Below are 60,032 nucleotides of genomic sequence, written 5' to 3' on the forward strand. Positions count from 1 at the left end.
AAAAAGCAACCCCCTAATCCTAATATGCAAGAGAAGACTTGCTCTATAAAGTGCTTTAAATGTCTTGGAAGAGGACACATTGTTTCTCAATGTCCCACCAAGAAAACCATGATTATGAGAGGCCAAGACATTTATAATAGCCAAGATGAGGTTACTACTTCACCTTCCTCTAGTGAAAGTGAAGAAGCAAAAGGGGAAGAATCTAGTAAAGAAATCTACCCCCAAGAAGAAGGGGACCTTTTAATGGTCAGAAGGCTTCTAAGAGGCCAATCTCGTGACTTGAACTAATCTCAAAGAAAGAATATTTTTCACACAAGGTGTAAAATTTTTTATAACACATACTCTCTCATTGTAGATAGTGGTTCATGTTGCAATTATTGCAGCACAAGATTAGTCTCTAAGTTGAGCCTTGCTATCACTCCCCATCCAAAGCCTTACAAACTTCAGTGGCTCAATAAGCAAGGGGAGATGATAGTCAATCAACAAGTGAAAGTGTCATTCTCCATTGGAACATATAAGGATGAAGTGATTTGTGATGTAGTTCCTATGGAGGCAAGACACCTTCTCTTAGGTAGGCCATGGCAATATGATAGGAAAATCATCTATAATGGCCTAACTAATGAGATAACCCTCACCCACCTTGGAACAAAGTTTGTGTTGCATCCTCAAACACCTTCACAAGTGACCAAAGATCAACTATCTATGAAAGATAAGAGGGACGAGGAAGAAAAACTAGAAAAAGAAAAGAAAAAAAGGATAGTAAAGCCTTGTCTTCAAAGGACAAGGGGAAAGAAAAAGAGGAAAAGGATTCCTCCAAGAATATTGTTAAGAAGGAAAACCATTTTGCAACAAAAGGTGATATCAAAAGAACACTCCTTCTTAAACAATCCTTCTACCTTCTCCTATCAAGGGAAACATCCATTAGCACTGCCATACCTCTTGAGTTTGAGGTTATTCCTTAAGTAAAGCAGTTGTTAGATGAGGGTTTGGTTCGTAAGAGCTTAAATCCTTGTGTTTTGTTGGTGCCCAAAATAGGTATTATGAGGCACCAAATCCCTATGATAGGTGGTATGATGAATGTGTTGAGTGGTGCAATCCTCTTTTGTAAAATCATCCATGCATTCAACATCTTCAGGATTCACATACATAGGGACTCATTAGGTAGGTTTATTCTTATTTTTAGTTTCAATACGAACTTAGGTGCTCATATGGGACACCTTAGGTTTATTGTACTTGTTGGTAGGAATAATCAACATGTAAATACAGAAAAATGTATTTTTTATTGCATTACTTTCCTTAATTTTTTAAATAAAGATCAAAGGGTTCTCACAAAACTCTAAGAGAATAAAGGTCATTCCAGAGTGGCCCACTATACCAAGTATAAGGAAAATTTGGGGCTTCCATGACTTAACAAACTTTTACAAAAGGTTTGTCCCATATTTTTCTATACTTGTAGCACCACTCATTGAGTTGGTGAGGAACCATGTTCCCTCATGGGAAGATGCCTAGGAAAGGGGTTTTCAGACCTTACCCTACTCCAACATACCAAACACCATTAATATATATGTTTTTATTCTTTTTACAGGTGTTGAGGGAAGAAGCCCAGAGCTTTAAGAACCTCTGGATTTGAGGTCAAATCCTTATCAAGGAGGAGGGAAAGATGCAATCCTACCCCTCAAGGGCTTTGGATAGAAGACTCCAAGAAGATTGGGCCAGAATTCGTTTCTACGCGTTTACCACCCAACTTGTTGTTCCTGAATGATAAAGGGCACAGAATTCGTCTATGCGCGTTTATCCACTCAGCTTGCTGCTCTTGAATGATAAAGGGCGCAGAACCTGTCTCTGCGCATTTATCACCCAATTTGCAAAATCTGAATGGCAAAGGGTGCAGAATTCATCTATGCGTGTTTACCACTCGACTCGCTGCTCCTGAATGATAAAGGGCGCAGAATTTGTCCCTATGCGTTTATCACTCATCGAGCGTATGGATAACCGCATGTCATCGGGCCCGCCGCCTCTGGATGACAAAAGGTGCAGAAGACGACGTTAGTCTCTGCGTGCTATCATGCTTTGAGTCTTAGAGATAGCAAAAAAGGTTTAAACGGATAACCACTCGGGTATCTCCACATGTCACGTGACTCCAGTGTCAGTATGACAAAAATTGTCTGCACGGAAGATGACGTAAATCTCCGCATGTCAACGGGCTTGTTGGCCGCGATTGACAAAGGGTGTAGAAGACGATGTTAGTCTTTGCGTGCTATCATGCTTTGAGTCTTAGAGATAGCAAAAGAAAGTTTAAACGGATAACCACTCAGGTATCTCCGCATGTCACGTGACTCCAAGGTCAGTATGACAGAAATTGTCTGCGCGGAAGATGACATAAATCTCCGCCTGTCAACGGGCTTGTTTGCCGCGATTGACAAAGGGTGCAGAAGACGACGTTAGTCTCTGCATGCTATCATGCTTTGAGTCTTAGAGATAGCAAAAGAATGTTTAAACGGATAACCACTCGAGTACCTCCACATGTCACGTGACTCCAGTGTCAGTATGACAGAAATTGTCTGTGCGGAAGATGACGTAAATCTCCGCGTATCAACGGGCTTGTTGGCCGTGATTGACAAAGGGTGCAAAAGACAACGTTAGTCTCTGGGTGCTATCATGCTTTGAGGCTTAGAGATAGCAAAAAAAAGTTTAAACGGATAACCACTCGGGTATCTCCGCATGTCACGTGACTCTAGTGTCAGTATGACAGAAATTGTGGGGCGGCCGACAAAAGCGAGGCTCTTGCTCCTACGTATCCTCAATGAGGAACTCAAGCCTACTTAGTTCTGGATAACTTGTGAGACTAAAAATAGTCTCGGTGTTTTCTTCACTAAAATGCGAACATGCTTTAGTAAAGAGACAAAACTTCCAACTGATCAGAGCAACATATTTTTTGGATGAAAAACAATGTGTCTACCGGGGAAGGAGAGTATACTGACGAAATCTTCTCATAACCATAAATGAGATTTTGGATGTTAGCATTTCGCTTCTAAATGAGCATTTAGAGGAAACACTCGGTTCAACAAAAATAGAAGAAAATCACTCAAAGTGTATCAATCTCACACAGGTAAGTGTTTCATCTTAATTCCGAACCATAGATATGCCATGACTTGATTTTGCAAATTATTTCCTATCAAATCAAAGATTACATGCGTGATCATGGATCAATAGGACTTTTTCTTGGGAATGGTGTTTTTTGGTGGGAAATTTGGCTTTGAGTGTTTTTGGCCTTTTCCTTTTCTGTTTTTGTTTAGCGCGAGACGAATAAGTCATCGACGCACAGGATTTTCCTTTCTTTTTGTGCTTACTTGGTGATAACTCTGTATTTGTCCAGATGTTGTCTATTCCAAAGACCTTTCTGTATTATTTCTTATGTTTTCTTCCGATCTTTGATCGGGAATTTTTTCTTTTTTGCTTTCTCCCACTCTTTGATTGGGAATTTCCTTTCTTTTTTTCCTTTCTCCCACTCTTCGTTTGGGAATTTTCTCTTTTTGTTTTCTTCTAAGGGCATGGATTGATATTCTCACCCTGGGTCAAGGTTTATGGTAAATTGGGATTTTGACTCAAGGCTTGTAGCACGGCTGGACATGATATATGTTAGGGTTTGGTTTGGTTCAGGGATAAAAGGGGATGTCTCACATTATTTCCATGACACAAATGCAACAATGATGATTTGGAAATTTTATGCAAAACTAGTCTTGCATGCACCTATGTGGACACTCAAGTGTCGAAAATTTTTTGGTCATGTGATGCTAGGGCTCATAATTCATTTTCTCTATTTTAGTCAACCCAATGTTTCCAAAATAGGTTCTTTTATCTATTTGTGCATTCATCCGAGTCTATCTTGGGTGTTCAGAAAAACTTTCACAGCATTTACCCTTCAACTGTGTACACACATTTTTCAAAAACTGGTTATGATCAATGAATTCTTTCAATGAAAAGTTGGAAATTATCTCTTTTCATGAGCATGTTGATTTTTCAACTAGACAACTTTTTTTTCTTTTTTTTCCTTTTTATCATTTGTTTATTTCTTTTTCTTGTTTGTTTTTTTTCTTTTTTTTTCCTTTTTTTCTTTTTTTTTTCATGAGGTATTTTTCTACCTAACCATGTGTATATTTTTGTGAGGTATTTTTGCTATATACATGCATATCCAAGGTATCTTGCTACCTAAACATACATATATATTTTGTGAGGTATTTTTGCTACATACATGCATATCTAAAGTATCTTGCTACCTAAACATACATATATATATTTTGTGAGATATTTTTGCTATATACATGCATATCCAAGGTATCTTGCTACCTAAACATACATATATATGTTTTGTGAGATATTTTTGCTATATACATGCATATCCAAGGTATCTTGCTACCTAAACATACATATATATATTTTGTGAGGTATGACTACCTTCTGAGCTTGTGCTTGTTTTATTTAAATTCATAGGATCATGAGCAACTAGGTGCGTCCTACTATAAAAAGTGATCAAATAACAAGCATAGATTCAAAAGGTACTAGGTTGCCTCCTAGTACCGCTTCTTTAACGTCTTGAGCTGGACGCATGATGACTTGTCAGTCACGGACCTAGTACTTTGCTTACCTTTGGCTTTGGACTTGGTCGCCTATTGGTCGGCCATGTGTCGTAGGCAATACTCTAACCCTTTTGTGGATGAGCTGAGGGGCTCTGGAGGTGGTGGCGGCGCGCTTATTGCCTGCTACCGGCCATCCCAATGCTGCTGTGGTGTCTCGCCTTGCGCATGCCTGGGGGCACAGTACTTCTTGATGAAAGCCCGGTTAATAGGGGGCCTGATGAACTTGCTGGGGGCGACGGGCACTCCGTAGAACTGACAGAGGCCCATAATCAGAGCTGGAAACCCTAGGACCTTGTTGAACTTCTTCGGGTCCACTGGGTGTCTTGCGGGCATGATCCCTGCAAACAATAGATGACATCAGAAATCAGTTGAGCGATGTGCATACTTACCTATGTCATGATGGCATGACCTTGCTGGGGGCGACGGGCACTCCGTAGCATTGATAGAGGCCCGTAATCAGAGCTGGAAACCCTAGGACCCTGTTGGAATTCTTCGGGTCCACTGGGTGTCTTGCGGGCGTGATCCCTGCAAACAATAGATGACATCAGAAATCAGTTGAGCGATGTGCATATTTACCTATGTCGGAACGACACAAACCAACTGATATTTCTGCAGGGGGAGATCGGTATTGCGGTCGTCGGGTGGAATGTTGCTAAGCAGCAACGTCATCCATATCTGTGCATGAGTGGTCATGTTGGTGCGCATGACCCGCACTCGTCTCTTTGCAGCGGCATGGGTGAAATCTTGCCCCGGTATGCATAGTAGCTGCGTGATAGCCTCCCTCTCTGGATGTGTTCGCACAATTGGTCACCCTCCGATATCAGGGGGTGGACCAGAAACTGATAAAAGGAAACTATTGGCCCCTTAACTGGGAGCGCGAGTCTCGGTTAAGCATTTAAGGGCAGAGGACCTTAAATTCTCTTAAGATGTGGATATGGAGCCCACTGAAAGTGAGGACGCGTATCCCTCTAAAGTTTAGGACGTGTCGCCTTTTGAAGGCGAGGGAGTGTAGTCCTATGATGGCGAGGATGTGTAGTCCTCTAAAGGTGAGGGTGTGTCGCCCTCTAAGGGCGAGGGCGTGTAGCCCTTTGAAAAGGGGGACATGTAATCCTCTGAAGGCGAAGGCGTGTAGCCCTCTGAAGGTGGGGACATGTAGTCCTCTAAAGGTGAGGGCGTGTCGCCCTCTAAGGGCGAGGGCGTGTAGCCCTTTGAAAAGGGGGACATGTAATCCTCTGAAGGCGAAGGCGTGTAGCCCTCTGAAGGTGGGGACGTGTAGTCCTCTGACGGCGAGAATGTGTAGTCCTCTAAAGGCGAGGACGTGTAGTCCTCTGAAGGTGAGGGCGTGTAGCCCTACAAAGGCGAAGGTACATGACCCTATGAAGGCGAGGACGTGTAGTCCTTTGAAGGTGAGGACATGTAGTCCTCTGAAGGCGAGAGCGTGTGGCCCTCTAAAGGCGAGGACGTATAGTCCTCTGACGGCGAGGATGTGTAGTCCTCTGAAGGCGAGGGCGTGAAGCCCTCTGAAGGTGAGGACGTATAGTCCTCTGAAATGGAGGATGTGTAGTCCTCTAAAGTGGAGGACGTATAGTCCTCTGAAGGTGAGGATGTGTAGTACTCTAAAGGTGAGGGCGTGTAGCCCTATGAAGGTGAGGGCTTGCAGCCCTCTGATGGCGAGGGCGTGTAGTCCTCTGAAGGTGAGGACATGTAGTCCTTTGAAGATGAGGGTGTGTAGCCCTTTGAAGGTGAGGACGTGTATCCCTTTGAAGGTGAAGGTACATGACCCTCTAAAGGTGAAGACATGTAGTCCTCTGAAGGTGAGGGCGTGCAGCCCTACGAAGGTGAGGACGTGTAGTCTTCTGATGGTGAGGTCATGTAGCCCTCTGAAGGCGAGGACGTGTAGTCCTCTAAAGGTGAGGACGTGTAGCCCTCTGAAGGTGAGGGCATGCAACCTTCTGATGGCGAGGACGTGTAGTCCTCTGAAGGTGATAGGTACAAATACCCGAGGGTCCATCCTTATGAGAAAGCAAGAGATTGACTCATCGAGAGGGCCGGTCATCCCAAATTCAAAAGATTTGGACATTAGATGTAGGAAATCTATGTAGTTAACATGATGTTTAGGGATGTAGATGCATGCAACCTTTGTTGTGAAATTTGGTAAATGCGGACTTCATATGAAACAATGCAATGTAATGGAAAGTTGTACAATCTTTCCCTATTTTGTGATTTTTGATTTTGATTTAATTTTTTGAAAAACACAGATTGACTGTCCTTTTGAAAGAGGTGATAATTCATGCAACCTTATCCTATCTTTTGCGAATCTCTCCGGGAACTCCCTCTGAGTGTATGTTCTGTTTGATTTAGTCACTTGACCATTTTGGAGTGACGGTCATGGAGTCGTTTGATGTTTAATCAATGCATTGAAATTCCAGGGTTTGTCCCCCTTTTTTTCGTTTAAAAACATCGACGGGTGAGAACTTTTGATCTGCCCCTATGTTCACTTGAGGCTCATGCACGATGCCCCTCATTGCCCCAGTGTAAGGCTTTGAGGTACCAATTTTTATCTTTCGTCATGACCTTGTAGCTGGGAACCTATTGGGTGAGAACTTCTAATCTGCCCCTAGGTTCGCTTGAGGTTTTTGCATGGTGCCTTTCATTGCCCCAGTGTAAGGCCTTGAGGTACCAATCGTTGTCTTTCGTCATGACCTTGTAGCAAGGAACCTATTGGGTGAGAACTTCTAATCTGCCCCTAGGTTCGTTTGAGGTTTATGCATAGTGCCTTTCATTGCCCCAGTGTAGGGCTTTGAGGTATCCATCGTTGTTTTGTTTTCACAACCTTGTAGCAAGGGAGAATGAAAGAAGCAGTTGATTTTTGCAAAAAGAATTTTCCAAGAACGAGAAATAGTTGAAGGATTTTTTCAGTTGATGGATTAAGTCAAATGACTCATATGTAGAAGCAATATGTTTTGATGTTTTGATGATGCCAAAGGATCAAGTGCTTCTAAGTTTTATTCAAGACAAGAATCCAAGAATCCAAGAAAATCAAGATATATGATCAAGTTGATCTCTAGAATCTTAGGAAGAAGTTTCCAAATTGAAAAAGCAAAAGGTTTGGCCAAAGAATTCTATCTAAATCATTTTAAATTGAGATTTACTCTCTAATAATCGATTACCAGCAGCTGAAAATGTTTGTCACAGTCACTAGAAATTTGAATTCAAAATTTATAATGTGTAATTGATTACACATGGATGGTAATTGATTACCAGCAGTTCATTAAGCATTTTAATTCAAATTTGGAAAATAATTTCAGCTGTAATCGATTGCGCAAGTCTTGTAATCGATTGCCAGAGGGGATTTTCAGAAAATAATTTCCAAGAGTCACATCTATTCAAATGTTTTATGAATGGCCATCAAAGGTGACTTGGAAACACAAATTTAAAGAGAGTTTTCATTGCCCAAAAAGTTTTATCCTTTCAAAAGATTAAGAGTTTTTTTGAACTGAAAATGTCCTTATCCTTTCAAAAAGATTCCTTGGTCAACCACTTGTATATTCAATAAGGAATTTTGATTGATCTTCATTGTACAATCTATCTCTTTCAAGAGACATTTCTTCTTCTCTTCTTCTTATTTCCGAAAAGGGATTAAGAGACCGTGGGTCTCTTGTTGTAGAGGATTCTTGAACACAAGGGAAGGGTTGTCCCTGTGTGGTTCAGACTTTGTAAAAGGAATTTTACAAAGAGAGTGGAAAATCTCAAGTGGGTTGCTTGAGGACTGGACATAGGCACGGGAAGTGGCCGAACCAGTATAAATCAAGTTTGCATTCCTCTCTTCCCTTAAACTTCTTTTATTTATTGCTATTTATCTTTTGCTTTAAAGAAGATTATTTTGAATTGTCTTTTGAGTAATTCATGTTAAGGGTGCATCGTTAATCCAAAAAGAAAGAGTGAAAGTTTAATTGAGAATAGTCTTTGTATCTTAATTCAACCCCCCCCCCTTCTGAGGCCATTTGTCCAACCCTATTCTTGATAACTCACTTCACTCTAAAAAAACAAACTTTCCGGAATGATAAAATGAGGTCACATGAACGTCTTGAAAACACGGTCAATCAAATGTTTTTTTTATTTTTATTTTGAAACTTATTTTTGCTTTACTTGTCGTTTTACGACACCCTTACCAAATGTGTAGCACGAGTAATTTTTGATTGAACGGTCTTGGAAGTCCAAACTCAGGAGCGCAGGTCGCTTGAGCAAACAGACCAATGGCTTGCACCCACATTCCGGTGAAAGTTGAATAAGCAAAGATGTGTTTGTGAGAGGATGAGGGACAAAGATATCAAATTTATCCATTTTATTTAGCATTATAACTATGGTTTGCAATAATGTTATAAACTTGAAAATCCTGATGAGTCATTAGAGACATCTAATAACGGCTTTCAAAATTGCCCCATGTGTGGTGTCGTTTGTCAATGTTAGGATTCACAAGCAATTCTCCTCAAATTTCAGCCAGCCCGCATCAATTAGACTTTGCACCTTACGCTTCAGGGTCATACAATGCTCAATGGAATGCCCCAGGGCTCCTCCATGATAAGCACACATTGCGTTTGAGTCGTATCCTCGGAGAAATGGAGGTTGAGGAACCTTGGTTGGGGTGATGGCTACCATTGAATTATTGAGTAGATATGGGAGCAAGTTAGCATAGGACACCGAAATTGGGGTGAATTCTACAGGTCTTTTCGCTGCAAAATTCATTTCTTGGTTGGTGCTTTGGGTTTGTGCTAGAGGTGGTGTTTAGCATTGGTTGTGTGGAAGGTGGGTTTTGTGGTTGATTTAGGGATGGCCTTTGTGGATAACTGGGTGGTGGGTAAGGAGAAAGGTTGTTATTGGCTGAGTCATGACATTTTTTGGCTGGTGGGAAGTTTTCATGTAGGAACGGCAATCGCAGCATGGGTTTCTCCTTCATTCCCACCCTCTTCATTTGCCCCAGTTTTCTCATTCGTCCAAGTAGGATGATTAAATTTGCCTCTTTTCTGACTCGCTTCGATCCTTTCATCGGCGAAAACTAAATCAGCAAAGCTTGAAGGTGTGTAGCCCACCATCTTTTCACGGTAGAACACTGGTAATGTGTCTACTATCACGGTTATCATCTCTCTTTCCATTATTGGGGGTGCCACTTGGGCTGCCAGGTCTCTCCACCTTTGGGCGTATTCTTTGAAAGATTTGTTCCCCCTTTTTGCACATGTTCTGTAGTTGCATCCCATCTGAAGCCATTATACTGACATTGCCTAACGAAGGCAACCATTAGGTCCTTCCAAGAATGGACTCGAGAAGGTTCCTAGTTAGTGTACCAGGTAACAGCTACCCCAATAAGACTTTCTTGGAAGGAATGTATCAGCAATTCCTCATCTTTTGCGTATGCCCCCATCTTCCGACAATACATCTTTAGATGGTTCTTGGGGCAAGTAATCCCCTTGTACTTGTCAAAGTCTAGCACATTGAACTTGGGAGGGGTGATGATATTGGGTACTAGGAACAACTCTTCTAGTTTAGCAAAGGCATAATCTTCACCTCCTTCAATGGCCCTGAGCCTTTCCTCTAGATGATCCAACTTTCCCATTTCTGCCATAGAATGAGGGTTTTTACCCGTTGTTGGAATGCAAGGGGTGTGGTTGTGGGTGATACTGAGGGCCCTCCAAAGTGTTTTGCAGGGGTATATCACCAACTGCTTGCCTTTCAGTGGCATATCCGAGGCAAGACTCGAAGTCAGCTAGATTGTGGTGGGAAATTTCATGTATCTCCCCCATGAGTTGAGAGACATGTACATGATGAGGTTGTCGGCTCTCAATGAGTATGGGAGCGGAGTTATCGACATCCTCTTTAGGAGTGTACGCCACATTGGGTGGTGTATAGTTGGGAGGCAAGCCATATGGCGGGAAGACGTGCCTGTTTTGAATTTGCACATCACGGGGCCATCCGTGCTTCCCAAATTTTTGCCTACCATATCTGAGGTTGGATGATTCATTTGGTTGAGATCAGATGGGGGCATCGGGTTCACCTTAGCAATAGCGCTGGTAGCGGAAACTGCAACCGCATTGGCTTCCATTATCTTTTTCATGCTCATCATGGCCTCCATCATTGTGGCCATTTGCTCTTTCATGGCCTCCATGTCGGCCTTCATCTGCTCTTGCACCTCCTCTACTTCACCCATTTACTCTAGCTCTAGTACGGGTTCGGTAAGGGCACCCTAAAGCGTGTTCTTTTCTTTTTGATAACAATGATTAAGTTCATTTTTATTTTACTTTATTTTATTTTTTTATTTTTTTCAAGGAAAGAATGCAATGAGCAATGCAACCAATGAAAAGCATGGATGTATGTGAATGATGCATAGTTGAAGTATTGCGAATTTTTATGCAGGACATGGGGTTGAATCAATTTAGATTTTCAACATGGTCCATGACATCTTTGTCAAGGTGAAACAGGAAGTAATAAGGACATCAACAGTCCTAAATGTGTTTGGCAGTAAACGAAGCAGCGATGTAACTCGATTCATCTTTTGCCCCAATTTTTGCAAGATGGTTACTTCCATACTTCAACTTGACTTGATGAACTTTTTTTGAAAAAGCATGAGCTTAATTCAACCCTATAATCCAAGGAATGGAAATTCTGATCGCCAATATTTCAACAACCTTTCATAGGGATGAATGACTCGGGCATACTTTAAGCTATGCATGGAAAATGTAATTATGAAATTGAGATGCCCGAAGAAACATCATTTCCTAGTTAACCATGCATTAGGTACCATGTTCACTCATTTTGTTTTTTAAGTGAAACGGGTTTATGATCCCAACATGGTTGGCTCATGGTACCGAATATATGCAACCAAGAACGTATCATGAATTTTCATGCCTTCCTTTTTGTTTTTGTTTTGTGGAGGAAAATGAAAGGATCACGCATGAGCGAACATGAAAACAAAAGGTATGCAGTTTGTAGAACAAAAAGTATGTTGAACGCATATGCATGATTATGCAATGCAAAATGTGATGCTGGAATATGATAACGGACAAATGCAGGAACGATATGTTCATTATGATGCCATGAAGAGGTGCTTATGTGATGCATAATATGAATGCATGCTAGAGATAAAATGCGGGAGTGATTTGATTTGCACTGATCTTTGAAGTAAAAACGCAGGATAAACTCATTTTATTCAGAAAATTTATAACTAGTCAAGATCTGAGTGACAATACAAACTTCCTAGCGGTTTCTAATTATATGGGCCATTAAGTCTATCATATGCTGACAATAGTCAAGAAGTCCGTGGATCTCCTCGGGGGCGGAGTAGGCGTCCGCCATTGCCTTGGCCTTGGCTAGCAATCGGGGAAGTTCTTGACTCCCGTTCAAGGTAAGAGAAAATTGGTTCATCCATATTGTTGCCTCTTGATGTAACGAGTCGATCACCCTTCCTCTAGCCTCCTTTTCCACGTACACTCGGGCATACTCGTCCGCCACTTTATGCTCGTGGGCCGTGGCTAGATTTAGCTCTTCTTGGTATTTGCTGACGATAGCTAACATGTTGGTCTCTATCTCGCATAGCTGCTGAGACAAGTTTCTTTTGGACCTCGAGCAAGCCTTCAATTCATCTTTCAAGATCAACCTGTCTACTCGTCATTGGTCCCTTTCCTCTCTTTGGAGTTTAAGCTCGTTGTTGCTACCCCACAGAGCCCCTCGGAATTTGTTTCGGCCGTGTTCTTCTCTACAAGCCCTATTGGTTTCTCGTTCCAAGGCTTTGGTGGTAGCCACATTTACATCTCTCAGTTCGGTATTCTCCTTTCGGATTTTCAGAGCTGTTGATTTGAACCTTTCTTTAACGTTTTAGCCTTGCTTGAGTTCCACCCTAAGGGCCTGCACTTCTTTGTCTTCCTCCGGTGCCTCAACTTCCTCTCTTTTAGCGGTTCTCAAGCTTGGGAGCCAATCCAAACCTTGCATGTGGGCTTTCAACCACTTACGATAGTCGCCGATGGGCCCGTTGTTACTGCCTCTGAGTTCTTTGTCCTTCTTTTGCACCATCTCCCACGCCTTGCGGACCTTCTGAAGTGCCTCCATGTTGGTCTTATTGAAGCCTCGTGTAATAATAGGCGCGAGCTCTTCCTCTAGTGGTGCTCTTCTCATAGGGTAGCCAAGTGGTCTTATAACAAGAACGGGATTGTAGCTGATGCAACCCCTCGTCCCCATCAAGGGAACATTTGGAAATCCTCCGCATGAAATAAGAACTCCGACTCTTCCTTCTTTCCATCGAGGGAACCAGTTGATAGACGCTCCTTCTTTGTTTGCTAAGGGTTGATCCCAATTTGCCCCTTTTTTCTCTGTGCATGAACGGTGGCTTTCTAGCAGGCAAGCATGCCTCACCTCTTGGCGAAAAAGGTGCGAAACCAACCATACATAAAGAGCTAGAGTACAACAAACAATCTTCGTATTGCTCTTTTCACATCTTCGGTTGAAGGTGTCATAAAGGTCGGCTAGCATAGCGACAACCGGGCTTTCCTTGTGGTTATGATAGGCGAGAAAAGCGTCGATCGCTGCTAAGTCCCAGATTTTACCGTAAGTTTTGTGAAAAGCTTGCCGCTGGAGCTGACCCATCAACTACCCTAACTCTTTTAGACTGGTGGTCCCTAGGCTCTTGACCTTGACTTGATAGAACCTCCTTTTAAGCGAAGGCATTTGACTTGATCCCATGTTTTACTAAAGTGAAACAAAATCTAGTGCGAATCAAAACTCTGACATCTATCATGGGTGGAATGGATGAATGTATGAAGAAATGCATATGACACAGATGCAATTTATGAATACGGGAGCCCGGGAAATTGTCTCCTTCTTAGATACAACATCTTGGGGTAGCACAGTGCCCGACGTTTGTATTTAAGAAGGTGACACGAACCCTCTGTTGGTTTGCCAAAGAGAGGGGATCAAGGCGGAACCCACGCATGATGCATATGTGAAAGGCACAACACGGGGATGTACATAGTACAACAATATTCACAAACAAATATAAGCAAAAGGGTACATGACACTTATGCATGGCAGTGTGAAAAATGGCACGCAATGTGTTTGCTCCGTGCCCCTATTTAAGGGACCTATATGGGAGGGAGCTAAAAGGGCTTTTAGTGATAATTCCCAAGGTGGTCATATCTCTCTTTATGGTCTCTAGAGGTATCATTCCCTTCGAAGAACATATTGCAGTAGTAGGGACTACTAGCAACAATATATTATCAAAGAGAAAAACTCTAGATGAGGGTTCACTGTAATCAAGCAAGTCGAAGACCTAGCATGATCACAAATTCACCTCCACTCCTTATGTTCCCACGAGCCCGGGTATAGGGCCCTTTTTCAACTCACCGTGTGTGCAAATAGTGTTGGTGTTTGTGTGCATCAAATGAAAATATTTACCTCATGCATACATTTTAAAACAACTAAAAGCATAAAAGAGTTATATACACAAGTACATAAGGAAAATAAAGGGAAACCAACAAATGAGGATGTCATGATAAAACTTTGCACAAGATTAAATGGCCTAACTCTAAAAAAAATAGTCCCCAGTGGAGTCGCCAACTGTCGCAACCTACCCTTCGGCGAGAGGGCGACGCGTGGCTCGCGGGTGCGTGTTCCATGAAAGGAATACGCGCGGAGTCGCCACCAACGTTTATTTGAGGAAAACGTCGGAAAAATCGGAAAAGACGTGATCTACGAACTTTAAGTGAAAGGTTCGGGAGTTGTATTTACGCAAGGGGAAGGTATTAGCACCCCACACGTCCGTCACAAGAGACAGCAGCCTTTAATCAAATGTGCAAATATGACTTCAATTTATGTTATCTTCCCTTTTTACGTTCTTATGTCTTTTTATGCCTTTTTATATTTTTATCTTTTTGTGGTCGACAAAGGCATTTCCCTTTGCTCCTACGTATTCCTCAATTGCGATGAGAAAATCAGACCTACGTAGTTCTTTTGTGAACAAAGCGTTTTGGTTATTTTTTATCCTTTTTTGCAAGATATGTTTTTTTGAATGAAAGGTCATTTAAGGCGCTGGACCATTAGACAATCTTTCGATTCTTTTGAAAAGTGAGAAAACATTAAGGCATTGGACCATTAATGATTTCTTTATTTTTGAAAGAGGTAACAAAGTTACATATTGGTTTCAGGCCTTTTAGAAATCCATATTTAACCAATAAAAGCGGAAAAGACTATTTCAAGGCGTTGGACCTTTGAAAATGGCTTTTTTAGGCAATGACAAAAGTTTGGTTTATGAATTGATTTTAGCCTTAGTTTCACTTTGGTTATTAGTCGATTCGATTTAAGAAAGAGAAATCCCAAAGAAAAACGTCTGATTGTTTTTTTGATTTATTTTACTAAAAGATATTTTTTATTATTATATTATTATTTTACCTCTTTTTGGTTTCCAACGTGGTTACGGCATGACCGAACGGTCGGATTTCATTTTAACAGAAATTAACGGATATTACAATTCAAATGATTGGTGGAAATTTATTTTATTTTTTTTATTAGGGGAGAAAATGACTTAAGTAAATGACTAAAGCACGTCAAAATGGGGTACGGAAAGCAAATGAAATGAAAATAAAAGCACGTGAAAACAAATGAGGACCACTAAGGGTACATAGAATGAATTGAAAAGTTCGATTTCGGGAACTTACCGGTTGAAGACCGAAGAACGACGAAGAATGAATGAAGAACGTCGAAGAACGGTTGAAAATCTTCGCGAAATCACCCATGGAAACGTTATTGAAGCGCCTCGGCTTGAATTTTCTTCATGGAAACAATTTTTTTCACTAATTTCAAGTGATCTCGAAATACCAGGAGGGCTGAACATTTTTCTCCTTCACTCCTCCCCCTATTTATAGGAAAATAGGGGAGGAGCTTGCCGCCCAGCTCGCCCAGGCGAGCTAGGTTGCTTCCTCTAGAAGCAGCCGCCTTCTGGAGGAACATCCTGGAAGGCCCAAGTGGGCCTGATTGCTATTTGCACCCCCCATTTTTACTAAATACACCCCTTGCTCTTTTTTGGTGATTCTTTTTCCGTAACATTACGAAACTTTACGAATTTTGTAACGATACTTGTTTTCTTTCTGTAATGTTGCGGAACCTTATGGATTACCTAATCATCCCTTTTTTACATTGATTCGACTAATTTGGGTAGTTGAATTCGGTAAGAAACAATTGATTTCGACTCACTAATTCTGAGGCAACAATTAAAATCTAGGCACGTTCTCCTCTTCCCATAAGCCAACTAATTAATTATTTCAACCGTTGGAGAAGATGACAATCGCTTCGTATTTTTTAGGGAGCACAATCATTGATTATTTTTAACCGCTATAAGCCATTTGAATATCATAAAATCATGGAAAATACCATGTTATCTTTATTAAATTAAATTTGACTTAATTTAGTTAATTTTCTTATGCTTAAAGTTAGTCGAAATCTTTCATATGACTAACATTTCAGTTAACATTCTAAGTAGTTGAAATGACCTTATCCATGTTCAACGAATATTAAAGTTATTTGAATCTCCCACCAAGCTAATATTGAATGTAGCCGAATTAATCTTCTACTCATTCAGCTAACCTTATAATTAGCCAAATTCTGCCAATATGGTTAGCATTGTAGGTAGTTGTGTTGACCTTATCCATGTTTAGCTAACCTTCATGTCTAACAAATATTAAAGATTAGTCAGCTACACATTCAACTAAATTAGTCTATTTCTCATTTAGCTAACATTAATATTAGTTGAATTCTGTCATTCAGCTAACATTATAGATTGACACCCTCTATCCCACACATATATGTACTAATAATAAAAGAAATAAAAATGTAGAATTAATTAATAGTTTTAAAAAACATTTAAATAAAAATATTTCAAAAGGATAAAAGGCTCACATTCACTTTAATATTTCCAAATAAAACTTATAAAAATACATATTCGGCTCGGAGCAAGGCCGTCAAAGTTTACAAAATCAATTTTGTTAAATGAGTGAAGCAAAATAAAATAAAATAACATCATGCAATTAAAATAAAAACTCATCCACATTGTCACATCCTATCAGAGCATTGTGTCTCAACATCCTCTAGCACGAAGTTCTTTAAAGTCATTCATCTAGTCATCTGCTCCCACGAACACAAGGTTCAAGATCATCACATGATCCAAACACAAATAGCACACAGGGAGTGAGTTATCATTTAAAAAAAATACAAATAAACAAAGACGTAATCCAAATAAATTATAAAAGTATTTATAACATAGCTCGACTTAATACAACTCACGTCACTTCACCACTTTATCATATAAAATTCATTTTTCAATCACCAATCACATTACACATGAATCACACACTCGGGTCAAGACATAATAACACTCATCAATTTCATAATAAAAAATTAGCAAGCGTTATGCAATAATTATACTAAGACTCAAGCCTATATACAATGTGATACCATGTTAGTAAAAAACTACTCTAGGGCGCTTAGGAGTACATAACAAGACACACCACACAATATGTATGTTAGGTTACTCTCTCTAAGTAAAATCATAAGGTGATCAGTCAGAGTCATTTTGTTTTGCGAGAATGCTCCAATAATATGGGATCAATATAGGCTTAAAGGAGTATTCAAACTGAGTGTCTTTACCCACAAAGCCTAGACTCCGAAGAATCTGTTGGGGCCTCACCTTCCTGATTCAAGTCCAACCCCTAAAACAATTTTTTTTTTTTTTTTGCATGCAGACACTTCTCATGAATTATACAATACCCATGACCTCACACTCGTGTTTCAAATATGTTTAACATATTGCGCTACAATTTCACACTGGTTCCTAACTAGGAATCCTACATCTTTCCCGCATAAACACTTTTCTCAAGATAAACACCAGCCAGGTTATTGTATAATTCACAGCTCACAACACAAGTATTGTCACATCAAGTGTTAACCACTCAGTTATTCACAATCAAATTTCATATCCACAATTTTAACATCTCACAATGTCACAATCCACCATCACATGTTTACGTGTATCTTGCAAATTAACACATGTTCAACTTTTCACTTATATTCAATCTCAATAACAATGTTATAATCTCAAAGTAACATGTTATTTCACAATTTATCACGTATTCAATTTATCACTTATACACAATTTCAATCACAATTTCATGATCACAATAAACATCCCAAAATAAACCCCAATTTGATCCCCTAAGGATTCCTACACATGTTCACTCTAACCCCAATTGCAATAAACTCATCCCTTACCTCTAAGCGGGCTCATGTGTGTAGTCTGACAATCATAGCAGCGTCTCTAGCAGTTCCTTAAGATTCCTCAAGCTTTTTCTTTGTTTGCTCTGTTAGGGTTTCCAAGCGTTAGAGAAAAGGAGAAGAGATTGTAGCCTCAATTTTACTGTCAAAATGCGAGGGACGTTTCTCTTTGTGGACATTATTTCATAAATCCCAATGGTGAAGATATGAGAAAATGGATTCCTAAGGTGGTGTCTAAATTTCACAATGATCCAACGGTTAACAAGTTCGGGATCATAGTCTTACTGGGACAAGTTTTGGGTCTTTGTGGGAAAAGAGAAAGCTACAATGCAAAGGGCATTTCTCTCACCTCCGACATTTTTCCGCTAATTCCAACGGTGAGAATGTTTTAAAATGAGTTACAAACCTGGTACTCAAATTTCACGATGATCCAACGATTAAAAAATCTGAGATCTTTGCTTTATTAAAATAGATTTGAGTGTATGCGAGCAAAAGAGAGGATTTTGGGAGGACAAGAAGGGAAAATGAAATTGAGAGATAGAGGAAGCGTAAAGACTATCGTCAAAACTGTCATGTCTCTATTTATAGGTAGAGTACCCACAACCTATTATTTACTCTATTTTTCTTTATTTATTATTTTATAAACAAATACTCTATTTTATTTCCTATCAAATGAATAAATCAAATATTTTTTTTATTTTCCTTCAAACCATTATTTTAATAAAGTTATTTCTCTTTATTTATTTATTTATAAAAATCTCACCATTTTTCTAAAATTATATTTATTTTTTAACTAAAAAAACCTTTTTAATTTATTTTACAAAAAATGAAATATTACATAAATGACTTTATTGACCTTGTCCATGCTCTATTAACCTTCTTATTTGGTTAATATTGATAAGTTATCAATTCTATATGCAACTAGACTAACCTTCACCTTATTTAGCTAACATAAAAGTTAGCCGAATTCCACCTTAACCAATAATCATTCTATTGAATGTTCAACAGTTATAGCCCATGCTGGTAGACTTGAGCTACATTGATTCCAAAATCATTAATTTGACATAAATCATTTACTTGGGGCTACATTGATTGCAAAATCAACTCCATTAATAATCCCCACTAATATATTATTTTTGTTTTCCTAAAATGCCTTCCATAGTTACTAATTAAACCTGCAGCTTAAATATATAGCCCATGCTGGTAGACTTGGGGCAAAGTAACACATTTAGATGCATAATACTCACTATTGGTACTAAAGAAACCCGAATACTGGATCCAAGCACAACCACTCCAATAAGAAAAGGTTCATGTTTTTAATATTAATTAAACTAAATCAAACTACAAAAAGAACACGGTATATAAAAATAACAGACATACATTTTATTTAATTATTACATTATATAGTAATTATTTGTAGGTCTATTACATGGGGTGATTGTAACATGCATCAAAGTCATCCATGATCCAGTAACTGGTATGAAAAGATCATCCATGTTCTTAAACTAGTTCGTGTCATACCATGATTTCTTCTGAAGATCATCAATTAATTTCTGATCCACTTGGAAGGCTTTGGTGAGAACCTCAGGAGAAATAGGTGGATTGGCTTTAAACAAAGCATTTGCAATAGTGATAGTTCCTGCATTTTGACTGCCAAGAGCAGCAATGGCAACTGCATTGCCATAGCCCACATTGAGTTGAAAATGAATGAGACCAATTGGGAACACAAACACATCACCCTTGTTCAACACTTTGGTAAAGAGACGATTTCCGTCTTGATTGGAAGTGACAAATCCAACATAGAGAGTACCCTCAAGGACTATAAGGATTTCCGAGGCTCGAGGGTGAGTGTGGGGAGGGTTTATACCCTTTGGTGCAAAATCTATGCGAGCCAAAGATATGCCAAGCGTGTTAAGCCCTGGAAGTTGATCAACAGACACAGACACAGGAGTAACTTGTGCATTATTTGGGTTGTCAGTGTTCCCGGGTTCCACATGTAGGAAGAAATCTTCAGGTTTGACAAGCTTAGGGTCTTTGCAAAATTATCCGTTCACAAATACTACAAATTACAAGGCAAAGATTTTGATTAATAAAACCAATCACAAGATATATATATATATATATATATATATATATATATATATATATATATACACATATTATTCAACATGCTTAAATATTGTTTTGAGGAATGTTTTGACATACCACCATCTTTTTCTTTGGCTGCCACACAAAAATCTTGAAGAGGACTAGGGTCATAGGCAGAGACAACAGAGGATGTCAGAGCCAAGATGGCAACAAGCAAGCACACAACCATCGTATTTTTTTTCTTCTTAGAGCTATTCTTAAATGATTCTGCTATGTAATCACTTGTGAGAATTGCATTTTGATTCATGTGAAGTTTGGTATTTATAAGGATGAAGCATTGAATTGGTTTGCATTTTATCTCTACCGTAATTAATTCTTTATTTGATGAGGAACCATTCCTTAACAACTACACGAATGAGTGCGTGATAAAAGAGTAGACCAAGGAGAAGGTCCATAAGAAAAAGCAAGTCATGTTTCGGTATTACCTTGTCACTTGGCTTTGCTTGTACTCTTTCCAGTAATCTTATTTATGATAGTAGTTTAAAGATTTTAAATTGGCTTCAAGTTTAAACATAATAATCAAAAGTAGCAGGTGGAATATGGAAATTTTGTGAGGGATTGGGTCACAATCGAACAGTAACTAAAATATATACCACGGCTTAATCAAAATATAGACCATTTCTTATTGCCCTTGTAAACAATTAATCAAAGACTACCGTAGCAACCCGAAATTTTATCATCATTATGTCTGTGATTTGTTTTCACCCATTACCAAAGCATTTCAATAGCAGAACAGTGTTCGAAGATGTGAACATCGGATTAATATATAAACGTTAGATGTAAACTTTGACTTTTCACGGCTTGCTGCAACTGCTTCAGGTCTTAATTTAAATAATTTGCCATGGAAGGAGATATATAAAGGTCTTCTTCGAAAATAAATATAATAGTGAGAATTGTACTTAAACGGAATATATATATATATATATATATACTGTAAACGGAAATAATTGTAGTACCTAGGAAGTTATGACGTCTCATTTTATGAATTAGTTCAAGATATATTTAGAATCTTCTAGGGATATACGATAATATCCCAAAGGAGGGATTTTTTTTTTCTCGATCCCTTTACTCTTCTTGGCATTGTTCAACACTTGTTTCATTTCATTTTATAGAAATAAGTTATATGCCTTATTACACAACTCTAATTTTTCTATAAGGATTTTTTAACTACTTTTTTATTTTCTAAATAAGTTTTTTGAAAATTTAATTTGTTTTTGAATTAGTCTCTCATATATGTTTTTTGTTATTAGTTTAGTCTTCCTTTTCAAATTATTATTTTTAGGTCTAAACTACATGCATCGTTAAGGAGAAATAATTTTTGTTAACAATTTGAGAAAGGTATGATCATTATAAGTGACAATTTCTTTTTAAATTATTGAGTGACTACTTTAGTGACCAATTAAATCTGAGTGACTAATATGTGGAGAAGAAAAAATTAGAGGAACAACTAAATACATGTTTAACAAATTATGAAGATTTTTATATCCTAACAATATACTTTTTTAATTAATAACATTTTCGTTAAAGTAAATCCCTCATGAACCAAATCCAAATTGTTTTAGTGGTGGGAAATCTATTTGTTAAATTAAATATCTGTTAAGACTTGATCTCAGTTCTTGAGACAATAGTCATAGGTTTTCAATTCAAACTTATCTTTCTCTAGATGAACTTTAGGTTTAAAGTGTAAACAGTAGTTGGTGGAATAAAGAAACTTTCGTGAGGTATTGGGTCAAAATTAATTGAATTATAATTAAAGTATATTCACAAGGAAACAAATAGAGACAATTTCTGATTTATGCTCTCAATAATCAGTTGAAGGCTTTGCGATCCAAAATGGTGTCGTTGTTGACTTGAGCTTGTTTCCTTACAATGCTGATATATCCTTTGAGTTTGCAATCTTCCGTTGTAATTGCTTCCGCCTTGAGGACATGTATGGTAAACTAGGCTAATTAAGTTTGTTCCTTGCTAAATTTTCATTTTACTCTTTTGAGATAAACCTTGACTTTCCTCATAAAGTCGACATTGTTTCTACAAAGTAATAATGACTCAATGACAACTGTTCTAAAGATATTATCTCTGACTAGATATGAAAAAACCAATTCATGACAACTATTATAAATAAGGAGACACTAATCGAATGCATGCAATTAATTAATTATGCTCGTTTTAGCATATATATATATATATATATATATATATATATAAATAACACATTAATACAAAAGATAGTTTTATCCATCTTCTCTCTATTTTATCTATAATAGTCTTGACTCAAATATAACTTCGTAGAAAATACTTTTAGTGTTTAAAAAAAATAAAAAGAAGACTAAACTAATATGAGAGACTAATTTACTAATAAATTATTTTTCTTTTGAAAAACTTCTTTAGGGATAAAATAGTTTAAAAACTCCTAGTAGAAATAATTATGGACCATAATTTATCAAAGTCTTGTGTAATAAGCATATAACTCAAGTTTACTAGAAAATAATAAAACAGCAAAACGTATGGAACAATGCCAAGTGGATGAAGTGTAAAGGGTTTGAGAAAAATTCCTCCTTCGGATATCATCGTATATCCCTAATAAAATTACATGTCATAACCTTCTAGGTACTACAACTGTTTCCTTTTACTGTTTACCCATCCAAAATAAAAAATAAAAAAAATATTCCGTTTATTATATACATTTTAAAAGAATAAATATATATAGACATCCTTGTGATATGTGATATCTTGAGAGAGAAGTTAGAGAGAAAAATATAAATATAATAGGTGATATGATGTATTAAGAAAAAAAAAAACAAAGATGTGAGAATTAGGTTTTGAAATTTATGGTATCTAAATTTAAACACTCCTTTAAAATTAGGTCCCGGCCCGCAGGCCGTGCAAAGTCAAATTAAGGTTATATCTAATTAATAACGTTTAATAAAAGTAGTGTATGAAAACAAATCACACGGACACAGATAAAATTTCGGGTTGCAACCGGAGTCTTCGATTGATTGTTGACGAGAGCAAAAGAGATGGTCTCGATTTTTAGCCGTGGTAAATATATACTAGTTATGGTTCGATTCAAAATTTCCATATTCGACCAACTACTCTTGATGACCATGCTTAAAATTGGAACAGTAACAGGAAGCCAATTTGAACTTTTTCATCAAATCTGTAATATCAAGACAAAGTCTAAACTAAACTTTTTTTGTTTATTTAGTTGACGATCCTCCCATTATAAAATAATAATGGTGGAAAGAGTACAAGCAAAGTCAAGTGGACGAGGTAATACGAAACACTTGTTTTTTCTTTTTCATATGGAGCATCTCCTTAGTCTATACTATTCGATCAAGCAAGCACGCATGAAGTTGTTAAGGAATGGTTCATCACCAAATAAATAATTAATTACGTTAAAAATAAACGGCAAACCAATTCAATGCTTCACCCATATAAATAGCAAGCTTCACATGAATCAAAATCCAATTCTCACAAGCGATTAAATATAGAAGAATCATTTAAGATAAGAGTGTATTACTAAGAGGAGAAAAAATGAAAGTTGTGTACTTCCTTGTTGTCATCTTGGCTTTAACATCCTCTGTGGTCTCTGCCTATGACCCTAGTCCTCTGCAAGACTTTTGTGTGGCCGCCAAAGAAAAAGATGGTGGTATGTAAAATCAAACATTCCTCAACACAATTTAAGATTGTTGCATAATATATATATATAAAGAGAGAGAGAGAGAGATGTTGTCTAGAATTATTGTGATTGATGATTTTTATTAATTAAAACCTTTGCCTTTTATCTTGTAGTATTTGTGAATGGAAAGTTCTGCAAAGATCCCAAACTTGTGAAAGCTGAAGACTTCTTCAGACATGTAGAACCGGGGAAGACTGACAACCCAGTAGGTTCAAACGTGACTCAGGTGTTTGTTGATCAACTACCGGGACTAAACACGCTGGGCATAGCTTTGGCTCGCATAGATTTCGCACCAAAGGGTTTGAACGCTCCCCACACTCACCCTCGGGGCACTGAGATCCTTATAGTCCTTGAGGGTACTCTCTATGTTGGATTTGTGACTTCCAATCAAGATGGAAATCGCCTCTTCACCAAAGTGCTGAACAAGGGTGATGTGTTTGTGTTCCCAATTGGTCTCATTCATTTCCAACTCAATGTGGGATATGGCAATGCTGCTGCCATTGCTGCTCTTAGCAGTCAAAATCCTGGAGCCATCACCATTGCAAATGCTTTGTTTAAAGCTAATCCACCTATTTCTTCTGAGGTTCTCACCAAAGCTTTCCAGGTGGACAAGAGCATAATTGATTATCTTCAAAAGCAATCTTGGTACGACAACAATAACTAATTTGGGAGTATGGACGAGCATTTCACACTAGCTAGTTACTGTATAATTGATCACTTTATTGTTTCAATCACCCCATACAACAGACCTAATAAATAAAATTTAATGTATGGGGGTTATTAATTTTTATACATAATATTTGTTCTGTTTGGAGTTTGATTTGATTTAATACATATTGCTTGAGTTTAATTAATAAAAGAACCTATTCTTGCTGGAGTTTCTGTTTGCGAGTTTAATAGACTGTTTGTGTGTCAACAGTGAGTGCTATGCATCTTAATATGTTAATTACTTTCCCTAAGTCTACCACCACGGGCCTATTTAGGTCGCCCCCTATTTTGTGCCCATAAATAAGACTTGTTTCTTTGTGTGCTAACAATCTAATTAATTCTAAGGTTCATCATACCAACGAGTAACGACACCCAATGACTACATACATTTGTCAACCTCACGAGTGTCATTGCCCGTCAAGGACTTGATGCATGGCTTCATGGCTCACTATTTAGGCAAAGTTCATGTCTCCTGCTGAAGACACCACTCATGGAATAAGAAAGATAATATATGATACTGTAGAAAAATATAAAGACCTACAAAATATTCTTAAAGAAAATTTAATGGATTGAAATATAGATGTAGGCACCAGCCCATGAAATAATGAAGATGATATGATACTGTAGAAAAATATTAACAACTATAAAATATTATATTAAGAATTTAATGGATCTCTGCTGTGTAAAGACATCAAAGGAGTCATACCAATAAGCTTTTTATGGGCAAAAAAATAAGTAAAATGGAAGTCTCCCATAAACACTCCTTTTCTTATATTTCATAATTCCCCTGTATAACTCCCCTGTTAGGAGGCATCATGTCCTCTAATTTCCTATACTTCTTTTCTCTTTGTTATTTGTCAATCAAACTTTGGATTGTTATTTCTCTAATTTCCTATACTTTTTTATTCTACATTGGTCCCTAAAAGAGCATACACACTGGTAGGTAGGAAGAAAGAAAGGAAGAATCATTTTGTAGAGGTAATAAAATATGATTATGAAGTAAAAGATAAAATAGTGAAGGACATATCACGATCGTTGGTTGTTGGTGCTTATATATATGGAACATAAGACGCATGGTAGAGAAATGAACCATCTTCACACTCACAACACAGGAATCTTTTTTGTCACCTATTTTAACCACGAAATTCCAACAATGCACTTATGCCAAGAAAGGAAAGACATTTTTCTTTGGTCAAAAGGAAAGACCTTAAATATTGAAACTTCAAGTTTCATTTATAATTTGTTAATTTCGGGTCTATAGAGTTGCTGCTGAATTTCGATTTGGGTTCTCTATCTTGAAACTATCGATTCTATCCGAAGTGTTTCTCAATTCGCAATTCGGATAGATTTGCCTTTGTAAGATGGGTAAATTAAACATGCAAATGCTTAATTTAAACTGACCCGGATTTATATGCTTTCCTATTCTTGAATAATAGGATACGATTCTTTTGTTTTGCTGAGAAAAAAAAAAGGATATGATTTTTTTAATCAAGGAAAACACACTCCAATTAATATCTTATTGATCTTATGAATAGGCAATCAAGACTAATCGTTGCGTGGCAAATATTGTCTCTGCTATTCATCCAACAAAGAGTTAGTAGAGAGATCTTTCCAAGAATCATGCAAGCAAAAAATGCAAAGGAGGCGTGGAAGACTCTGAAAAATGAATTTAAAGGCACAGACAAGGTAATTTCTATTAAACTTCAATCTTTGTGAAAGGATTTTGATACATTAATAATGCGGGAAGATGAATCTATACAATCTTTCTTCTCTCGTGTCTCTAATATCTTCAATCAAATTAGAAGTTACGGGGACACGATTGAAGACAAGAAAATAATACTAAAAATATTAAGAAGTCTTCCCGTAAAATATGATCATATTGTGACTGCCATAGAAGAATCAAAAGATTTATCTAAACTCACTCTAGTAGAATTAATGGGCTCTTTAGAAGCTCATGAAACTAGAATGAAAAGATTTGAGCAGCCACTAGAACAAGCATTCCAATCTAAAATTAATATCTCTAAAAATGATGGAGATAAGAAAAATAACCACGGTAAATTTCCTCAAAAAAGAGGAGGAACATTTACTAATCATGGTAAAAGGAGCAGAAAGCAATGGAGTAATAATGCTTCAAGCTCCTATTGCAAATTATGCAAGAAAAATAATCATGATACAAATGATTGTCGGTACAAATGCAAAAAGTGCAAAAGGCACCTACACTACAAAAAAGATTGTTTTTATTGACAAAAAGAAGCAAATTTTCTAGAAAATAAAAATCCCTTGATCATACTTTGTACTCCGCTTTATCTTCTCAAGAATCAAGGAATGTATGGTATGTTGATAGTGGTTTTTTAAACCACATGACAAAAAACAAAAGTTGCTTTGTGCGACTAGATGAGACAATAAAATCCAAAGTTACACTTGATGATGGAAATGTTCAAACAGTTGAAGGAAAAGGCACCATTGCTGCTAAAACTCAAAATGGTAGCCAAAAATATATCATGATGTTTATTATGTGCCAGGTCTTACTCAAAATCTTCTAAGTGTTGGTCAAATTATTCATAAAAATTATAAAGTCGTCTTTGATGATGATAAATGTAATATCATTGATAAAAGAAAGGGCCAAATTATTTCTATCAAAATGGCTCCTAATAAAGTATTTCCTCTATTTATGCCATTTGGGCAAAACAATGCATTGAAATATGAGAATATGGATGAGTCCATACTGTGGCACTTGAGGTATGGTCATCTAAACTTTAATGGCCTCAAATTATTAAAACAAAAAAATATAGTGCTTGGGCTTCCTTTTATTTCATCTAACCTTAAAGTTTGTGAAGGTTGCATTTATGGCAAGATGCACAGGTTACCATTTCCAAAAACATCTTAGAGAGCTAAAGCTCCACTTCAATTGGTGCATGCTGATATCTGGGGACCATCAAGTACCCCCAGCTTTGGTGGAAGAAGATATTTTTCTCCTCTTCGTTGATGACTACACTCGAATGATGTGGGTGTACTTCATCCAACAAAAATCCGATGCATTCTCTTACTTCAAGGAGTTCAAGGCCCAAATGGAAAAGCAAAGTCGGCATTCCCTCAAAATCTTGAGAACAGATCGCGGGGGAGAATTCAATGGGCACATATTCATCAATTTTTGCAATGATCATGCATCAAGAAGGAGCTGACTGTTTGTCACACTCCACAACAGAATAGGGTCGCTGAAAGGAAAAACAGAATCATTATGGAAATGGCTCAATCGATGCTATAGCACAAGAACCTGCCAAAGAATCTATGGGCAGAAGCTGTTAGCACAACAATATACATCCTCAACCGTTCTCCAACTAAAGCAGTCTTAAATATGACACCATATGAAGCATGGGTCAACAGAAAACCAATAGTTTATCATTTTAATGTTTTTGGATGTGTTGCTTATTCACACATTCCAAAGGAGAACCAAGAAAAGCTTGATGAAAAAGGAGAAAAGTGCATCTTTGTCGGCTATAGTGACCAATCTAAAGGTTACCGATTATTCAAACCAGATTCAAAGCAGCTGATCATTTCAAGAGATGTCATCTTTGACGAAGGAGCAAGCTGGCAATGGAGTACTGAAGTCAATGAGACGCAAGAAGTAACCAATCCAAGCCCGTGCACACTGCCACCATCACCAACACAGCATGACCAACATCACCAGCAAGAAGAAGTAGAAGAAGTCCCACAACAACAACTTCGAAAATCAGGAAGGCCACACAAACCGAATCCAAAGTACGCGAATGTTTGATTTTTTGCATGTGAACCTCAAAAGTTTGAGGAAGCATCGAAAAAAGAAGTTTGGAGAAAATCCATGGACGAGGAAATCAAAATGATAGAGAAAAATCATACATGGGAGCTCATGCAAAAACCAGAAGACAAGGAGATCATTGGCCTGAAATGGGTTTACAAAATTAAATATAATGAGGATGGAACAATCCAGAAACACAAAGCACGACTTGTCGCTAAAGGCTATTCACAACTGCCAGGAGTTGATTTCAATAAGACATTTGCTCCCGTTGTGCGCATGGAAACAATCAGAACTGTACTAGCCTTAGCTGCACGGTTAAAGCTACAAGTCTACCAGCTAGATGTAAAATCAGCTTTCTTGAATGGAGAGATTGAAGAAGAAGTCTACGTAGAGCAACCACAAGGGTACAAAGTTCAAGGAGAAGAAGACAAAGTATATCGCTTGAAAAAGGCGCTTTATGGTCTCAAACAAGCTCCTCGAGCATGGAACAACAAAATAGACAAATACCTCGTCGAGCATAGATTCCTCAAAAGTCCAAGTGAGCCGTCACTATATGTGAAGATGCAAGGTAATCATTTCTTGATTTTGTGCCTATGTGTAGATGATTTAATCTACACCAGCAACAACTCACAGATGATGGAAGAATTCAAAAAGGCTATGATGCAAGAGTATGAAATGATCGATCTTGGACTCATGAGATATTTTCTCGGCATGCAAGTCAAGCAAAGACCTGGAAAAATATTTATCTTGCAAGAAAAATATGCGGATGACTTACTGAAGAAGTTCAACAAGCAAGATTGTAAACCACTTGCCACACCTATGGCAATGAACAAGAAGCTTTCAAAAGATGATGGGCAAGACACAGTTGATGCAACAGTTTATAGAAGCCTAGTCGGTTTACTAATCTACTTAACTAACTCAAGGCCAGACATTGTACATGCAGTTAGCATCGTGTCTAGATTCATGAGTAACCCAAGCAAAGCACACTTTGCAGCAGCCAAGAGAATCCTAAGATATGTCAAAGGCATAAAGGATTTTGGCATTTTGTATGAGGCAGATAGAGACTTTAACTTGACAGGTTATACAGATAGCGACTGGGCAGGAATCACAGATGATAGAAAAAGCACAAGTGGATATGTGTTTCTTCTAGGCAAAAAAGCAATATCATGGGCGTCAAAGAAGCAAACGGCAGTTATCATCAGCAGAAGCAGAATACATGGCTGCAATAAGCGCTGCGTGTGAAGCGGCATGGCTCAGAAAAATTCTGCAAGACATACAACAAGACTCCAAGACTCCAACAGTTATTCATTGTGATAATATGTCAGCTATTGCAATGACTAAGAATCCAGTATTCCACAGTCGTACAAAGCACATTGAGATTAGATACTACTTCATCAGAGAGCTCGTGGAACGTGGAGAAATCAAAATGGGGTTCTGCAAGACTGAAGAACAATTAGCAGACATCTTCACCAAGCCAATTGCAACAGAAAAGTTCATCAAATTCAGAGACATGCTTGCAGTTCAAGACTTTTCTAGATTAAGGGGAAGTGTTGAAGATTAATCTAGAAAAGTGTAGATGTATAATTAGTGGTCCATTATCTAGAGAGTTCTACACCTATGGAGATGTTGTAGTGTGTAAAAACTTCTTGATGGATGTAGAAAAATATCTTATTGTCTAAAGTCATAGAAGCACCTAGAACATCATAGAGATGAATGATAGATGATAGATGAGTCTAGAAGACTCTAGGACTAAGTAGTATAGAAGTGTGTAGAAATCACCTATGTAACCTATATAAAGGCATAAGTTGTAGCAAGCCATGTAATGTAAGTAAAGAAGCTAATAAGCACAATTCAAGTTAAGGTGTCAATTTTCTGAAAACTCATCCTCTTCCTACTCAACATCATTGCTATCATACATTTCTACCATATCCTTCCATAGAAAAAAGGCATAACCACGTCCCATATCCTAACACTAACCAACAGTCAATAATCAAACCATCGGATTGCATATAAAGAAAGTTTCAATCTTATAAGAACACAAAAGAACCTCATTGTAACAATCTAATTCTATACCATCAACCAATAAAGATTTACAGAATCAACCAACTAGTATTCACCTCATATATGGTTTTTAAAGTATAATACTTACTAGCCTAGAAACATGAGTATCCCAGAGCTGGACATGCGTGTTGTTCAAAGCAATGGCTAAATGACATCCATCGGGAGCCCAAGCAATGCTTGTAACAATACCTTCTTCCTCATCAATATTGACAAATTCAGTCGTGGAGCTATAAGATTGTTAGCAATAGCAATCATAATTCTAAAGAGATGAGAGATATCAAACTCAAGCACACATAGACAAGAGATTTAACGAGGTTCGGTAAGTGTGCCTACATCCTCGGGAACATAGCGACTGTTTCTTATTCTTATTCATGAACGATGGGTTACATCAAAATATAATATATGTGTAAAATATCTTAAACAATGTACAATATCATAATCATGCACAATATCACGTGTTCTGTAGGGCTTTACCTCGCACCCCAACCCTACGTTGTAACCTAATAACAGGTATCCCTTACACTTCGCTCCAACATTTCTCCTATCCATAAAATGAGTCACGCACAACAAAGATGCATCTCATGCATACACAGTGTTTCCAAGGGCGATGCTAAGAACAATGTTGTTCTAGAACAATGTTAGGAGCATCCGGTATCTTTTCAGAACTTTGGAATCTTTTCAGAACTTTGGTAACGTTTTCACAAATAATTATATCACAATTATTCAAGTTTTTGATTAGCGAACTACAAAAATTTTCAAATTAACATGCATACCTGAGGAATATGGCGTCTGGGCTTAGAGAAATTGGGTTTCAGAGAAGGAGGACGAGGACAAGGAGGAAAAAGGATGGAATTGGTAATGAGTTAAACCCACATAAGGGGGTTTGTTCTTATAGGCAAAATTTTGGGTCCGGTTTGTAACATCCCATTTTTCGTAAGCTAATTTAAAAAAAATAATTTTTATTTATAAATAAATAGAGTTTTAGAAAAATGATGAGATTCTATAAATAAATAAATAAATAAGGAGATATAATTATTAATTGAAATAATGATTTGAGATAAAATAAAAAGGGTATTTTATTTATTTGTTTGATAGAGAATAAAATAGAGTTTGTTTTTTTATAAAATAATAAATAAAAAAATAAATATAGTAAACCTAGCTATAAATAGTGTTAAGTCAGTTTTCACAATTACGCTGTCTCTTCTTTCCCTCATTTTCGTTTTCCCTCTTCTCCTCTCCAAAACCCTTTCTTTTTCCCGCAGCCCACAAAACCTGTCTCAGAAAAACGATGATCTCGGACTCATTCACTGTTGGATCGTCGTGAAATTTGAGTACCATGTTCGCAACCCAATTTTGGGCATTCTCACTGTTGGGAATTGCAAAAACATGACAGAGCTAAGAGAAATACCCTTCGCACCGTAACTTTCTCTTTTCCCACAGAAACCCAAAATGGTCTCAGTAAAACTACTATCTCGGTTTCTTTAACCGTTGGATTTTCATGACATTTGGATATGTTGTTCGAAATTCAATTGTGCACACTTTCACCGTTGAGATTTACGGGATAATATTTGTGGAGGAAGAAAAAGAAATCACAAGAAGACATTACAAGTGGAGGCTTCAATCTCTTCTCCGTCTCTCTGATGTTTGGGAATTCTATCAGAGCAGTCGGAGGAATAACTAGAGGAATCTCAGGGAACCGTTAGAGATGCCGCTATCGCTGTCGGAAGACACGTGAGTCCGCTCAGAGGTAAGGGATGAGTTTATCGCAATTGGGGGTTAGAATGAACATGTGTAGGGATCCTTAGAGAACTAAATTTGGGTTTATTTTGGGATGTTTATTGAATTATAATTTTCTCTTTATGATTATAAATACAATATTATTGTGTTCTATGTACCAATTGATGTCCTGGTGAGAATTGATTGATAAACTTGAGTGCTCTTGATGTCTTTGAGTTTAACTGATGAATTTGATTAATTGATTTTGATATAATTGTGAGAAACTATTTCAGGGGTTTTACACCCCATGTTGTGATAAAATCTTTTGTATAAATTATTATGTTGAGGTTATGAAATGATGATTCAAACTGTGATTATGTGATAAATTGAACATGTGACGGATAATAAAATACATGTGTATTGAGATGAGATGTGTGTATTGAGTTATGAACTATGAACTGTGCAATCACACAATTGTAAGACCCTTTAAGGGCGACGAGTATTGTGATGGGATCCATTGTGGGAACCCAACGAGTTAAAATGATTTTGAAAACAATTGAGTAGTTGTGTATATTGCATAGTTCATAGGTAAAGTGAATATGATTCATGAGGTGTGATAACATGCTATTTTGAGATTATACCATTGTGATTGAGATCGAGTGTATGTGATAAATTGTGTATGTATGTGATTGAAATGTTGTGTGCATTGAGTATGAACTATGAATTGTACAATCATATGACTATAAGTCCCTTTAAGGGCGACGAGTTAATGCTAAGTCCCTTTAAGGGCGACGAGTTAATGTTAAGTCCCTTTAAGGGTGACGAGTTAATGTTAAGTCTCTTTAAGGGTGACGAGTTCATGTCAAGTCCCTTTAAGGGCGACGAGTTAATGCTAAGTCCCTTTAAGGGCGACGAGTTAATGTTAAGTCCCTTTAAGGGTGACGAGTTAATGTTAAGTCCCTTTAAGGGCGACGAGTTAATGTCAAGTCCCTTTTAGGGCGATGAGTTAAAAACTATTTTGAGAACAATTGAGGAGTCGTGTGTTTTGTACAGTTAATAGATAGAGTCTGTGTGCTAAAATATTTTCTGGGTTGGACCTGAATCAGGAGGAAGAGGCCCTAACGGACTCTTCGGAGTGTAGGCCTTGGGGGTCACACGGTTTGAGTGCTCCTTTAAGCCTATGTTGATCCCATATAGTTGAAGCATTCTCGCAAAACACTGTGACCCTGACTGGTCTCCCTATGATATTACCTAGTGAGAGTGACTTGACTTGCTAGTGTGTGTGACTTGACTTGCTAGTGTGTGGTTTGTCTTGTCATGTACTCCTAGGCGCCTGACGAGGTTTTTCACTGACATGGTACCACATTGCATATAGGCTTGAGTCTTAGCATAACTGTTGCATACGCTTGCTAATTGTTTATTATGAAATTGATGTGTTATTATGTCTTGATCGAAGTGTGTGATTCTTGTGTATTGTGATTGATGATTAAAAAGTAAATTTTGAATGACAAAGTGATGAAATAATGTGAGATATGCTAAGTAAATTGTATTTGGCTATTATATGTTGTCTTGTTTCTCTCTAGTAGTTAGGAATGTGATAACTCACTCCCTGTTTGCTGTTTGTGTTTGGATCCTGTGATGATCTTGAACTTTGTGTTCGGGGGAGCAGATGAATAGGTGGATGACTATGAAGAAACTCATGCTAGAGGACACGTGAACACAACACTCTGATAGGATGTGGCATTAGGATATAGGTTCTATATTAATTGTATGAAGCTTTGACGACCTTGTTTGAGCTGAGATGACTTTATTATTTATTTGGACAAGTTTGAATATGACTTTATTATCAAATGACATGGCATCTTTTAGGAGGCACGTCCACGTGTCATGCCACGTCATCCTTTAGTGCCACGTTGAATAGTCCACGTGATATTAAAGTTGACCTCACTAACGACGTTACTTTAAAATTTAACAGAAGGATTATTTTGCAACACTTATACAAAGATAGGGACTATTTTGAATTTAATATTAAGTTAGGGACTAATATGTAAAATGGGTACAATTTCAGGGACTAAATTTCCTATTCACTTTTTTGAAAGGCTTGTATTTAAAAATGTTTTAAAAATACTTTTAATTAATATTTGAATTTTTTATTCCTTTATTAGTATATATGAGAGGGGTAGAGGGTGTCACACGGTTCATGTTGAAGGCCTCGAGGAGTTGCTTCTGATACACTTCTTGCAACAAGGATGTCACCAGAGAGTTCTCTTTCTTTTTTCTGCCCTTCATGTTCCCTATTTGAGCATGTAGTGCGCATATTCGAAGTCCATGATAGAGCGATTCGGGATAAACCTGTCCAACTATTTCAGAAGACAACAAAATTATGGTTTTTGTTTTATTTTCTTTTTGGAGAAAATAAAGAAGCTAGGGTTTAGGGTTTACTTTTTCGTGAGAATCCATTCTGCGGAAGGGGAATCGAGAAGAAGAATCTATGGTCCCATGTCCATGGCTGGGTCGAGATGGAAGAAGAAACCCTACAATAATGGTGTGAATGTATGTATACATGATTTTGATGATGTCAAAGAAGAATCTAACAAGGCTGCTTCAAATGATAAGCATTTGCTTCAAGAATAATTCAAGATTGCTTTAACAAACAAAGCCTTGTTTCAAGATTCACTAAAGACCAAGCCTTGCCTTAAAACAAAGTGCTTTCAAGACATGCAAGGCTCTGGTAATCGATTACCAGGAAGTGTAATCGATTACCAAAAGACAGGGTTGAGAAATAACTGTTGAAAAGGGTTTTGAATTTGAATTTTGAACATGTAATCGATTACCATATGTTTGTAATTGATTACCAGCAACGGAACTTTGGAAATTCAAATTCAAAAGTCATAACCCTTCAAATTGTAACTGTGTAATCGATTACACAAACATTGTAATCGATTACCAGTGGAAAGTTTTCAGAAAATCTGCCAACAATCACATCTTTTCATTAGATTTGTCAATGGCCATCAAAGGCCTATAAATAGGTGACTTGGGCACGAATTATAGAGAGAGTTTTGCTGGTCCAAAATGTCTTATCCTCTCAAAAGAAAATGAGAGAGATTCCAAGAGAACTTCATTGTCAAATGCTCTCTCAAGAACTCTTGGGCAAACACTTGCAAATCCATTAAGAGTTCATCTATGGATCTTCATTGTAATATTCTTCTTATTCAATGAGATTGGTTAAGAGACTGTGAGTCTCTTGTTGTAAAGCATCTAAACACAAGGGATGGGTTGTCCCTGTGTGGTTCAGACTTTGTAAAAGGAATTTACAAAGATAGTGAAAATCTCAAGTGGGTTGCTTGAGTACTGGACGTAGGCACGGGAAGTGGCCGAACCAGTATAAAATTGTGTTTGCATTATCTCTTCCCTTATCTTATTTATTTTGGTGCAATCAATTGTGTCTTGCATGTTTAAAGAACATTGTTAAATTGATTGTTGTTGCTTCTTTTGCATTCTAAGCCTATCCCTCTTAAGATTATTGAGGCCACAAGGTCCAACAAGTGGTATCAGAGCGGGATTCTTGTATAAAGTTTAAAAACATCAAGAATAGATATGGTCTCATCCAAATTTCCATTTTCTGAGGGAAATTCTATCAATAGGCTCTTATGTTCAATGGTGAGGGTTATCATTATTGGAAAACCCGAATGCAGATCTTTATAGAAGCCATAGAGCTAAAGTATGGGAAGCCATTGAATTTGATTCCTTTATTCCTACAATGGTAGAGAGAAATGCAACTATATATAAAAAAAAACTAGAGAAGAAAGAAGATGATGATGAAAGAAGAAAGAAGAAGATTCCTCTTTAGCCCCAAAATGCTAAGTGCGATCAAATTGGGCACATGAGATTCAATTGTCCTATGTTTAAAAGAAGAATGGAAAAATCCGACAAGATGAATTTCAAAGGGAAGAAATAAAAGAAAGGATGCATCACTTGGGAAGATAATGTCATAAATTATTCAAGTGATTCAGAGTAGAAAATCATAAGTCTGGGTATCATGATGAAAGACTATGAAAACGGAGAAGAGCAAAGTCGATACATTAATAGCAATTTCTCCAAACACATGGCATGCATCAAAGTTTATTCATATTTCTCCCCAAAATAAAGTGGATATGTGATTTATGAAGACAACAAACAAAGGCCATATTTCTCCCCAAGAAAAAGTGAATCTCAAGAAAAGTAAATATGTGATCTATGGAGACAACGAACAAAGGCCACTTGATCAACAAGCCCAACAAGTGATATCAAATGATACCAACAGGTCACTTGTCTTTGATTAATTACTTTTGATGCTTGTTTGCTACTTGAGTTTAGATTGTCCTTGATGATTGTGATTGAATTTGATTGGTTGTGTTTGATGATTGATTGATTGTGTTTTTTGATTAATGTGTTTGTTTTTGCTTGTTTGATATTCAATGTTTGTTAGTTTGATTGATTGATTATATTTTATGATTGATTAATTGTGGTTGTTGATTGTTTTTTATTGAGTTTTGATTGTCGTTGATAATTTTTTTTTATTTTGTTTTGTTGATTGCTTTTGATTGATTGTGTTTTTGATTGATGTGACACTATACTTGTTTTTGCTTGATCAATATTGAATGATTGGTTTAATGCCTTTTGGTATCACTTGATTCTCACACATTACAACAAGTGGTAACATTTTTCTCCTCTCTATTCATGATTTGTTTTTTATGTTGACAAAGGGGGAGAGAAAGATAAAAGATAAAATAATAAGAAAAAATTATCTATTTTTTATGAGACAACTTTTTATATATAAAAAATATGAAATCTTCAATTGTCTCATATAAGCAATCATTGTAAAACCAAGGGGGAGTAAACTATATGCAAATAGATATTTTCTTTGTTGTTGCTCCTAACCTACATGTGGTTGTCATCATCAAAAAGGGGGAGAATGTAAATCATGAAGATTTTGATGATATCAGGAAGAATTTGCTTGAGAAAGGGGGAGATGTAAATCATGCAAGCTTTGATGGTGTCGAGAAGAAATCACATGTTTGTCATCATCAAAAAGGGGGAGAATGTGAATGTATGTATACATGATTTTGATGATGTCAAAGAAGAATCTAACAAGGCTGCTTCAAATGATAAGCATTTGCTTCAAGAATAATTCAAGATTGCTTCAACAAACAAAGCCTTGTTTCAAGATTCACTAAAGACCAAGCCTTGCCTTAAAACAAAGTGCTTTCAAGACATGCAAGGCTCTGGTAATCGATTACCAGGAAGTGTAATCGATTACCAAAAGACAGGGTTGAGAAATAACTGTTGAAAAGGGTTTTGAATTTGAATTTTGAACATGTAATCGATTACCATATGTTTGTAATCGATTACCAGCAACGAAACTTTGGAAATTCAAATTCAAAAGTCATAACCCTTCAAATTATAACTGTGTAATCGATTACACAAACATTGTAATCGATTACCAGTGGAAAGTTTTCAGAAAATCTGCCAACAATCACATCTTTTCATTAGATTTGTCAATGGCCATCAAAGGCCTATAAATAGGTGACTTGGGAACGAATTATAGAGAGAGTTTTGCTGGTCCAAAATGTCTTATCCTCTCAAAAGAAAATGAGAGAGATTCCAAGAGAACTTCATTGTCAAATGCTCTCTCAAGAACTCTTGGGCAAACACTTGCAAATCCATTAAGAGTTCATCCATGGATCTTCATTGTAATATTCTTCTTATTCAATGAGATTGGTTAAGAGAATGTGAGTCTCTTGTTGTAAAGCATCTAAACACAAGGGATGAGTTGTCCCTGTGTGGTTCAGACTTTGTAAAAGGAATTTACAAAGATAGTGGAAATCTCAAGTGGGTTGCTTGAGTACTGGACGTAGGCATGGGAAGTGGTCGAACCAGTATAAAATTGTGTTTGCATTCTCTCTTCCCTTATCTTATTTATTTTGGTGCAATCAATTGTGTCTTGCATGTTTAAAGAACATTGTTAAATTGATTGTTGTTGCTTCTTTTGCATTCTAAGCCTATCCCTCTTAAGATTATTGAGGCCACAAGGTCCAACAAATGAAAAACAAGTAAATGGAGAGAAGGACAAGAAAGGAAAATAGAAAAACAGAGAGACAAGAATGGGAATGTTGGTTGGATTAAAGATTAAGCTTTGCGCGTTCAAAATTCAGATCAGAGAAAGAAAGTGACGAGTAGACGAAGTGAATTTGAACACAAAAACGGGGTTTCCTTTTATATGGGGAAGTAGCCCTTGGATGTGGTATGAAAAAATTACACTTAAATCCTTCACTATCAGTTTGCAATGGCGTTAGTAGTTTCGCCAGCATCTATCTTACACGGGAGGGTTACAGTATTAGTCATTTAAAAAAATTAGTCTCATATTAATGTTTTTGTTTTTAATCTATACATTTAACTAATAATGGTGTATGCTTAATATATTTTCAGATTATTTTAAGGAATAAAAGTAAAAAAAATTCATATTTCTTTGTGTTTTTTTTCTAAAGAGCACATGTGTCATATTTCTTAGTATTACACAGAAAAGAAAAAACAATTTTAAAAGTTATATTTGTAAGTTTATGCTTATTTTAATTTAATGTGAAAACATAATATATATTTTTAAAATAAATATATTTTTAAAATAAATTAATTCAAATATATTTTAGTAGTTTAAAACTATGATGTATTTTAAATTAAATTAAATTAATAACAAAAGCATTTTTTCTTATAGGGGTGACAACATATCTGAATCAATTTGATAATTTGATAAATCTAAATCAATTCATGTTGAAACATCCATATTGGTTCAAATCAGGTTGAAAAATCCAGATTGGTTCAAATTAGGTTGAAAAATTACAAATCCGATGAGTTTGAGATTAAATCTCAAATTTCACTTTTGAAAATTACTATCAGCCCAACTACTTTGTATGTTTTATTTTATTATATTTTATATATTTTAAACCTTTAGTTTGGACATTTTAGCTTAGCCCAATTTTATTTTACTTTTGCATTTTGAGGTCACTGATCAATTATTATTTTCTTTTAAAAGAATCGGAGAGCAAAGGACAAGCTAATGGGGTTGGCATCCCAACTATGTTGGCACCCCAACCCATCAGAACCAAAATGCTCACCCCAAAATATTATTGATGAAAAGATGAACAAAACACTTGGGAGGGCCAAACCATACCCAATGAAGCAAGACTAAATGAACCTTTGAAAAGGAAGCTCATCTGTGTATCTACTAAGCTCCTAAGAAATGAAAGAAGGTGGTGAATTCCACCAAGTATGACCTGAGTTTAGAACAACAAAAAGAGGCAACTTTGTCAGCACAAGCATTTCCCTCTCTATAAAAGTGAGTTACCCAGGGATTGAAAATATACCATGGAACTGTTGTAGGATTATAATAAGCATGGATCCCAAGAGACGAGTCTGTTTCGATCCAAACGCAATCCCGATGTTAAGAGATCACCTTTTCAATTGCGAGGATGGATGCAATAATCTTTGCAATGAAAGCACTCTCAATGCCAATGCTAGCTGCAAACGCCCCCGTGAAATTTAATCTTGAATCAACAAAAAAAAAAACCACCACTACTCGCTCTACCCAGATTCCCTCTAACTGCCTTGTCCGTGTTAATTTTGATCCATAAAGATGGGGGATTTCCAAAGGATTGGTTTGATAACCACTGCTTTCTTCGAATAACTAGAAACATAGAGTTTTTTAAGAACAGAGAAATCAACAATAGAGTTCCCTATAGTCCCTATTATAGTCGTCCCTATGAGGCGAACGGAGGTGCAAATAGCACTAATGGTTGCTTCAAAAGCCATTACATGGTTCCCAAAGCTCATCTTATTTCATCGGTTCTAAATCTAAAAATAAGCCAAAGTTACTATAGCCAACACTATATCCGACACCTGAGACGACCAATTTTCGCCAGAGATCTAGATAGAATGGTAGATTTAAGATATATCAATTTGCCTCCCTAAAAAGGATTATAGCCAATTGTTCGTTGTCCGGCAAGTGTACCAGATCGCACAAGTAGTATAAAATGGTAAGAATCGAGTATCGAACTCTTGGGAAACTTGTGATACTTGGTAAAGCTACTTCAGTGAATAGGTGTCTAGTATAAAAAGAGAGGTGTTTACTATGAACAGGTGTGTAAACTAACTATTAAAAAAGAAAATCACGTGAGTAATGATGCATAAAGACAAGTAGGTAACACGTTGGTCTTCCTAATAGATGCCTGATGTTATAAGGATATTCTCTACCTAATAATGCTCATGTGTTCTATGGTGTCTCCTGAAATGCTAAACCTTGATTCCTCACGATAAAAAAGTTATAGGATTCGTTTATGTAAAGAAAAAAAACGATTATGAACCAAGTTTATGTAATAAAAAGCTACTTCTCAAATTTGTTTTGAAAAATTGTCAGATTCTATTTAATAACATATTTTGATATTTATATTTTCTTTGAAGAGAAATGTTGCTTTTCATTTTTAAACTTGTTTGAAAATTATTTTTAGTGTACGAATAATTTTATTCTATCTAAAATATGATTTTCGTAAACTTAAAAATGTATGCAACAAAGAAAAAACATGAAAAACAATAAAAGGATACAACACTGCAGGAAATTTTATTTTTGATGCTGCTTTCTGGTAACTACAATGTTTATGTATTATTCTTGTTATCTTTTGTTTGTTTTGTCTTATGGACTTGATGATTTATGCAAGCTTGTACTTTTGAACACTTGCTTATCTTATCCAGAGCTTTCAGTTTCTAAACTAAGTGCTTTTAAACTATTTGCATAACTTTTGTTGATTTTGTTACTTATGGTGTGTGTCAGGTATTTGTGTTCCATTCCTTGTTTAGTTATGATGCATTTTTTGATGATACTCAAGTCATGTGTAACTTTTGAACATCTACCTAGCCCTTGACTGGAGATATCTTTCAAGCATGCTTTTGATCATACAAAACTTTTCATTTCTATTGCACTTTGATATGGGAAAAGCAAGATTTTCCTTTCATGATTCTAGCTAGTAAACTCTATTCTAGTAGTCCTACTTCTATTGTGGCTGATCCTATGTCTGGAAGGTTGACATACTTCAAGTTGATTCTTCGTACCTTTCTTGATGCTTATTGATCAAGTCCTATATCATAAACACATCATTAAAAGAAACCATTAGCAACCAAAGCTAGATAACTTAAAATTTACTTCTTATAAGTTAATTATTAATAAAGCTCAAGCATTAAAAGGAGTTATTCTTCAAAGATTTCAAATATCATCATATTAGTCCTGTATTTTTTTTTTCAAACGATGGTCACTCAAAGATTTAATTTGCCACTAAATTATTATCTCAATATTTTAAAAAGGAATATTTTCTCTCATAGTTGTTCTAGTTGACACAAATAAAATTATTTCTTGTAGAGATTGATGTGATCTTTAAAAATAATTAAAAAATTAAAAAGAAAGACTGAACTAATGAAAAAAAAAGAGATTAATTTACTGACAAATTAAATTTTTGAAAAACTTCCTAATTAGAAGATAAAATAGTTCAAAAAATCTTATTAGAAATAAATTTGTGTCCAAAATTTGTCAAAGACCTGTGTAATAAGGCATATAACTTAAGTTTAATTTCCTAAAAAAAAGTACTATAACAGGAAAGCCAAATCACAAGGACACACGGTAATACCGAAACATTTAACAAATCCCGATGTGCTCATCTTCCAACACTGTTCTGTTACTGAAATACTTTAATTAATTGTTGACATGGTAATCAGAAATGGTCTCTATTTATAGCCGTGGTAAAATATATGTTAATTATGGTTCGATTGTGACCCAATCCCTCACAAAATTTCCATATTCCACCACATACTTTTGCTGAGCATGCTTAAACAGTTAAACTTGCAACAGTAACAGGAAGCCAAATTAAACATTTTCATGAAATTTTTAATATTGAGAAACAGTCTAAACTGAACTTTGATTTAGTTAACGATCTTCCCATTATTAAATAACATTATCAGAACGAGTACAAGGAAAGCCAAGTCGACAAGGTAATACCAAACACTTGCCTTTTCCTTTTCATATGGAGCATTTCCTTAGTCAATACTATTGGATCAAGCACGCATGTAGTTGTTAAGGAATGGTTCCACATGAAATAAAGAATTAATTACGGTAAAGATAAACTGCAAACCAATTCAATGCTTCACCCTTATAAATAGCAAGCTCCACGTGAATCAAAATTCAATTCTCACAAGCGATTAAATATAGAAGAGTCAGTTAAGATAAGAGTGTATTACTAAGAGGAGAAAAATGAAAGTTGTGTACTTCCTTGTTGCCATCTTGGCTTTGACATCCTCTGTGGTCTCTGCCTATGACCCTAGTCCTCTCCAAGACTTTTGTGTGGCAGCCAAAGAAAAAGATGGTGGTATGTAAAAGCAAACACTCCTCAACACAATTTAAGATTGTTGCATAATATATATATATATATATATATATATATATATATATATATATATATATATATATATATATATATAGAGAGAGAGAGAGAGAGAGAGAGAGAGAGAGAGAGAGAGAGAGAGATGTTGTCTAGAATTATTGTGATTGATGATTTTTATTAATTAAAACCTTTGCCTTTTATCTTGTAGTATTTGTGAATGGAAAGTTCTGCAAAGATCCCAAACTTGTGAAAGCTGAAGACTTCTTCAGACATGTAGAACCGGGGAAGACTGACAACCCAGTAGGTTCAAACGTGACTCAGGTGTTTGTTGATCAACTACCGGGACTAAACACGCTGGGCATAGCTTTGGCTCGCATAGATTTCGCACCAAAGGGTTTGAACGCTCCCCACACTCACCCTCGGGGCACTGAGATCCTTATAGTCCTTGAGGGTACTCTCTATGTTGGATTTGTGACTTCCAATCAAGATGGAAATCGCCTCTTCACCAAAGTGCTGAACAAGGGTGATGTGTTTGTGTTCCCAATTGGTCTCATTCATTTCCAACTCAATGTGGGATATGGCAATGCTGCTGCCATTGCTGCTCTTAGCAGTCAAAATCCAGGAGCCATCACCATTGCAAATGCTTTGTTTAAAGCTAATCCACCTATTTCTTCTGAGGTTCTCACCAAAGCTTTCCAGGTGGACAAGAGCATAATTGATTATCTTCAAAAGCAATCTTGGTACGACAACAATAACTAATTTGGGAGTATGGACGAGCATTTCACACTAGCTAGTTACTGTATTACTGACCACTTTATTGTTTCAATCACCCCATACAACAGACCTAATAAATAAAATTTAATGTATGCGGGTTATTAATTTTTATACATAATATTTGTTCTGTTTGGAGTTTAATTTGATTTAATACATATTGCTTGTGAGTTCCATTAATAAAAGAACCTATTCTTTCTGGAGTTGCTGCTGTTTTCGAGTTATTAGATTGTTTGTGTGTCAAGAGTGAGTACTATGCATTTCAATGTGTTAATTACTTGCCTTAAGTATGCTACCACGGGCATATTTATTTAGGAAGGTCTTTAGTAACTGGATGGTGGAAGGGATTTTCAGGTAACAAAATTAGCATATCAAGGCCAAAGCAATTACAACAGGATGCGAAAGTCAAAGGATATATAACAACAATGTAAGGAAACAAGTTCAAATGAACAACGTCATTCATTTTTATTCTAAAGCTGATAAATCACAAATTGTCTCTATTTGTTGCCTTGTGAATATATATAAGCTATTAAATGTCTCTATTTATTTAGGCAGGTTTTTAGTAACTAGAATGTGGAAGGGATTTTCAGGTAACAGAATTAACATATTAACGCCTATGGGTTACCTTCAGAGTAATCATCGATTCCCCCATATGTATTGTCCCTACATTATCAAACTCAGCCTAGTCCACCATAGTACTTGCCTTTAAGGCCAAAGCAATTAAAAAATAAAACTTTCCATCACTTTGAACATATTAGTATTACTGTAAGAGATGTAACATCTTTGCTCCACTTCCAGTTTTTGCTCTCTACTGTCTCGTGCCAACTTTTCGGCATCTCTGCACTGCCTTATTCAAGCACCACTGTCGCCTAGGAAAATGACTTATACTTACAGAGAAAAATTGTCACTAGAAATCCAAAATCTGTAGATAGATGTATCAAAGACTTTGTCCTACGGACATTTTAGGCATCAACTTTGAGGGGATATACAATGACAACTAATAATCTGTCACCATAGACTTGACCTATGGATATATTTGTACCTGCAGTCAAATTTGACTATCACTATATCTTACACCTACAATTTCAAATGTGTAGGTAAAAGATATTAATTTATACCTACAATCTCTAACCATAGGTAAAAGTCATTTACTTGTACCTACGGTCTTCGTAAATGCCATATAATAATAATAAAAATAGTTCCTAATTATGCTTTTTGTTGATTATAATTTTTAATTAAATATATTTTATTTTTTCTTTTAAAAAAATATAATTGAAAGAAGGATAAATGAAACTTAAAATAGAAGAAACCACCAACAATTTATACACTTGAAAGTTGAAACTTAAAATATTACTTCCTATATTTTTTGTTTGAATTTCCTGTGTACTTGAATTTCACAAATCAATGGGTAAAGACAATCATATGTACAGTTTAGAATTTAATTAACAACCACTCAAGACATCTAGAATATCAATGTCTTTCCAATCAAAGCATTCTGACATCTTCATCACTATCTAAACCATGTTCCTGAAATAACAATATCACTTATTAAGAATAGCACTAATATCATAAACCAATATTCAACAAAATATAAGCATCTATATTTAAAAAATAATAATCTAAAAATTCATATTTATTGGTCAAATTTAAACAAAGTGGTGATAAATGAAAATTTATAAATATAGGCAAGCAAGATAGAAAGACAACCATACAAAACTTCCTAGGCCTATATGTCAAGAAATTATGAAACTATTAATTAAGCATTTGGTTCCAAGAACATTAGGAGCAATGTCCAATCAAAACCTCATTTGTAAGTTATGCAAATTTCTTTTACATTCACAAAATGATAGCAGCTCTTTCAAATGCACCCAATCCCATGGAGTCTCCATTGTAAGTTTTTCTACAATAGGTCCTATCTTAAAAATCAAGAAATGGTTAAATAAATTCATTTCTTGAGGAGCTACAATTAACAACACAAGTGAGTTAAGGAGCTAAAAGTAATAAAATCACATCTATTGTTTCATTACCTATCACTACAATTAAAAACTAGGAAAATTGTCAACAATACATACTAGTACAAATGTAAACAAAATGTAAAAAATAGTGGTCTGTACTTGGCAGTAATTTTACTAACCAATAATTAATCACATTAAATTTATCAATACTTTATATTGTTTTTTCTAAACTATTCTTACTATTTTTAAAATTAATTATCTCTCTTTCTATACTTAATTGTTACTCACCTAATTGTTTAATTTTGGGAGAGAGAAAAATAATAAGAGAACTGTTATAATATGCTTAACTTAAATCTTACTCAGATAAAAAAATGCAAGCAACCGCAAGCATGTGTATTCAGCCAGTGTAACCAAAAGAAATACTGACAACTTTTTCTCTTCCAACTTTCTCTGTTATAATGATAAGATATATTCCTTAAAAAATATTATTATAATATATCAAATATAAATCTTACTAAAAAAAAAATTTAACATCTTAAAACAAACCTTCCTTTGTGGTTGTATTTAATTGTACAGATTCTGCTGCCCATATATTAATCTTATTTTTAAGTTTAAAATGAGGCCATAAAGAACAAATTAAAAGATATTTTCTATGTGCAATAACAGAATATATATATATATATATATATATATATATATATATATATATATATATATATATATATATATATATATATATATATATATATATATATATATATATATAATTGTTTTGGGGGTGAGGGATTTTTGGTACCTCCCAACGTGGTGGGCACGCGAGGCTATTCAACGATCACTAGCAAGCCACAAAACTTGCAAAAACCTGCATATATAGACACATTAATCAAGTTAATGAATGTGTGATACGAGTGTAATAAAGCTTAATTAGAAATGTAACTATAGATATAAAATGTCTTATATATATTGACAAAATATATAGCAGAGAAGATAATTAAGTAGTTATCATGGGTCACAAGCCACATGGCAGGCCTAGAATGAATCTAGAACAATAGTCAATACCCTAATGAAGAAATTTTCTTTTCATCAATTTTACAAATAACAACTAAGTATAAACTCTCAAAATCGATCTTAAAGTGTTTGTAATTCTTCATCACCAGTATAGACCACTATTTTTTTGTCTATGTTTTTTATATTTATCCTCATCTTTTCTAATTTCATCCTCATCTCTTGATGTTTGATCCTTTATACATAATCATTGACATTAAATGGTGACATTCAGAAGCAATATATCAGATGTAGTTAATGCTCAAATTAATCAGTGACGAAGCAATTAGATTTTGGTCAACCACTATTTTTTATTCTACAAAAAAAAAACTCTTGATGAGGTAAAAAAGAAGGAAAAGGAGGAACAAGTTGCTTCCAAAAGATTCTTTTTCAATATGAAATTACACACACGATAAGAATGTAGACTCTATGCTAGCAATTCTAGCATGAACAACAGAACAAGTGCTTGTTAAGACACATTACCAATCATAATTCAATAAACATTAAACTAATAATTGAAGAAGGCATCAAAGCCCTTGTTAGAATTGCTAATGCTCATCTCCTGTTATTAGCCCTTAGCCATGTATTCTTCCATATTGAGTATTCGGGATCATCAATATTCAAATTAAAATTTTATCAGGCTAAACTCTAATCACTTTTCAAGGGTACCACCCACTACTATACAATCTGATAAACTTTCAGGTTGTATATTAGTGGTACATTTATATAATTGTGATAAAATTGTGTTGTAATCAGTGAAAAACATGTCCCTGACATCTAGCTGGACACTCTATGAGAAGGAATAACATCATAACTTGTGAATCAAGAATTTTAGTTGGAATTGAATCATATCCCTGTAATATTGAGACAAATAGTGGCCACGTGAAAATATATATAAAAATAATACTACAATACCTTTCATAGGGGTTATCCATTGAAGTTAACATTAAAAAAGATATTGTCAAATTGATGTTCTATCCTTATAAGTTAGTCAACATACTTTTTGTTTAGCCCTAAGAAACAGAATCCAATACATATAGAAGATACGAGTGTAGAAGGAACTAAAAGAAATATAATGGGTTACGATTTATCTTCAAGCCCAATATTTGGATACCACTGTCATTGACATATACTCTTGATTGATATATAGGAAGTGGAGAAGAGAGTTCCTCCTGAATTAAGGACAATGGGAAACAACAATGACAAGACACCAAAGGACATTTTAATAATCACATTTTATGATAAATTTCAAAATATCAAAATAGCAAGAGATCTTCATCACATGATATTAATATGCTGATTAGTATTCAAGATTTGGAAACAAGCACCTCTTCAATACTTCTTGTGACATACTGTTGGATCAAGTGACCTCGGAATAATTAAGAAAGGGGGGGTTGAATTAATTATTAATGAACCTCTACTAATTAAAATTTACCCTTCTTAGACTTTTACTATGTTGTTAAGAAAGTAAAGAACAAAAATATAAACTTAACCAAAAGTAAAAGCGGTAATTAAAGTGCACATCGGAAATTAAAAGAGTAGGGAAGAAGAAGACAAACACACAAGAGTTTTATACTGGTTCGGCAACAACCCGTGCCTACATCCAGTCCCCAAGCGACCTGTGATCCTTGAGATTTCTTTTCAACCTTGTAAAAATCCTTTTACAAGAAAAGATCCACAAGGGATGTACCCTCCCTTGTTCTCTTTGAACAACCTAGTGGATGTACCCTCCACTAGAACTGATCCACAAGAGATGTATCCTCTCTTGTTCTCAGTCAACAACCCAAGTAGATGTACCCTCTACTTGTATCACAAAGGATGTACCCTCCAATGTGTTAAGACAAAGTTCTCAGGTGGTTAGTCCTTAGAAACTTTGTGAAGGGGGAAACAAAAGAATTCTCAGGTGGTTAGTCCTTTGAAATCTTTTGTTTATGGGAAAGGGAAGAATCACAAGAATTCTCAGATTGTGTCATTTTGAATTCTTTGACAAGGGAGAAGGGAGACACAAAAGAATTCAGATGGTTAGTCCTTCGTTCTTTTGGAAAACGGAGAAGAGAGACACAAAAAGAATTCAGGCAGTTAGTCCTTGACGAATTCTTTTTGGCAAAGGGAGAAGGGAATGAAAAAGATGAATAGCACAAGTTTTTGAACAAAGAACTTTTCTTGGAAGAGAAAGTTTTGAACAAAAACTTTTAGAAAGATGAAGAGAAGATGAAACCAGAAAGTTCTGAAAGAAATGGAAGAAAATGTTGAAAGATAGATTGAAAGATAGAATGATTGAAAGAGATGATTGATATGAATGAGATTGTTGTTATGTTTCATGCCAATGTCACATATTTATAGTTTCTTGATGACTCAAGTCAAAACTTGTAACTCTTGGCAATTCCTTTAAAACTAATCACTTAAAAAGATATGACTTTTGAAAGAATCTTCAGAAACAAGTCACTTGAAGAAATGTGACTTTTGGAAATGAATTTTTCGAAAACAGTCATTGGTAATCGATTACCATAAAGGTGTAATCGATTACACATCAACAGATGTGACTCTTCATTTTGAATTTTGAAAATCTTAACGTTTTAAAACCACTGGTAATCGATTACTATAATCTGGTAATCGATTAACCGAGAGTAAAACTCTTTGGTAATGATTTTGTGAAAACTTCTTGTGCTACTCAATGTTTTGAAAAACTGTTTAATACTTATCTTGATTAAGTCTTCTCTTGATTCTTGAATCTTTGAGTCTTGAATCTTGATCTTGATTATTCTTGAAATCAAATTTGCTCTTGATCCTTGAAGTGTTCTTGACTCAATCTTGAATGTCATCATCTTTGTTATCATGAAGTGATCTTGACTTTTGAGCTTTTTGTCATTATCTTTGTTATCATCAAAACTCCTTGAATCAATCTTGATTCATCATGAAGCTTGCTTCTACAATAACAACCAACCACTCAAATGTAAAAGTTTAAAATGTTCACCAACATCCCAAGAAAACTTGTAAATTTAAAAGAAACTCATCTCTAAAACACATTGGTTATTATTTTTGTAGTAAAATAGTGAACACAACACAATGATGCAATAGCTATCACCATATCAAAGCAAAAAAAAGACAAGTGTGATAACTCGTTGTGCCATGAGAATGAATGAATAACTAAAATTGAGACTACAAAACCAAATCACTAATGAAAAAGAATCATGCCACATGGCTTTGGAATCAATAGAAATCAACAACGCAACTAGACAACCATCATCAGTACCAACCGCTAATACTATTGTCAACCCGATCCCAGTAAAAAGACAGCAACAGTCAGCTACATTAATTGATTAGTGCTTCAAATTATTCACGAACACTTGCATTTCATATTAAAGATGCATCAACTACCACCTCATTGAAATTCATCAATAGTAGTAGTAATTTATTTCATGCACATTTCAACCAACAATAAGCCTCGATTAAATGGTGAAACAAACACTAAGAATGAAATAAAAGGAAGAAAAAAAATCAAAAAACAACAAATGCAGCATGTGATCATCACAAAGAGCAATGAAAGAGAAATCTATGAGGTAAGAAGAAGAATGTTGTTTTCCTCACCAGAAAATGAGTGACAGAAAGCACGCAGCAAGCACAAGCACAAACCCAAACCCTAAGAAGGCACAAAAGATGCAAAGAGAAGAAAATGATTTGAGGTAGAGAGAAGGCGCAGAAGAGCACGGTCATTACCTTTGCACCCGTGGACCCCATTTCCCTAAGCATTTGTTAAGTAACTTTTACAACTTCTTCCTTTTTCTTTTTTTAATAAATAGTTGATAATATATGTGAGAGTCAAACTATTTTTTATTTTTTAATAAAGAGTAACTTTTACCACTTCTTCCTTTTTTTTCTTTTTTTTTTTTGAAATAAAGAGTTGATAATATCTGTGAGAGTCAAACTACTTTTTCCTTTCATTGTTATTTTTGTGATATTTTTGGAAATAATTATTTTAATATGTTAGAACAATTATTTTAATATGAGAAAAAGGGTCAGACTAACTTATGTTGTTGAGTCTCTAATGAAATTTTTTAAAATAGTTATTTTAATATGTATTTGTTTATTGGAATTTCACCTACACTATGTATCTGTAGGTAGAAATTTTTAAACTTTATCTATACTAATGGACTATAGGTATAAGATTTATAAGATTTTACCTACACCAAGTAATCATAAGTATACATTTTTTGAAATTTTACCTACATTAAGCATTTGTAAATAGAAGTTATTTTGACTTTTACCTATACCAAATAATAGTAGATACAAATTTTTGAATTTTACCTATGATAAGCAGTGGTAGGTATAAGTATTTTTTTTACTTTTACCTACAGTAATTTATGTCTGTAGGCAAAAGCCTCTATAAGCATATGTCATTTTTCTTGTAGTGTAAAATAATAATCAATGTGTTTTAGAGAATGTTATCACAGGCACATCAATATGAGAGTTCAAAGAAGCCTTTTGAAATTACAGTATTTTAATTCTTAGGATGTATAGCTCTTCTTATTAGTTAGATGTGTTTCATTAACAAAGCTCGTAAACTCTGGTAGTTAAGAACTAAAGGTGATTGTGCAACATAATAGTAAATCATAATTTGTAAGTATTAAGAATTTGAGTTGATTATCCACCTACTATACTAGTCAAGTTTCAAGACTAAATATGAACTAATTAAATCTACTTTTATCTCCTATGAATTTAAATTTAATATAGATCCATCACTTCTATTGTTGAGATTTTACATTTACAAAAGACATGACATCAACAATTTACTTCATATGTGACACATCCTTAATTTAGTTATGTATATGTGGCACATTAATTTGGTCATGCACATGAAGTGCATTCTTAATTAAATTTGAGACCAAATTTAGAATGCATTACATGTATAGGAACCAAATTACAAATGCATAAATTGTAAGGGTGTTCGCGGGTACATATAACCTATGAAGCCGAATCGACCCAATTAGTTTGGTTTAGATTTTATTGAGAGTTTGGATCAAATCAAACCAACCCATTCAAACCCAATCAATGTATATAGCTCAGGTAACATGTTCTATAACATATAATTAAATGTATTATTATATATAAATTAATTATCACTACCAAAATAAAGGCTTTCAAAGTTAGTTTTAGGACCCATTCAGCAATAGTTCTAGAACCGTCTTTGAAGCCACTGTCGTGGAAAGTGTTCACTTTCCACAACAGTTATCTAACCGTCTTAGTTTGGAAAATTTCTAAGATGACTTTGTCTGAAAACCATCTTAGAAATATGACATTCTAAGATGATTTTATTTGAAAACCATCATAGAATGTGATGTTTCTAAGTCGGTTTTCAGTCAGAATCGTTTTAGAATGTTTTTTTTTAAAAAAATTAAAAATGCCAACACATCAAACAAATACTGTAATCACCAAATTTGGTGCCCTTGTATCAATTTCTCCAATTCAACAAACTAATAATAGTCAAACTATAAAAAGGACAGACACAAGGAAATTAGCACTTTAAGATATTTGAGACAAGTTAACTTGACTAATTAGCAGTTTATATACCTGCAAATTCCACATCCACTGTAATGATACTATTGCTTAATTAGATACTTGCAGCAGATAAAATAAATAATAATGTCTTATAATCAAACACATTCTAGTTGTACAGAACATGCTACAAAATGGTAATCAAGACGATTCAACAGTTCTTATCATCAATGTAATATCCATCACAAAACTACTTGCCATATAGCTGAGAGAATAGACACTGGCTTATGTGCTCATATTATAGATTGAATAAAATAAAAGTATAAAACATGAAAAAGAAAAAAATAGTTCCAGGATAAATAACTAACATCATCATCAAAGAGCTTACACGTCCCACAGAAGTACTTGCCCACACAAAACATTTATGCAAATATAATTCTTATTTTGAACATAAACTACCCTGAAAGTTCAAAAAAGATTTTATGCAAATATATAATTAGTCCAAGGGAGGAAACATAAACTCTTGTGTTCTTGAAACCTGCTTGTGGGGCTTATTCCTTTCCTTCTTGACTTCCTATTCCTCATATATTTCTCAAATATTAATCCTTCAAAGAACCATAAAATTGAAAACACTGGCAAATCATGAAAAGAAATTTCCTTCTATGATTGAACCAACCAAAACAAGCATCATATTCAATATCAAAATAAAACCAACCTAAAACAAAACAAAACAACACAACTCAAAAGAGCCCTTTTTATTAGATACAACAAGAATACAAAAACTCACCTAATGAGGATCCAAATCCAAACAACCCCATTGGCATGCTTTGGCTTCAGAGTCGAGATGGAACATAACATGACGAGAGAAACACAAATGGAAAATCGACCACCCCATCATCACCACCACCACCACCAAGATCACACTACCGTCGCCTCAGATTCCCAAAGTCGTTCCTTCTCCAAACTCGTCTCTGACTCTAACGATTCCATCTTCAGCTTTGAAAGAAACACCATTATGTAGGTCCAAACCTTTGAAGTTATGAAGGCGTCAAAGTCATCATCGACCTTGCGATTGATGGCATAGTCATAGTTGTTGACACATTTGCATCGGAGTTGGAGACGACATCCTTAGCTTAGAAAGAGAAGGGGTGGGGTCGCGATCAAGGAAGGCTAGTGATCTCTCTTCTCAAGCGGCCCTCGTCGACAATGATAGTGACCATGTAACGATTACGGTGAACCTCAATTCTAGCATTTGGCTTGAGCGACACGATTTGGTTGCAGAGGAAGGAAGATTTGGAATTGAAAAACCCTAGGAGGAGCATGCTCGAGTGGACGTGACACTTGAGGTTTTTAATTAATTTAAATTGAATACAACAATGATAATCCAAACCCATCTTTAAGGGCGACCTATCTATGACGGTTTTGACCAAAACCGTCATTGTTTTGAAAGTGTTTACAATGGTTTCACATAAAACCGTTGTTAACGTAACCAAAAGCGCCTTTGTTCCAGTATCATAAAATGATTTATTTCTAGTAGTGTATTAAATACAAAATACATTAATTTTTAGCTAACGTACTTTATTAAATTATTAAATTAAATCATTCATGATTTTTTTCTTTTTTAAGTTGTTGTTTTCATCTTTTTGTTGATTTTGTTTATGTTTTCTCATGCTAATATAATATTTTATTAGCATTGAAACCATTAATTTTATTAGTCAAATATTGTTACAATTTGGTCTCTTGTGAGTGCATTTAGTCATTATATACTTATAAATTTTTAGGCAAAAACAAACTATTGCTCTAAAAAAATTAATTTTTATAAAATAAAAAATAAATTTTAAATATTCAGATAGGATTAACCTAACTACTCAACCTGTTTATGATCAAGTATGTCAATAAAATTACACAAATCCAACCCAACATGCAAAATTTTGATCGATTTAATAGTTTTATATGGGACTAACAAACTGTTTAACCTATTTTTTATTTTATTTTGCATAGGTAAAAGATGCTTAGAACTTTTTCACTAAATAAAATATATATTTTTTCTATAGTGAATAGTTGGCTGTAAGATAAATAAAAATGAATAACAACTTGTATCTAATTATTCTTATTTCGAAACCTAGAAAACAACTAGAAAGAAAATCTAGGCAAGTGGCTTCAAATGCACATTTGCCTAAGCGGTTTCTAAAATGTATTATCTTTTTTTGGTTGAAAGCAAAATATAATATAAAGTTAACGTAAAAAATAAGTTTTAAATTTATTAAGGAAGTGGGGGTGGACAAGGGTTGGGTTGGATTAGATTCGTATCATTCTTGAATCCGATAGATATGATCAATTTTAATTGGTTCAGATTGAATCAAATTTTGTCTAACTTATGGTTGCAATTTGATCTGAACCAATCTGGTTATAGTTGAATCTAATCATCGAATTTATTATTAAAATAAAAAATAAAGGAAAATTTTTTTTTATAAAAAATTTAGGAAAGTGATTCTAATAGTATGTGATTTAATGCACTTAACTCAAAAACTATTTTTTAACTACTAGTCTAATATGTTGTAAAAAAAACTACTACTCTAATATGAAGCATGTTTCATTCCAAGTTAAAATTTAAACCATGTATTATATTATAATTATACTAATAATTGATCACTAGAGGAATTTACTAGATTAATTTAGTCTGTTCTAAGTCAAAATTGAAGGGGATTTAGAGCAGCAATGAAACACATGAGCGACGCAAGGGTTACCTCTGTTAGGGTATTCCCTAACCTCTCTGTCCCCGTGGCAGTCATCGCGGTATGCCCTTAGTCGTTCTTGGGTAATTCTGATGAAGAGCCACCTAAATTGTGCCCTCCTTCCACTGCTGAAGACCTCTAGAAGAAATTAGCCTCCTCATAGAAGTCAATCAGAAAATGGAGAATGGTTCCTTTAGGGAAGGGCTTCTTTCAATTTAATTTTGCTTCTGGGGAGGATATGCAAAGTGTCTGGGCATTGGGTTCTTGCAATCTATATCCTGGAATCCTTCACCTATCAAAATTCCAGAAGATGAGTATCAGCAAGGACTCATTAGTTGCAAACATAGCCCTCATGGAAGGATGATTTTAGTGAAAGTCAGCCCCCATGTCAAAGATGAAGACCTCTAGAAGAAATTAGCCTCTTCATACAAGGGCTTCTTCAAATTTAAGTTTGCCTCTAGGGAGGATTAGCGAAGTGTTTGAGCACTGGGTTCTTGCAATCTGCAACCTGGAATCCTTTGCCTATCACAAGGACCCTAGATTTTAGTCCGAATAATCTGCAGATGTTTCACACTCATTTTTGGATTCGTATAAAAAATTTACCCATGTAGTACTAAAGACCAACGATTATCCTCTTTGTTGCTGGTGGTGTGGGCATTCTTATAACCATAGATGAGAAGATTAGAGACAAGGAGTTTGGTCACTATGCCTGCATCCTAGTTGTCATTAACTTGGAGGATGCGCTCCCAAACTTGATTCTAGTGGAATGAGAGGCCTTTGCTTTTTTTTTTTTTTTAGTGGAATATGAGAAAATCCTAGATTTTTTTCATTATTGTTGCCATATTTTCCATCTTGTTGGTAGCTTCAAAAAGATGCAAAGTGAGGAGGCTAGGGAAAACAAGGAGCAGATTGATCCAAAGCTTACAGGGAAAGGCCAAGTGAGCAAAAAATAGGTTAACAAAGACTCCTTGGTTCAAAGAAAGCAAATTGTTGATGCAGATGCACCAATAAATCACAAGGATTCCTCTGCTAAGGCTTCCACCTCAAATTCTTTGGTAAGGAATAGAGATACGCCCTGGTGATTTTTCAAAACCAACCCGCTATTGATGTTGTCCACGTTGGGACAAACTCTGGGAAGGATAATGAATTTCCAAGAATAGATGGAGGCCTCTTAGATTTTTTAGAGAACACAGAAGTCATAATGCAAACTTAAGGTTTAGAGATAGACCCCCAAGCTGAAGCTGATAGGTTGTTGCGAGTCCCACATGATATGTAAATTGTTTCCACCTTTTGGGCTGTGGAGGACCAAGTTGATGATTTACTTTTGCAACAACATCATGTAGATCCCTATGGAGGATACTACTTTCAGAATATGCAAGTGGCTCTTGTGGAGATGGACTCTCCTTTTAGGCAAGTCATGCTAAAAGCAAAGAAGAAGAAGCAATAAAAAAATTGAACAAGAATTCTTCAGGCAATTGTAGAAACAACTCTTCTGAAGTGGTTTTAACATCGCCCACATCATGAAAGTGATCTTCTAAAATTCTAGAAGGATCAGGAACCTAAACACTAGGTTGGTGAATCAAAATTTGGGTTGTACTCACAAAACAAATTTGCTCCTTCTTGTTGAACCCATAACAGATTTTGGAAAAGTTCCTGCTTCTTTTGTACTACTAGAAAATAGGTCATTAATATTGATTTTTATGGACATTGAACATCAGTTTTGAATCGATATTGAAATGGCAGTCGTTAAAAGTAGGTCATTTTTAACATCGTTTATAAAAACCAATGTTGAAATCCACTATCCAACATGGGTTCCCCCCAAAACCGATGTGGTATAGTAACAAAGACAAAAATATATAAAAAAAAAATACAAAAAACAACATCGGATATGATAAAATCAATGTTATAATGCACTATACAACATCGATCGACCAAAACTGATGTTGTAAGTACCATACAACATCGGTTTTGGCAGAACCAATGTTGTTTTGATACTATACTCTATCGTGCATGATATACCAAGTAAAAGAAATTCAAAAACATCATTGATTATGGAAAAACTAATGTTGTAATGCACCATACAACATTATGTTGTATAGTACTTACAACATCGATTTTGACCAAAATTGATGTTGTATGGTGCATTACAACATTAGTTTTGACAGAACCGATATTGTTTTGCTACTATACTCTATCGTGCATGATATACTGTATCTTTGGGTTATAGCCCTATCTTCAGTCTAACAATGGAACTTAGTGATTAACAAAACACAATGGAACTAAGTATTATATTTTGCTCCTTTTCATCAATCAAAATATAACCAAAAGAAAATGGTAGTGTTGTGAGATAATGTGCAAGAATAATGTTGAAGTTGCATAGCCTGAGGATAGAATGTACAATTTCTAACAAACTCCTGACATGACTCATTATGATGACTTTCAGGTGTAAAGAGAAGGGGGATGACTAAACAAGTATAATTGTGCAAAGCTAATATTTTGACTATGCATTTAATGTTAAAATAGATGTATCCCTGACCTAATCATAGATAATGTAATGGCAGGTGCATCATTCAGAAACTAGGAACCTGAATTAATATGTTAAATTATATAGGATGGAGAAATTTGAATAGATCAAATAGAAATTCTGAATATTATTAATTACTGATATGAGAACTAAGTCATTTCATCCATAATATGTTCTTGTAAAGTGAAACAAGAAATCTTGTTATTCCATACCATTCATGTTATTTAGGAGCCTAGGTTTTCTCCCACAAAAATTGTTGAGTTTGAAACTACTTCACGCAAACAAGTTTAACACAAAGAAAAGAAACATATACTCAAATTGAGAAACCAAAGCTCGAATGTGGATGCAAATCATGCCTTTGATGGTGATTCCCTAGAGTTGGCAGCCGGAGTATCTTTCCCTGATTGAGATGTAATTAAGTGCCTCTAACATCTTGTGAAATTCTGTTGGAAGAGGAGGAGGTCGGTGGTGAGGAACATGCTTGGGAACTAGTGCATCATTCTCAATCAGCTCACATTCGTAATCATCTAGAACACCCCGAAGGATCCCACTCTGCACTCCAAAATATACATTAAATGTACGTTAACAAATTTTCTAATCAATTGATGCAAATACATTCCAAGGTATGCATTTAACAAATGCCTTTTATAAATATTTGTATGAATGCAAAATGCAAAACAAATAAAAGATTGTTTGTTCTGAGCAAGTGAGCAACTTTTTTTTTTCACTTTTACTACAAAAATGTTACTTTGTTCCCTATTCACAAAAATTAGAATATGAGTGAAAACAATGTTGTAAAAAAATATTCCATAAAAGTCATAATTTTTTATTCAAAAAAGATAAGATGTTAATTGTTCGATTTGGTTTAAAATAAAATTTGTAGAAGCAAAGCTTCATGGAGAATCAAAGGTGATTCAAAGGTGTTTTGATGATAACAATGATGATAACAAAAGATGATGACAAAGGTGATGACAAAAAGCTCAAAGATCAATCAAAGAACAACTCAAGTGAATTAAGAATAATTCAAGAGTTCAAGATAAGAATCAAGAAGAATTCAAGACTCAAGAAGAAAGTTTAGAGTCAAGAATCAAGATTCAAGATTCAAGACTCAAGATTCAAGAATCAAGAGAAGGCTTAATCAAGATAAGTATGAAAAGGTTTTTCTCAAAAATTGAATAGCACATGGTTGTAAAAGGATTTTTACAAGGTTGAAAGAAATCTCAAGAAATCTCAAGGTTAAAAGAGTAGGGAAGAAGGAAACAAACACACAAGAGTTTTTATACTGGTTCGACAATAACTCGTACCTACATCCAGTCCCCAAGCAACCTGCGGTCCTTGAGATTTCTTTCAACCTTGTAAAAATCCTTTTAATTTCCGCTGTGCATTTAATTTCCGCTTTTACTTTATGTTAAGTTTCTCTTCTACTCCTCATTTTCTTAACAATTTAGTAAAAGCCTTAGAAGAGTAATTTTTAAATAGTAAAGGTTTAGGAATAATTAATTCAACCCCCCCCCCCCCTTCTTAATTATTCTGAGGCCACTCGATCCAACAACTGATATTAGAGCAGGTTTCTTGTAGAAAGTCTAACCACTTCAAGATAAATGGCCTCCTCAAATCCCTTGTTTCCTTAAGGAAATTTCATTCACAGACCACCCATTTTCAATGGTGAGGGTTACCATTATTGGAAAACCCGCATGCAGATATTCATTGAAGCCATAGACCTACAACCCAAAAACCTAGAGATCAGTGGATAGAAAAAGATAGGAGAAAAATCCAGTACGATCTCAAAGCCAAAAACATCATCACTTCAGCCCTAGGGATAGATGAGTACTTTAGAGTGTCAAATTGTACTAATGCCAAGGATATGTGGGATACTCTCCAGTTAACCCATGAAGGAACCACAGATGTAAAAAGGTCTAGAATAAATACCCTTACCCATGAATATGAATTATTTAGGATGAATCCAAATGAAAATATTCATAGTTTGCAAAAAAGATTTACATATATAGTAAACCATCTTGCATCATTAGGAAAAGTCTTTCCTAATGAAGATTTAATTAATAAAGTATTAAGATGTTTAAGTAGGGAATGGTAGCCCAAGGTAACTGCTATTTCTGAAAGTAAAGACCTTTCTTCCATGTCTCTTGCCACTTTATTTGGTAAATTGCAGGAACACGAGATGGAACTTCAACGCCTCAATCAGAATGAAGAAAATGACAAAAAGAAGAGAAGCATAGCCCTTAAAGCCTCATCTTCAATACAAGATGAAAACGAAGAAGGAGATTCAGATGATGAAGAAGATTTTTCCTTCTTTGTTAAGAAATTTTAGAAATTCATCAAGAAAAGAAGAATTGATAGGCGTCAGAATTTCAATAATGGAAGAAAATCACAAAATGATTCTCAAGTCCTTAGGTGTTACAAATGCAACCAAATTGGTCACATCAAGGCCAACTGTCCTTCAAATGAAGAATGGTCGGAGAAAAGTGAAAAGAGAAGATTTGATGAAAGAAGAACTAAGAAAGCATACATTGCATGGGATGACAATGATTCATCCGATAGTTCAGAAAAGGAGATTAATCTTCTAACCAAAGACTATGAAAGTGACGAGAACACCTCTCAAGGATAAAAAAACAAGGAGAAAAAGCATGATCCTCATCTTTGAAGATCTAGACACTTCAATCCTGAAAAACGTAATATCAAAACCATTATCTTATTAAAAATTCTCTTAAGTTGAATTTTTATTCAAACAATTTGATTATGATGACTAACAATTCTTTATTTGTTTGTCTTTTGATTGTTTGAAATCATGAGTATATTTTCTTGATTAATTTCATCCTATTTGCATGAAATATTCATTCATATATTTAAGTAAAATCAATATTCTTCATACTTGTGTTTTGATTGTTTGATAAAAACTGATTATCTACATGTTTTAATGTTTCTGCATGATATGATATGTGAATTGCATGATTAAGAATTATTCATAAAGTATCTTCAAATATATTTTTCATAAAAAGGTATTTT

General features: G+C 35.4%; 2 protein-coding genes and 1 pseudogene across 2 annotated transcripts; 2 read left to right on the plus strand and 1 right to left on the minus strand.

The window, feature by feature from the left end:
- Positions 1–19,302: 19,302 nt before the first annotated feature.
- LOC114399661 lies at positions 19,303–20,330 on the minus strand (annotated as a pseudogene).
- Positions 20,331–23,552: 3,222 nt separating this feature from the next.
- LOC114399508 (germin-like protein subfamily 1 member 7) lies at positions 23,553–24,589 on the plus strand. Its single transcript, XM_028361705.1, has 2 exons — positions 23,553–23,739; positions 23,883–24,589. The coding sequence occupies exons 1-2, from the start codon at positions 23,625–23,627 to the stop codon at positions 24,431–24,433; spliced, it is 666 nt and encodes a 221-aa protein (XP_028217506.1). The 5' UTR covers positions 23,553–23,624; the 3' UTR covers positions 24,434–24,589.
- Positions 24,590–42,296: 17,707 nt separating this feature from the next.
- On the plus strand, positions 42,297–43,401 carry LOC114399519 (germin-like protein subfamily 1 member 7). Its single transcript, XM_028361717.1, has 2 exons — positions 42,297–42,471; positions 42,695–43,401. Exons 1-2 carry the CDS (start codon positions 42,357–42,359, stop codon positions 43,243–43,245), a joined length of 666 nt encoding a protein of 221 aa, XP_028217518.1. The 5' UTR covers positions 42,297–42,356; the 3' UTR covers positions 43,246–43,401.
- Positions 43,402–60,032: the final 16,631 nt, after the last annotated feature.

This window comes from Glycine soja, chromosome 19, assembly GCF_004193775.1.
Source record: "Glycine soja cultivar W05 chromosome 19, ASM419377v2, whole genome shotgun sequence".
Classification (NCBI taxonomy): Eukaryota; Viridiplantae; Streptophyta; class Magnoliopsida; order Fabales; family Fabaceae; genus Glycine; species Glycine soja.

Bases quoted from the DNA above. Each gene is read 5' to 3' on its own strand.
- LOC114399508 (XM_028361705.1), top strand. From the start codon at position 23,625: ATGAAAGTTGTGTACTTCCTTGTTGTCATCTTGGCTTTAACATCCTCT. The intron at 23,740-23,882 runs GTATGTAAAATC...TTTATCTTGTAG, and splicing joins CGCCAAAGAAAAAGATGGTG to TATTTGTGAATGGAAAGTTC.
- LOC114399519 (XM_028361717.1), top strand. From the start codon at position 42,357: ATGAAAGTTGTGTACTTCCTTGTTGCCATCTTGGCTTTGACATCCTCT. The intron at 42,472-42,694 runs GTATGTAAAAGC...TTTATCTTGTAG, and splicing joins AGCCAAAGAAAAAGATGGTG to TATTTGTGAATGGAAAGTTC.